Genomic DNA, 72,089 nt, shown 5'->3' on the forward strand with positions numbered 1-72,089 from the left:
TAATTTTTAATTGATTGATGTAAAAAATAACAATCTCAAAATTAATCATGTAATTGTCATATGACACAATGTCCTAGAGCTGCAATTATATTTTAATCGTGTAATTTACATTTTTTTATTCTTTTTGTAAAAGCTAAAAATATATTATTATTTATACATTGATAAAATGAATGACACGTTAATTTTTAATAATTTTTATTTTTTAATTTATTAATTTATTAATTTGACACTTAACCTATTATTGAAATGAATCTTGTTCTAGATTAAACATCAAATAACAAGTAAAATTTATAAAGAATTTTTTTTCACGTGATGTTACAAAGGGTCTCTAACTAATTATCTTTATAAATATATAAGTATATAAATATGAGTATTGTTATTCAAAATAAAAAATTAGATTTTGGTTTAAGTTTTTTGGATTAACTTTTTTAAAAATTGAGTTTTTTAGTTTTTGAATTTTTTTGTTTTTAGTGAATATTTTTAAAATTTTAAACATTTTTTAAATTTTTTAGATACACCTTACTTAGATGTATCTAAAAAATAAAAAATTTGTGAAAAAATATTTTAAAAAATTAATAAATACATAAAAATAGAAAAAATGTACTAAATTCTTGTATTTTTTTTTTTGTATTTTTGGAATTTAGTGAATTTTTTAAAGATTTTTTTTGTAATTTTTTTTACTTTTTAGGTGTATTTATGTTAGGTGTGTCTAAAAAGTAAAAAAATTACTTAAAATATTAAAAAAATTCAGTAAAAACAAAAAAATAATAAAAATAATAAAGTAAAATTTTCTAAAAAGTATTTTTTAAAAAATGGAAACAAGCAAGCTAATTTACTTTTGAAGTTTAATGATGTGAAAATCAATTAAGGTATTAAAAGTAAGATAAATTACAAATACATCTCCTAAGATTTGATTAAAATATGAATTATCTCTGTGACTTTGAAAATTACATTTTACCCCATGAGATTTCTAATTTCATAACAAATCGCCTCTTTTATTAATAAATCATCAAGTCAATTAACAGTTTTTAATAATGTTAGAAATATGTTTCAATTAATAATTTAGATAATTTTATTAATGTATAGGAGAGCAATTATGAATTTCACTTTTTTAGTTGATTTTATTAAAAAATTCTAATAAGGAGATATTTGTAATTTTCCAAACCACAAGGCAATTTGTACTTTAAGCAAACTTCAGGAGAAGTATTTGTAATTTATCCTTAAAAATAATACTCTCTCTCATATATTCTTTAATCATCAATTATCATATTATTCATACATCATTAAGTCTAAAAAATGAATTTAGAAAGTATATAAATACTACTTTTCCTAGGGCTGAGCAAAGAATCTGTGAAATCCGTAATCTGATCCAGTCCAGTCCAGTCCAATCCGATAGGTTTGGATTGATTTTTTGAATCCGCGGTTCGGTTTCGGATTGAAGAATTAAAAATTCGTAGTCTACGGATTGGTTCCGGATTGAACCTCACGGTTTCGGATTGGAACCGATCCGGACCGTATGCAAATAGTCTATATTTTTATTATACATCATCTCCCATAGTATCTTCTTTTATTATATATAAAATCTAAACTCAAACCTAAAATCGTATAATATATTCTCATATTATTTTTGTTTGTTAGTTTTTAGTTTTAATTTGTGATGGTCTAAATATTTATGGTGAAATCAATTTTCTTATAATTGTTTAAATTCTAGAACAGTATGTCACTATTATAGAAAAATATATTGCTATTGTGAAACTAATATAACGCTATGTTTATATTTTTATGAAATTAAAGTGTTATATATATATATTTTTGTTATTTAATTATGTAAATCCGTGGTCCTAAGCCGATCCAATCCGTATTTAAATAGATTGGTTTGATTTAGTTCCATAATTTAAACGGATTGGATTGGTTCCAATTTTTCAAGAACCGTACATAACAAATTAATCCTGATTTTATCCCAATCCAATCCAATCCAGACCATGCTCACCCCTAACTTTTCCTATTCCATGGATTTGCCTGAGTTTAGCTAGAAATGGCAATGGATAACCTACCATGTGGATATCCATGGAGACCCAACCCAAATATATGGATTTTTCACTTTTTTTCTTATCCATCGAGTATGGTAAGCGATATTCTTTAAATATCTACAGGGGATGAGTTAGGGATGAGTACCCACTAATTTTTCCATTTTTTTTTATTTTTTATTTTTTATTTTTTTAAGATTCACAATCAAAACTAAATATACATTCAATCTTTTTTTATTTATTTATTTATTTATTTTTTCAGGTTCACAACCAACCTTTTTTTTTTTAAGATCCACAACCAAAGCTAAATATACATCCAATCTTTTTTTTTATTATTTTTTTTATTTTTAAGGTTCACAACCATTTTTTTTTTAATTTTTAAGATTCACAACCAAAACTAAATATACATTCAATCTTTTTTCTTTTGTTTTTTTTAAATTTTTTTTAAGGTTCACAACCATTTTTTTTTTTTTTTTTTAAGATTCACAACCAAAGCTAAATATGCATTCAATCTTATTTTATTTTATTTGGCTCAACAATAAAATCAAATACACATTAATTAACATAGTCACATTATTCTTGTCAAATTTTATGCATATCTAGAATTTTTTAAATTTATTTAAAAAAATTAAGGAGACTGTCTAGTGCAGGTTTCGGTTTGCTTTTCTATGTTATTTTATTTTGTTATGTATTGTAATTTTCAGAATGGTTTGCTTATTCTGAAATTTCAATTAACGAGTATGAATCTATTTGTTTTATGTTATCACACAATTTATATATATATATATATATATATGAATGTATTTGAAAATAAGGAAATTGTAGAGAATCGAAACAAGCATGAGTCGTGATTGGTTAGAAAGGATGGGTACAAAGATTTATTTGCTGGAAAAATAAAAAGGGGATACAAACTCTTACTAAATAATTTTTTTTTAAAATAAAAGAATTTTTTTTAGTTATGAACAGATTTAACTGAAGTCAGCTTGTTTCCTAATGTTATGCTTCATTTATTTAGATAGAAAATGTAACAACCCAGATTTTTAATTATTCTGTAGAATTTATACTAATATTATTTAATCACAGTTAGAAAAATATATAATTTATTATATATTATTATACATAATTTTGTAAAATAATATAATTATTAAAAGTTTAGGAGTCAAAATATAAATAATAATAATATAGATAATATAAATAATAATAATAATATCAAGCCTATCCTATGTGATAAGGTTAATTAAACTAGTATTTAATTAGCAAGATTTGTAAATCCTCAGGAGATTTGTAAATCTTCCAAGGAAAAGGGTGTTATGCCACATGTAAGGTCTAGGCCTAGGGGAGGTGAGTCACTAATTGTTAGGCACAGGTGGTGTGCATATAAGAGTGAGTGGACTACGAATTGCACGAGGGATGAGAAGAAAAGAAGGAAAGAAAGAAAAGAAATAGAGGAAAGGAAGAAAAAAATAGTGGAAGGTAAAAGAGTCTTTGGTAGTGAAAAGAAATAGTAAGGTATTAATGTTAAGGTGAGTTATATTATACTTGGAGTTATCAAAATGTATTTTACGTATGTTTTGATTTACCAAAATCTGTTTTACATAAGTTATATTTTATTAATATATTAATAAAAGTTATTGACGTGTATAAACCCATAAAGGCCACGAATCACTATGAACAATCTAAACCCATCACTTGGAGCCCAATGCATAACCCAGCTGGTGAAATCCAGGACAACTGGAGTCCAACATGGCATAAAGAACCGATGACATTCAGACACACGATAGGTGAAGGACGAGCCACATCAGCAGACAAAGATCTGCAAAGTTATTGCCACTGTACATCACCATTAATGCAGCCCATCACAGCATTTATTACGACAACACCTCTCCATCGGAACAGGACCCCCTTACCCTGAACAAGGTAAGCTACAGCATAGACTTTCAGCGAGAGGGACAAGTCGGAAGGGACAGCGAAATGATTACCAAATGATATAAGCAAACGTTAAAGACAAGAAGAAGGTTAAATTTTTCTATCTCTAATTTCTCCCTCTACACTCTACTTCTCTTCTTGACTTGCTCGTCGGAGGATTCACTGGGGGACTACCCCGTTCCCCGTTGAACTTGTTTGCAGGTTATCCGGTGGGCTTGATCATTTGGACCTGGGCTTGAGGAGCTTGGACCAGTCCGATCCATTCACTAGGACAAAGTGTAACATCAGTTGGCGCCGTCTGTGTGATGTGGTTCTTATCCGGACGCCAGTTGTGCTCATTGTCGCCGGAGACCCTGTCCTAACAACCTTTTCCTCCTACCCATCCAAGTGTATGGTCACGACTAGATCCATGGCTTCTCACCATAATGCTGTCGACCATCAAACCGACCCTCCCAATCTAAACAACCCACCACAGTATATCATCGAACTTACCAACAGCATTAACCGCATGGCCGAACAAAACCAAGCCCTGATAAATACTTTACTCCAAAGAAACCTTCTGATGCCTTCTCTACCACCTCCAGATATTCCACCCAACCAAGAAAGAGCCCCGAGCCATACTGTTCCGCAACCCTATCCACCCAACTTGGAAGGTTTGCAACCTCCTCCCCCGTACATAAATTTACCACCTCCAACTCCACACCCTTCGGTCGTGGCACCAGCCCCTGAAGGGGAAGCCAGCAACGTCCAGCCCCCATTGACTGACCATGGTGACCACATTCCCCTCTAGGACGCTGAACTCCGAGCAATGAAGCTCCAGCTCCAATGGGTCATGCAGAACATTCAGCATAAACCCTCTACCATGGCAAACTCACCATTTGTTGCCTCCATCCGGGACAAACCTCTGCCCGCCAAGTTCAAGATGCCCACCATTGACTCTTTTGACGGTACGACGGACCCAGTCAATTATCCGGAGACCTACCGTACCCTCATGATCCTCCATGCCTTCCCTAACGAGATCATGTGTTGGGCTTTTCCCGTGACACTAAAGGGGTCAGCTCGACTGTGATTCAGCCAGTTACTAGCAGACTCTGTCTCCACTTTCCAGCATCTCAACGACTCCTTCCTTAGCCATTTCATTGGAGCCCAGCGCCAACGCCGCCCTGCAACCCAACTCCTCAACATCCATCAGACCGAGGAGGAGTCGCTGCGCAGTTTCGTTACCCGCTTCAACACCGAAGCCTTGCAAGTAGCGGAAAACGATGACAAGGTCATCCTCACGGCTTTCATGGCTGGGCTACGATCGTCCGATTTCCTCTTCTCCCTCTTTAAAAACCCCCCGACCTCCATGGCAGCCCTACTCTCCAAAGCCCAGAAATACATGAATGCCGAAGATTCACTAGCCGCTCAGCAAGATCCAATATCTAAAAACCCGACCCCCAGAGAAAAGAGAAAAGACTCAGAACCCAGAAACACCCAGTAGAACAGCCAAACACCCCACTATACCGACCGACCTCCTCGCGCTGACCGGTCGATTCGAGCGGTACACGCCGCTTAATTCTCCCATGGAACAAGTCCTCCACCAAATCCAACGGGACTATCCCCTCAAATGGCCTCTACCCTCACGGACCCCTTCCCATCGGAAAGACCAGTCCAAATATTGTCGTTTCCACCAGGACCATGGCCATAACACTGATGACTGCATCAACCTCCAAGATCAGGTCGAGACCCTCATTCGTCAAGGGCGTCTCAGCCGGTTCACGGACACCCGCCCACAGCAGAGGCAAAAAACTGAGCCCCTCAGAAACAACTGCCGGCGTACCCCACCCCGGCAGCCAGCCCAACCTAACCAAGGCCGTGATCGCCCCCCACAACAGCCTCGGCTGCCAGGTAATCCCCCTCCGCTAGTTGGTGAAATCCGAGTCATTTCAGGTGGCCTTGCTTGTGGCGGACCATCCCACTCTGCTCAAAGGGCAGAGCTCAAGAAGATAAGGCAAGGCTCGGACAGAGCAGTTGCCACGGTAGACCGACCCTCCAAACAGCCCAAGTAGTGGACAGAGCCCATCACCTTCACAGACGCCGACTGTACAGGCATCCGTTATCTTTATGATGACCCTCTCGTCATTTCTGCCCTCCTATCCAACTATAAGGTGAGACGGGTTCTCATTGACAATGGCAGTTCTTCAGACATCATATTCCTCAACTGCTTCCACCAACTCAAGATTAGAGAGGAAAGCCTGTCTCTCCTCCAAACCCCTTTGGTCGGTTTCACTGGCGACCGGGTGACCTCCATCGGCTCCATCGATCTCCCCCTCACCATCGGCGAATACCCGCAGCAGACTACCAAGATGGTCACTTTCCTTGTGGTCGACTGTCCCTCTGCCTACAACATCATCCTTGGCCGCACCGCCCTCAACACTTTCCAAGCTATCACTTCAACCTACCACCTCGCCATAAAGCTCCCTACCGACCTGGGCGTCGGGACAGTAAAGGGAGAGCAGACTGTAGCCAAGGAATGTTATGTCACTTCACTCAAGGAAGTCAAACTGAAGGAGGCCATGATCATTGAAGGACTTGACGTCTGAGATGAGGACGAGCTGGTTAGAGGATAGCCAGTTGAGGAGCTCGTTGAGGTTCCCATCGATCCCACCAACCCGATGAAGACTGCCAAGATCGGCAGCCAACTATCCCCCCAAGCTAAGGCCGACTTTACCGCCCTTCTGATCGAGCACAATGATGTATTTTCCTGGACCCATTCAGACATGCCGGGCATTGACCTCTCTTTCATAACTCACTGCCTCTGCATCGAACCCCATTTCCGATCTTACTGCCAGAAGCAGCGCATCTTCTATCTAGAGCGCAATACACTTATAGCCGCAGAGGTCGATAAGCTCCTTGAGGGCCAATTCATCAAAAACGTGGATTACCCTAAATGGTTGTCAAACGTGGTTCTAGTCCGCAAGAACAATGGCAAATGGCGACTTTGTGTCGATTACTCTGACCTAAACCGAGCTTGTCCCAAAGACAGCTATCCTCTCCCCCGCATAGATCTGCTGGTCGACGCCACGGCCGGTCTTCAAATGCTCAGCTTCATGGATGCTTTCTCTGGGTACAACCAAATCCTGATGCACCCATCCGATCGGGAACATACATCATTCTTTACCGATCGAGGTACCTACCACTACCGCGTGATGCCATTCGGACTGAAGAATGCTAGGGCTACCTACCAACGGTTGGTCAATGCCATTTTCCATCATCAGATAGATCGGAATATGGAAGTCTATGTCGACGACATGCTAGTCAAGAGCAAACTCTCTATTGATCATCTGTCCGACCTGCGAGAGACCTTCGCCACCCTATGCAAGTACCAAATGAAGCTCAACCCAGAGAAGTGCGCCTTCGGCGTAGGATCTGGGAAGTTTTTGGGTTTTATGGTCAATCAGTGGGGCATTGAAGCTAACCCTGAAAAGATCAAGGCCTTGATTGAGATGCAGTCACCTAGAACAGTTAAGGAGGTTCAAAGGCTCACTGGCCGAGTTGCGGCCCTCAACCGCTTCATTTCCCGCGCAACAGATAAGTGCCTACCATTCTTCAAAGTTCTTCGGCAAACTTTTGAATGGATAACTGAATCTGAAAAAACTTTTCAGCAGTTGAAGCAGTTCATGGCAAATCCCCCCCTCATTTCACAAGCAATTACGGGCGAGCCCCTCTTCCTCTATTTAGCCATCTTAAGCACCGCAGTCAGTGTAGCTTTTATCAGGGAAGATGACTTTGTCCAACGGCTGGTCTACTACATCAGTCGGGCTCTCAGGGAAGCAGAGCAGAATTACCCGCTATTAGAAAAATTGTCCTTGGCCTTGGTCATCGCCTCCAGATGGCTACATCCTTACTTCCAAGCCCATTCCATAGTAGATCTCACTGACCAACCATTGAAGAAGGTCATGCAACAACCAAAACTTTTTGGCAGACTCATGCAGTGGTCAGTGGAACTCAGTCAGTTTGACATCTCCTACCGGCCTCGAACAGCAATTAAGGGATAGGCTGTCGCGAATTTCATCCTAGAATTCACTAATCCTATCCCAACCGCTGGCCCCCACCTCCACCAACCCCTACCGAGCCAGAAGACCCGCATTCATGGACTCTCAACGTGGACAGATCATCCCGTAGGGAAGGTAGTGGGGCTAGCCTCATTCTCACCACCCCTGAGGGCGGCTATTTCAAATGCGCTCTCTGTTTCTTGTTTAATGCCAGTAACAATGAGGCTGAATATGAGGCATTGATAGCAAGCAAGATTCTGCCTCGCCAAGGACATTGGAGTCAGCCACATCCGGGTGTTCAGCGACTCCCAGCTCATCGTCAGCCAGATTACAGGGGAATTCGATGCCAAGGAGGACACAATGCTGGCTTACAGGGATATGGCCCTCCCCCTTGTTCGCCTCTTCAATACCTTCCACATCAAGCACATACCTCGGGCGGAAAACTCCAAGGCAGACGATGGCTCAGTTGGCCTCTGCAGACCAGTCCGACCTCAGCCACGGTGTCCGCCTTGAATACCTAGCCCACTCGGCCATCTCACCGGACTTACAAGAAGTGCAGTTCCTCCAAAACGAACCCATCCCTTAGGCCTACGACATCTTCCTATTTTTGACAATGAGGGAACTCCCAGATGACCAACAGCAGGCTGCCAAAGTCAGGGCCCGGTCGTCCAATTACATCCCGGTCAGTGGCATCTTATACAAACGTGGTTTTTCACGCCCATACCTGCGATGCCTCAATTCGGCTCAAGCAACCTATGTAATGCGGGAAATCCATGAGGGAATTTGTGGTAATCATTCGGGCGGCAGGTCTCTGGCCCACAAAATTCTCCGTACTGGTTATTTCTGGCCAACTCTCAATCAAGATGCGACTGATTTCGTGCTCAAATGTGATAAGTGTCAACGTTTTGCCAACATCCCCCATGCTTCTTCTACAGAGTTGATCACACTTTGCAGCCCTTATCCGTTCGCCAAATGGGGGATCGACTTGGTCGGTCCACTTCCCACCGACTGAGGTCAGACCAAGTTCACGATCGTCGCCATTGATTACTTCACCAAGTGGGTAGAGGCAGAACCCTTTGCCACCATTACCGAGCGGAATACAACCAAGTTCATCTGGCAGTCAATCGTTTACAGATTTGGCATCCCTCAAGCCATCGTCTCCGACAACGGAAAATAATTTGACAACGCCAAGTACAGGAAGTTCTGTGCCGACCTCCAGATTCAACCATGTTTCTCTTTCCCCGGTCATCCCCAGGCCAATGGCCAAGTCGAGGTCACCAACCGTTCTCTCTTGAAGATCATCAAAACTAAGCTCGAAGCTGCTAAGGGACTTTGGGCTAAGGAACTACCGAATGTACTCTGGGCTTAACGAACTACAGCTCGGACTCCCACTGGGGAAACCCCTTTCCGTTTAACATACGGCGCTGAGGTGGTTATTCCAGTAGAAGTCGGTCTGCCTACTCCTAGGGTTTTACACCCGGATCCAGCACAAACCAAAGAGCTTCGTCGGGCAGACCTGGACCTAATCGAAGAACTCAGAGAGACCACTGCAGTTAGACTGGCCTCATACCAACAGAAAATGAAAACACACTACAATCGGAAAGTCCGACAAAGGGAGTTCACTATAGGGGACCTTGTTTTGAGAGAAGTAACTCTTGCCACCAAAAATCCGATTGAGGGTAAACTGGCAGCCAAATGGGAGGGACCTTACGTTGTGAAAGCCAAACCACGTCCGGGCACCTACCGACTTCAGGACATGGAAGGTCGAGACCTCTTCCACCAATGGAACGCCGAACACCTAAAACGTTACTTTCAATAAGCTCCTACTTTTGTATCGCTTAGTTATTGTATTTTCTTTCCGGCAAATTTACGCATTCTTGATATCTCCTTACGCAATGTAACTTTTTAATTAACTGGGTTACACTTCCCCTGCCATCAATTATATATCTCAGTTATCTGTATGGTGTCTCAATGACGTTTTGATTGCAGCACTCATGAAAAGCCTCAGCCAGACTGAGCATCATAAAGCCTCAGCCAGACCGAGCATCAAAAAGCCTCAGCCAGACTGAGCATCATAAAGCCTCAGCCAGACCGAGCATCATAAAGCCTCAGCCAGACTGAGCATCATGAAGCCTCAGCCAGACTGAGCATCAAAAAGCCTCAGCCAGACTGAGCATCATAAAGCCTCAACCAGACTGAGCATCATAAAGCCTCAGCCAGACTGAACATCATAAAGCCTCAGCCAGACTGAGCATGAAACACTCGGCCAAACCAAGCCTCAGCCAGCCTAAGCATAACACGTCTCAACCGGACCGAGCGCCACAATTTCAGGTTCAGACTGAGTTCTTTACGACGTCAGTGCATCATAGCTTATCCCCAACTAAGCACGCGTGCAGGGCTCGGTCAAAGCCATTTATGCAAACTTCATACTTGTGGAATTAGTAGACACACTTAGTCACAATTCCAGGTCCAAGTCTTTGCACCACTCTTTGCTTAGTCAAATTCCAAAGACGTTCTTACACGTTTTCTTTACAAGTCAGGTTATTTTCTTCTCAATCAAACTCTTACAAGTCAGCCTGTTCCCTTACAAGCCAAGCCTCACTCCAATAAACCACTAATCTACTTCAGCAGTGTGGCAAACTGTAGTGACCCTAATTTTCTTTAGTCATTATTTATTATTATTATGGTTATTATTATCTTATTTTATTTTTGACTTTATTAATTGTGTGGTCACATGAGAGTTAATGTGATATTTAATGGATTTAATGTTGTAATTATTAATTGGGTGGTTACATGAGATTTAATGTGATATTTAATGGATTTAATGATGTAATTACTAATTGGGTGGTTACATAAGGTTTAATATGATATTTAAGGCATTTAATGTTGTAATTAATAAATTTACTGCATATTATAGTTTATTAAGCTATTATATATTGAGATTTAGGTTTATAGTATAATATTATTATGTTATACTAGCTCTTAGGTTATTATATATATAATAACATAGAAGTATTCAACTAGGTTTAGGAGATCAAAAGGAAAAGAGAGAGACCAAGTTGAGAGAGAGAGAGAGAGAGAGAGAAATCAAAGAAGACAAAGAAAGGGGCGGCAGCAAGGAAAAAAGAGGAGAGGGAAGAAAAGGAAATATTAGAGTTTTGTTTTGGTGACTCTAGTAGTTTCTAAATATTCTTTGATCTTCAATAAAGTATTGTGAGTACAAAACCCACTTTCCTTTATTTATGTTTAATTCGTTGTTTGTATTTATTTATTTTTATTTATCTGATGTTAGTTTGATTTTGTATTTACATAAAGATGATATATTGATTTTAATTATTCTGATTAGTGGTGTATGTAAAGTTTAGGATTTTTAGATAATTGATTGATTTTAATTACTTTGATTAGTTGTGTAGGTAAAGTTTAGGGTTTTCAGATGATTGATTAATTTTAATTATTTTGTTTAGTTGTGTATGTAAGGTTTAGGGTTTATAGATGATTGATTGATTTTAATTATTTTGATTAGTGGTATATGCAAGGTTTAGGGTTTTTATATGGATTGATTTTATGATTGTAATTACACTCATGATTATATAAAATTAAAATAAACTTAAAATCCATAGATATTGGTTAGAGGATGAATTGATTCGTTATTTTTATTTATTTACTTTTATTTGATGTTGGATTGGTTTTGTATTTGCATGTAGATGATGGATTGATTTTAATTATTTTGATTAGTTGTGTATGACATGTTTAGGATTTTTATATGGATTTATTTTATGGTTGTAATTACACTCATGGTCATATGAAATTAAAATTGATTAAGAACCTATAGATAAATTCCTTATACTCCACCATGACTCAATGGATTGTTGTTTTATTTGAGTGATGGTGAGAAAGAGTGTATAAAAAAAAGTGAGGATTATGAGATTTATTTAAATGCCTTAGGCTCGGCATTGTTATGTTTATTCTCATGTGTGAGATGTTGTATATATATATATATTGTTGCCTCGTTCTCATGAGTAGACGAGTGCTTTGATTTGCACGGGTACGTATATGCTAACCATCCGGGGGAGTGTGAGTCAAACTCGGGACAATATCCCCGTGCAAGTTTGGCTGCGGAGTGGTGTTAGGTATACGGGAGGCACATGGGATATATGTGTAGGCCGGAAGGGGAGGGCCGAAGTGGTGGAGTTAAGGTATAAAGAATTTAATTATGAGATGATTGTTATAGTGTGTATTGTATTGATTTGTACAGGCTGAAAAATAGTAAACAACCTCGATAAATTATGAAATTTGAGCAAAGGCATGTATACGTGATTCTGGACAACTTTTGTGTTTTAACTGTTTATTAAAAAGATCGATTAGAAGTTATAATCGGATGATCTTGGTTATTGTAGTTTTGATTCATTTTGGCAATGCAGATTTTAGAGGTTGTTTTAACTCACGAAATGAGATCATTTTTATTGGTTTCGCGTAAAATGAAGTAAAACATTATTCTGCACACTTTTCGTGTTTTGAACTTTTCCGGAAAAAAAAATCATCTTTGGACACTATTTGTTCGTTTTCAGCTTCAGATTTTTCGATTGAATTCCGTCTAGATTTTTCTATCAAGGTTTTCCCTCAACCTGTTTAGTTTCTGTTAAATTCGTTCACGCTGTCTTTTAGGAAATTTGATTATGTCTAACTTTCGTTCTTTAAGTTTTGATTAATTCTAATTATTTAAGTATGAAACGATGCATTTATATCCTTTTTCAGCAAGTTACTTATTATTAAATTATACTAACCTTATTTGTTTTGCAGGATGGTGGGTCTTACTAACTTTTCATGCAGGGCTGACCCACCATATTTTTATTTCTATTTTGTCTATTTTATAATCAATTTATATTTCGTGGTGTACGGACAAGAAACTAAATGCCACCGTATCTCGAGAAACTACCCATTCGTCTCGGTGCGGTTGGAACTACTTGTCTTGTCCCGTGATATGAATTAAATGTATTTTTGTCTGTGTCTGGTGGACACGTGGGTGTCAAATATTGTATTCATACCAGTATACCTGTATACTGACCCGTTTTGTCTCTTGGCAACTCGGGTGCGTTCTGTTTGAGCGTAGCCGAGCTTCCTTTGCGGGATTAGTTGAGGCTACGGTGGTGACGTGGATTTACGATAGTGTTGGACCTGCCGTTTGGATTTCTTTTGTTTTATTGAGCTTAGGATTGATATTAGTTTATATATTTATTATTTTCTTTATGACTTTAGTATTGGAATAATTTAGAATGGTTTGTAACCGTACTTTATTTAAGTTGTTTTGACTAGTTGTTGGCACTTAATGTTGAGGTATTTGTTAGTAATGAGATTATCGTGGATGGTTTAGTTGGCATTTTAGTTTTTTTGTTTCACCCCTAGGATTTGGATGATGGAATATTGATTGGGGTTTAGTCCTAATTTAATATTTAATTGTCCAAATTTTGGGGCGTGACACAAACACAAACTTATAGTTTTATTACATTTTAAATTTCACTCTGCATTGAGGAGTTCTTAACTTTACTCTGCATTGAGTCTTTATTACAAGTTCAATTTTACTCTGCATTGAGGAGTTCTTAACTTCACTCTACATTGAGTTTCTATTACAACTTCAACTTTACTCTACACTGAGGAGTTCTTACATTTAGTTCTTATTACAAGTTTAACTTCACTTTGCACTTCATAATGAGTTATACACCTCATTCATTTCAGCTGTACAAGCACAAACAATCAAACGAAAACATAATTGCAATTTTATTTATTCAGAAATTTGTACATGAGTTCATTACAGCCATTCAAAAAAAAAAAAAAAAACTCTCTTAAGTGCAAACTTTCTTCACTTCACTCATTCCTCCTCATTGGAGACAAGGTCTTCTTCTTCAATACCCTCATCCAGGGGGGTCTGGGCCACATCATCTTCACCAATTGTTACACTACTGAGGTCTAAGTCTGGGAACAGTTCTTCAGCCCTTCGTTTGAACATTTTCCAGCCACTGTCCCAGAACTCAGCCATTTCGTGTTTATAGAAGTCTGACTGCTGGAAGCTTTCAATCACTTCCGCTTCAGTTCTGCCCCCAGCGGTCGTCCTCGATGGGCCCGCCCCTTCAAGACTCCTCCCTCGCCAAGTTGCTGGCGACCGCGGCATCCACTGCCATCTGAAACTCAGCAGACCCCTTGAATTGATCCACTGCTGCCACATACAGATCGGGGTAAGCCGCCCTTTCAGAGGCTGTCATCGCCCTCTCTTCGTCCAGCTCTTTCTGCAGGGTCGCCGTTTCAGAGGCTGCCTTAGCCCTCTCTTTCTCCCACTCCTTCTTCAGGGACGCCCTTTCGGTAGTTGCCTTGGCTCTCTCTGCCTCCAACTCCTTCTGAAGGCTCTCCCTCTCTTCCAGTGCCTTTGCACGCTCGCCCTCCAGCTCCTTCTACAGATCACTAATCTTCACGTCTGCCTCATCCTTCTGCCTGACCAGTTCTTCATTACTGCTCATCGCTTCTTCATACCGTTTGACCGCGACTGCGCAGGCTTTTTCGGCCTCATCTGACCTCTTCTGCTCGCCAGCCAGTTAGAACTCGAGCGACACAACCTGGCAGCGTGTGTTCTCCAGCTCCACCTTGACCGTTTGCAGCTCAGCGTGGGCACTCTCCCAGTTTGCGCTCTCCTTCTTCAACCTTGCAAGTTGAGCCTTGGCCCCATCTGCCTGGAGCTTTGTAGCCCCAGCCTTTCTCAACAGAGCCCCTACTAAGGTGGTTACCTTCATTTGAGCGGAGCATAACCACCTCAGCAGTTCAGCCTCATTGAATCTGGCTACTGAGTGTAATGCTACCTCTTCTATGATCCCCACAAGGCGGTCTGCCCCTGCCCTGGCTAGGCCTTCTTCTCCCTCCAGCCGCCTAGCCACCGCACGAGCATGGTAGATCGCAGTAGTCAGCTGACTCCCCCTCCTTGGGGTGTAGGAGCCCCCTGGGGCTATTCTTCCCTTCTTGGCTCAGGGCCAGTCGCCCCACCTTCTACTTGCACTTTAGGGGCAACCCTCGCGACCCCCGCGGCGATCGCCGCCACTACTGGAACGACTTCCATACCCTCTGAGGCAATGTCCACCACTTCTGAGGCAATTACTCTTCCTGGGGTCTCCTTCACTTCTCCCCCTTGCCCCCTTCGCCATACTGGTCTCTTCTGCCCTCACTTCCCTCTTCCTTTTCTGGACAGGCTCTTCTTCTTCACTCTTCCTCACTCTCCTCTTCTTCTTCACTATGCCCAACACCTCCATCTCCTTCAAAGACCTCTCCTTCAAAGGATCTGTTGGGGGCGGTCGTGGTACGAATTCACCTAAGTTTTTTTCCTCCAAGGGTTTGGGGCGAGAACGGATCCGCTCCCTTGCAACAGGCCTTGGCAGTCGATCTTCTTGAGATTCTTTGAATTTTTGAGCTTTGGCAAGGATGGTCTGATCCTCCGCCTCTTGAGCCTTCTTCCTAGCCTCTAACTCCGCTCGGTCGAGGTCCCCACCGCTCGGCTGTGGACCCAAGCCCATCTCAAACAAAGCTGACGGCTGAACGAGCTCGTCCCATCTGATCCCTTCCTTCTCCCTCCATTCCTTTACCCTCTTCACCCTCTCCTCTGCTGCTGCCCCCAGCTTTGGCTCCACAGACTTGGTGGGCACTTTCCAAATGGAGCGCACTCTAACCCCTCTACTGGCAGACATATAGAACCACCGTGGTCTCCACCTCTTGATCAACGACGGCAGCCCCGCCACTAGCCCTTTCCGTACTGTTGCTTGCAGAGTGACCCAAGTCTCTTGCTGTCCTGACGCCTTGTAACATGCGAAGAATTCATCTACTGTCATGGCCGCCCCTTCGTTCGCCTTCGGCCACGCGCTTGCACAGGCCAATAAGATCTTCCACGCATTGGGCATTAGTTGGCCCGGCGCTACCTCCAAACGATTCAGGACATCTACCACCACTTGCGGCAGGGGCAGCCTCAGTCCTCCCTTCAATGCTTCCTCATAAAGGGAAAACTCCCCTGGCCTGGCGTCAGATGGCCTCTCCGTCGACTTTGGCAATAATAACTCTATTTCAGCAGGCACCTAGTATTTTTCTCGCATAGCCTCCAAATCCGTTGCACTAACCGTTGATCTATCTGCCTTTGTATGCCAGTGATCTGGCTCTGCCTGGCTGATTGGCTTTGGCGCTGCTATCATGGTGGAACCATGGGATCGTACCACCGACTCCTCTCCCCTCTCCATCCTATATTGCTGCACCAACTCCACTGCATCATCATCACCAAGTGGATCCATCCTGACATTCGCAGTTTCTTCTTGGGCCATCTCTATGGTTTGTCTGCGAATTGCTTCGGATGCAGGTGCAAGGAAATTGAAAAAGTGTTGCAGAGGTGTATCGTGAGCAACAAAGGAATTAACACTTGGAATGTTTTGATTTTTTATAAACAAGTAGGTAAATCAAATGATGCCAAAAGCCCACGGTTTGCCCGTATTCTAAGGATCCCAATTAATTTTTGCCAGTTTGAAAACTTTTCAAATCATCCGCCAAAACTGTCTGTTCAACACCCATAATGACCTATCATTTCATTTCTGATCTAGCGCCTAATCTCCCTCCCTCGGCGGGATGTTACCACGTGTACAACCATGATCCACTGTCTCCTCCCCTCACCTTGTCTTTTCCATTTCAAATCACCACGTGACACGCCACCTCTCGAGCCCCACGCCCCTCCACCTCACCCTTCGCGGTCGGCCCTCTTGGCGATCGACCCTTCCACTCGACCAACCTCCGCGGTCGGCCCCCCTCGCGGTCGGCCCTCCTCGTATTCGACCCTCCCACTCGGCCAACCTTTGTAGTCGGTCCTCCCCTTGATCGGCCCTTCCACTCGGTTGCCTTGCACGGTCAGACCACCTTCCGATCGGTTCACCCCCTCGGTCACCCCTGCCGGTCGACCTCCATCCTGCCAATCCCTAACACCCTCATCTACTTCATTAATATTCCCTTCATTGGACTAAAGTTGCACTCGGGAATGGGGGACTACTGACGTGTATAAGCACATAAAGGCCACGAATCACTATGAACAATCCAAGCCCATCACTTGGAGCCCAATGCATAACCCAGCTGGTGAGATCTAGGACAGCTGGAGTCCAACATGGCATAAAGAACCAATGACATTCAGACACACGGCAAGTGAAGGACGAGCCACATCAGCACACAAAGATCTGCAAAGTTATTACCACTGCACATCACCATTAATGCAGCCCATCACAGCATTTATTACGACAACACCTCTCCGTCGGAACAGGACCCCCTTACCCTGAACAAGGTAAGTTACAGCATAGACTTTCGGCGAGGAGGATAGGTCGAAAGGGACAGCGAAATGATTACCAAAGGATATAAGCAAACGTTAAAGACAAGAAGAAGGTTAAAATTTTCTATCTCTAATTTCTCCCTCTGCACTCTACTTCTCTTCCTGACTTGCTCGTCGGAGGGTTCACTAGGGGACTACCCCGTTCCCCGTTGAACTTGTTTGCAGGTTATCCGGTGGGCTTGATCATTTGGACCTAGGCTTGAGGAGCTTGGACCAGTCTGACCCATTCACTGGGATAAAGTGTAACATCAGTTATGTTTTATAAAAGTTTCAGTTACGTGGTTTTATTTTTGAACCCTACTTGCTTAAAAGGAAACCCATTGATATGTTTGTTTATATTTTAAAGAATATTTGACTATGACTTTATATATAATTATGTTTTGTAAATATCACCACGGGAGTCCCATGCCTTGGCAAACTTAAATAACCATTGGCTTTTGTTTGGCCACTTTGTGGTCCTCTGTTTGTCATGGATCCATTGACCTCTGTTCTGTGCGGAGCAAAGTACTGTGCGAAGCTAAGTGCTACACTATTGTGGGAGCCACCTCTAGAATCCCTACGAGCCACCTCTTGAATCTGTACCTCTGTTCTGACTGTCACTTCTGTGACTTCTGTTCTGTTCTGTTCTGTACCGTGGTTATGGTCATTTACTTACATAATTTTTGTATTTCAGTTCTGCTACTCAAATGATTTCTACTACTCAAATGATTTATTTTGTTACTTAACGAATTATTTGTTCCGACTAAGTTATCTTAAATGTTTTGGCCAAACTAACTATCCATGATTATTTTGTGTCATTTATACTTTTGGTATAATATTTCTCATTTTGCCATGTGCTTATAGCTATTTACCAATTGTCAGGAAATAATGCAATTCAGAAATAGTTTTTGGAAAGTCTTAGATGCGAAGCTGCGGAATAAACACACACAACACTTTATGATATTTTTATATATAAATATCGACATTTTTGGTCAGTACATTTTGTAATAAAAATATAAACTCCAATGATTATTTTGATACCCTTACTTAAATTTTACTTCCGCTTGCGTTTATTGATTTGTTTAATATTTGGCCAGAGGTAACCTCAGTTACTGGCCATTACGATACTTAACCCTTGGGTACGGGGAGCGGGTCGTGACAGAAAATATTTTTTAATGAAAAATATTTTTTATAAAAAAAATTAAAAAAATATTTTTTTATATTTGGTGGTGGTGGTGATGGAACGAAGGTGAAAGTAGAGATTGTGACATAGTGGTGGGGTGATGGCGGCAGTGATGATGGTAGTGGCTATGGTGATGGTAGTGTGACAGTGAAGGTGAGAATAATGGTGATGGTGTTGTGAAATTAGTAAAAATTTAATTGAAAAAACATTTTTTATTTTTTAAAAGTAATAAACAACAAAATTCGTGGAGGACTAAAGGAAGAAGATGGAAGATGGATTGGGTGTGATAAGGCATAGATATCTTAAAATGAGTGGTTCAGATTTGTTAAAATGTATAATTAGATTTTGGATAAATTAAAATGAATGGTTCAAATTTGCTAAGAGAAAGATGGTTTAATGTCTAAAATGTCTGTGGCTAAGAGATCAACAAACAATTCCTTATTTATGCCCTGATGCAATTTAATATGAGTCTTATAACACTTTCTTCAAACAGTTTCTTTTACATTTTATTTCTTCAAACAGACTCTTATAACATTGTAATCAGGTTCTTATAACATGTAGGGGAGAGAGTGAGAGAGAGAGAGAGAGAGAGAGAGAGATAGTTGTAATTTTTTTTTAATCTTCCACGTTCTTTCACATTTTTTTTTTCAATTACTAAAACTTATTTGATTGTCTCAAAATTATATATTTGATTATTATAAAATAAACTTTTTAATTAATTAATTAATGTGTATTTGATTTTGTTGTTGGACCAAATAAAATAAAATAAAATTGAATGTATATTTAGCTTTTGTTGTGAACCTTAAAAAAAAAATTAAAAAATAAGTTGTTAACATTAAATATATTTAAAAAGAAAGAAAAAAGATTGAAGGTATATTTAGCTAAAACCTTAAAAAAAAAAGTTGTTAACATTAAATATATTAAAAAAGAAAGAAAAAAGATTGAAGGTATATTTAGCTTTTGTTGTGAACTTAAAAAAAAAAATTGTTGTTAACATTAAATATAAAAAATAAAAATAAAATAAAAATGGGGATTAAAATGGGTTGAGAAAAATTCATACCCATTAAAAAATATAGAGGATAGTACTCATGGAAAATGAGGAATGAGGAATGAAAAAAATTTATTATAAAAAAATAAAAATAAAGAATTAATATTCACCTTATTAACCCCTAAATTTAGCTGCTTCTAAATCAATCTTCAGCAGGTGGATATTAATAAAAGTCCCGCCTCACTAGAGAATTGTACCTTCTTATATTACTACTTTCATACCTTAAAAAAATAAAAATCGATCGTGCTACGTAGCTCGAATGCCGCGGCTCGAGACGCGTCTTGACACCAAAACGACGTCGTTTTGGTGTCGATTTTGTTTTTTTTGTTGTTTTTTTTTTTTTTTTCCTGGTTTGCAGAACGAAGCAGAAGAAGAAGAAGAAGAAGAAGAAGAAGGAGGAGGAGGGAGAAGAAGAGAAGGGAGGAGGAGGAGGAGGAGGAGGAGGAGGGAGGGGAGGGGGCCATAAAAACCGGTTTGAGGAGGAGGGGAGGCTGGGCTGCGACGGAGGCGAGGCTGCGACGGAGGAGGAAGCAGCAGCGGCGGCCGGAGCTGCGACGACGGCGGGGCGGGGCTGCGACGACGCCGACCTTCTTCCTCTCCCTCCCTTCTCTTTCTCCTCTCCCTCTCTTTCTCTCCCTCTCCCTCTCCCTCTCCCTCTCCCTCTCGAGCCATTTCGAGCCTGGTAGCTTCGAGCTACCAGGCATTTCCGAATAAAAATAAATAAAGGGACGATTCACAACGTCAAAAAAAAAAAAAAAAAAAATAGACGCACTCATGTTATAATAGCATAGCGATGACGTGGGAGGGTCACAAAAGTATTCGTGACATATAGATTTGGTCACCAACTTCTTGTGAATATTCATTGTGAACAAGCACAATTAATATTTTTGCCACACCCTAATTGCAGTCTTAAAGGGTTGCCACTTATGATGACATTTTTAAAGGCACAAAAAAAAATGTAGTTATTTGCCATGGTATTTTAGTAGTAAAAAATCAGTTTGTATCACACCACCATAAAAATGAATTTATTTATTTTCTGTCTAATTAAAATGTAATTTTTCCAATAAAAATCCTAGAATCATAATCACTTTGCTTGTTTTCACTTTTTAAAAAATACTTTTCAGAAAATTCTACTTTCTTATTTTTCGTATTTTTTTTATTTTTACTGAATTTTTTTAATATTTTAAGCAAGTTTTTTACTTTTTAGACACACCTAACATAAATACACCTAAAAAGTAAAAAAAATTATAAAAAAAATCTTTTAAAAATTCATTAAATACCAAAAATACAAAAAAAAAATACAAGAATTCGGTACATTTTTTGTATTTTTATGTATTTATTAATTTTTTAAAATATTTTTTTACAAGTTTTTTATTTTTTAGATACATCTAAGTAAGGTGCATTTAAAAAAGTAAAAAAAAATATTTAAAATTTTAAAAATATTCACTAAAAACAAAAAAACACAAAAATTAAAAACGTCAATTTTTAAAAACTTAATCTAAAAAACTCAAACCAAACGCAATGAATATTTGTACCCATATATAATTTTCATGACAACTGAGCCTGTGGCATCGAGTCCGGATCCTCTCCTTGAGGATGGTCCTCCATTCCCTGCTTGCAACGGCTCAGATGAGCCGTTGGTCATCCAACGGCTGAGATTATAAAAAAAAAAAAATCAAAAACAAAATTTCGTCCATCTCCCACCCAATACAAAAACACAGATCAGAGGCTATACATTCACGAATTCACATACACTCTCAGTTTCACTCAGCCGCTCGTCCACCGAACCCATCCTCACCAGCGAACCGGCGACCAGTCCCGACGGCGACCCAGACGGCGAACCCACTCGTAACCCCGCGACGACCATAGCTCCACTGCTTACGCTTCTTAAACCCAAAACCTTTTGCCTTCCTAAAATTACTCCGGTAGAGACCCAAAAAAAAAAATGACGAATCCTTCTCTCTCTCTCTCTGAGAATTACTCCGTTCAATCACATCTCTGTTCAACCTCTCATTCATCTCCCTCAGAAGATTAGAGATTTCGTAAAAGTCGTGAAAGTCGATGGAGAATCAAATTTTGCAGTCGTGAAATCATCACTGTTCAACCTCTCCATTCTCTCTCTCTCTCTCTCTCTCCCGCTAAAACTCTTTAAATTCAGAGTATATCTTATAGTCGACGAATGAAAGTCGATGGAGAATCGAAAAGATTTCACACTTTGATTTGGGTAAGCAATTTTTCAATTTTTATAGATTGAAATGGGTATTGCTAAAAGCTTATTTTGATTAAAAGATATAAGGATTAGGGATTTCGTTGTTTGATTTGAGATTTTGAGAGTGAACTTAAAAGCTTTTTAACATTTCTCAAATGCTTCTAAAATTTTTGTCCTTAATTTTAATTTATTTGACATTTTTTTTCTTGTTTGTTTCATCCTTCCTATTGTATTATTGTTAAGCAACAGGCATATTAAATTTCATAAGAACAAATTTTTGCCTCAAAAAAGGGTTGGATCCTACACTCCTGCTTCAAATACATTCTACTGTAGGTAATGGCTATTAATTTTTTCTAAGATTCAAGTGACTGAAATTTGTATCATCACTTATGCTGCTTGTATGTAGTTTGATAGATTTCAGTGTTGTTAATGGCTATTAATTTTCATATTCAACAGTTGATTTAACTCTTTTTTTCCCTTGTTGCTTAGTTTGATATGAAGTTTCAAAGGAGTTTTTTGTGGGATGGCCAAATGGTAATACTGCAATCTGGAAGGTGAAGATTATAGCTGCTCTTGACAGAAATAATCAAAGCATGGCTGCTGTTGATAACCAAATTATGGAACAAGAGGCTGAAGTTGAAGATTGAAATGCTTAAGCAAAATATTTCATTCTGAAAGATTTAGTTTATGACATTTCTTATGTTTTGTTTTGTAATGACGATGCTAATCATGCGTTTGAAATGAAATTTATTTTGTATTTTGTAATCAAATATTGGTTGTGATTTGTTGTACTGCAATGGAACTTTTGTTATGGTTTGATATGAAAATTGAATATTCTCTTGAATATGGTTGAGATGAGATGGTTTCAAATGAATGTTGCAATAATGGTTTGTTGCTTGTAAGTGGTTGAGAAGGCAGTCGTGGAGAAGGCAATGGTTGAGATGACTTCTATTTTGTGTTTTGTTCATAGGAACTGAAGAAAATATGTTGAAATTTTTTGTTTATAGTTTGCTGAAATTGTTTTTTGTTTGTAGTTGCTGAACTTGGGCTGACATGTGTGTTATGGCTTGTATTCACACTGAAATTGTGCTGAATTTGTTGTTTATAGATGCTGAATTTTTGTTCAATCTAGTTTGCAGTTGGTTCAATAAACATCTCTTGGTTGTTAAACATCTCTAGTTTGCAGTTGGTTCAATAAACATCTCTTGGTTCAATTGACATTTGCATATGATAATGGTGCAGGCAACTAACGCAAGGGAAAGGGTGTTGAAGGAGAAATGTCCAGCTCTCAGTGAATCCAATTGAATGGAGAAATGTTTCTGAGATGCTGTTTTTCATACACCAAATAAGTTGGAAATTGTAATAATTGTAATAAAGTTGAGAATTTTTGTTACGAAAGCTTCACTCTCTGATAATTTAGTGTCATTTCCACAATTGAGAACTAAATACAGAACTTGATTAATCAACCACGGAGGAAGGAATAAGGAAGGAAAGCAAAAAAAAAAGTGGGTTTATTTTCTTTTGCTCTGTTTTTCCTTGTTTCTTTGGTTTTTTTTTACTTTTTCCCTTCCAAATCCTCAGCAAGAAAGTGGAACATCACACTCACATATTCTACAAGAAAATCATTTGCAGAATATGAAGATTGAATATCAAAATCATTTGTATCAATAGAAACTAACAAAAATTGAACACATGATTTTACAGATCAACATTTCTTTAACACTTTTGAACATGTAACTAAATCAACATTTCATTGAGGCATTTAAACAAACATCTCAAATTCACAAACAACTCAACCCAACATTTTATAGATCAATACTGCAAATCCACAGACTTATCAATAGATAACATAACTAATTTATCATACACTTTGAAGCAAGTTCACCACCAAATTATCAATACATTACTAAATGTACATTCACCTAAAAACATCTTAGCATCAATAACAACAACAAAAAATCAGTTATAAGCAACAATTTCAGAAACCATTTTCAGCAACTTGAACAGCAACACTTTTCGAAAACTTTCATTTATGAGCTGCTATTGTTGAAGCTACAGAGACTGGTCTGCTCACAGGGGAACTCTGGTTCGCGAAGTGAGGGCAGAGAGAATGAGGGCAAAGCAATGGGTTAGGTTTGGGGAGTGGGTCTCCGTTGAGAGGCTCGCCGGTGAGACGGGTTCGGTGGTGATAAAATCTGAAGAACTGAAGCTGGCCTTCTCGTTGAATTTGATCTAAATCTATAGATACAGATAGATAGATATAGATTCCAGAGAGAGAGAGAGAGAGAGACAAGGGTTTGAAATTTGTATAACCAAAATCTGTATAGGCTCTGTTCTGTCTTTGGGCGGGAAGATGAAAATGAAAATGAAATTTCAATATTTTTTTTTTTTTAAATCTCAGTCTGGATGTCCAACGGCTCATCTGAGCCGTTGCAAGTAGGGAATGGAGGAGAGGCCTCAAGGAGAGGATCCGGACTCCTGTGGCATCTCTATGATTTGCAGTGGAGTAGCTTTCATTTTCTGGCGCTGGAAAATGCCAACTGGCAAAATGCAGCAGAGTAATTTTAGATTCGTTTGGTTTAATTTTAAAATTATAATTTGAGTATAGAATTATATTTTGAGTTTTGAATTTTTAAAATATGATTTGAAATGAAAAAATTTATTTGATTATAAGTTTTGAAAATAATTTTGAGATAATTTATAATTTTTTTATTTTGTTTATAGTTTGATGTATTTATAAAAGAATGTGAGAGGAGAAAGGAGAGATGAGAGAGAGAAAAATAATTGATTGATTAATTAATAATAATAAAATAAAAAAAGAGAAGTTTTAAAAGTAATTTTAAGTTTTATTTAAAAAATATATTTAGTTAATATATTTCATTCAAATTATAATTTAAAAATAAAATTGAGTTTTGAAACGTTATCCTTGTTTTTTATTCAAAAAATATAAAGGGCTAAGAGCACAGCAGAGTAGGGGTATTTTCTTTCTTTTTTCTTTTTTTTGGGGGTGGGGGGTCATGGGTATTTCTTTTAGTGATGGAAAAACGACAATAAAGCAAAGAAAACACAGATGCATGACCGTTGCCCCAGGTTCAATTAATGGTAGAGTGAGGCCAGGCAGAATTGGAATGGTTCAAAACGACCCCGTTTCGAGTGATTTGAACCATTTGAGTCACAAAATTTTGAACTTTCTAATATTGTTGATAATGATATTAGTTAGTTGAAATTAAATATTCAAAATTATGTAAAAATTCTTATTACATATAAGGTAGCTTTGTTGATTTTCTAAAATGGGTGGCACATTGTCATTTAACCACCAATCTATGGAACTGGATTTGCAATCTCATCCATGGGAATGCTACTCCTGTCTCATTTTGTCACAAACATATATGATTTAGGTGAAACACACAGATTATTAATTCAATTCCCCTCTCAAACCACTATGAAACATGTTCTTAGGTTAGCTTTGATATCAGGATCAGGTTGACTAAGTTCATGTTTGTTTGGACGGAATGAATAAAGGAGGATTATAATCCATCAGACTGTTAATCTTAAGATACATAATCTCTAGACTATTTAGTTAGAAATGACATGTATCCTATATTTGTTTAATCATGAGATTAAATGTTAAGATAAAAAATGACTAATCTATTAAATCCAACGTTTGCTTATGATATTGTAAAGAATGATGAATGTTCAAAAGACTATTTTGTCTTTTTTTGCATTGTTTACTAAATAATAGAAATACTAAATTTGACTTATAAATTTTATTTTATTTATTGGCTACAACATTTAAAAAATTAAATAAATTTATTTTATTTTTTAGTTGAGACTTTTAAATTTTATTTTATTAAGTGCAATACAAAATAAAACCAAATAATTTGTCAACGTACTAGTGAACAAAAAAATTGAATGTTTATCCCACCATTTGAAAAAAAAAAAAAAAAAAAAAATTGAATTTTTATCCCATCATTTAAAAAATAAAATTAAGAAAAAAATTAAGATACATGTACCTTGGGGGCAAAAATGACTTTTTACAAGTTAATTCCATAGGATTGTTGTCTTATCATTTGTATCTCACCTTCTCCTAAGACACAACAATTCCACATATGAAGGATATGGAATTCAGTTAGACTCCTAATCTGTCCTACAAATTTTTAACCAAACAATAGACCCCTTCATGAAATAGATATGGAGTCCAATCCCCCCTCCAATCTCTCCAAACAAACACAATGGGGTTGAGTAAATTATTATGTTTTGTTTGGCTAAAACTACTCATTTAATATGTACTATCATTTCTTATTTGATAAGAATATAATATAGATAATGGAGGAGTGATTTTACAATATTCCTTTGTCTCAAATAATCTTTTACTTAATTCTCGCTCCAATGCTTAAAACAAGAAGCACTCCGATCGGGGTATCAGAATTAACACTCCGACGGTTAAATTAGGTTGTATATGAGAGGGAATGAGTATGATATTTCAAAGACAAAGTCTAGTTGATTGATAATGCATAAATTTTTTCTTCAACTCACCTTCCTTATATGGTCATTTGGTATAGATATTTCTTATGTAACTTGACTTGTTTGTCATCATTACTGGAGTGTGAAGGTCCAGTTTTCTACTACACCTTCAGAAAGATACAACCTAGACCTACTTTACTTTTTGGCCCAGGTGCCAACCGATTCTACCGATATTTCCTTTTTGGCATGGCGCTTAGTCAGTGAATATATTGTTCGGCGTTCAGTTCCCGACGATCTAGTAGACTTGATTGAGTTTGTTCTTATGATGGATGGGCACAAATGCATTATTTTACTTAGCTCACACATATAATAATCTAAAAATATCTAATACTTTTCTTCTTGTGAGAAGTCACAGATTTCACTCCTAATCCATATTTAAAAGTGAAATGTGGTGGATGCATTTGGAACTCTTATTACAAATTCACAAGGTGGCTCATTTGTTAAGGGTCTTTTAAGGCCTTGTTTGTCATAATTTAAAAAAAGTCAAAAAATCATTATCATATTTAAGTTACATCATCTTATTTAAGTCGCATCACCTCTCTATCACATCACTTCAAACCCAACTCATACCCAACCCGAGTTCAGATCCTCTCCAGCCAACTTCTCCAGCCATTCCTCCTGTCAAGGGCTAGGATTTGACCACGTCACTTTGGCCAAAGTCTACGGCTCATATCAAGTTTGGTTACAAAAATAAAAAATAAAATAATTGAATTTCTTCGATTTTCTTCTCTCTGCTTCTTCAAGGTCGTCTTCTTCTAATCTGATTTCTTTCAAATACATACAGATCTATTTATGCATACATAGAAAGATTACCCACCATCAAAAGCCTTGTATTAGAGAAATTTCAACAAACCCAAATAATGAAACTATACATACAAATACAATTACATATATCTATTTATGCTTATATAGAAAGATTGAGATACGATGATCCCACAACTGAATCTTCTCCTTCTATCTTCTTCTATCTTCTCTCTCTCTTGATTTTCTATCTGTTTTTCTCTTTCTAGCTGTGACTGCATAAATCCAAGAGCTTCTTCACACTTAAACAAATCTTATCAAAGAAATCACCAAGCTGGTCATTGATATTCTCAGTCCTTGATCTCAAAACCCCAAAACAACCATTCAAGTTGTCCACTCTCTCTCTTATCCTAACCTCTGTTTCTCAATCCACTACCATTCCATGTGAAACACACATCATTGTTCAAGTTTTGAAAATGACAGATTATTTGGGGAAAAATCAATGAAAAAAACATACAGATTAGGGCATCGATGTTCGTCACTGACTTCGATTCATCGTCGATCGTCATTCACCAAAGCTTCGAAGATGGAGGGAAATGGAAGCTCTGTTGCTGTGTTGAATAAAAAAAATTCAATTTTTATTTTTTTATTTTTATTCCCACGCATCTGATCTGAGCCGTAGGCTTTGGCCAAGGTGACCTGGCCAAATCTTGGCCCTTGACAGGAGGAATGGCTGGACAGGTTGGTTGGAGAGGATCCGAACTCTACCCAATTCATATTTCATAAAAAAGTTAAAAAATATACTTATTTAGATCATCCCAAACCACCCCTAATCTTTTCTAGTGATGCTCTCGAATTTTCTTGTACATATTATCGGCAGGAAAGTGATTAGGTGCATCCAAGATTTATTCAGTAAGGAATAAATCCAAAGTAGATATGCCTTAAAGAGGTTCCTTATATATCAATTATAATTATTTTTTCAATTGTGATAGAGATTTCACACATATATGACCCTTACAATCCTCATTCTCATTCCAACCACTCATAATATAGAGTCCACACATACATGAGTGGACCGCACACACACATCAATGGCCAAAATCAAATTAGGGATCATAAAATCCTAAAAAAGAGGTCCAAACATTTCTCTTATTTTTTGGTGCTTAATCAGTTATATTTATTGATGATATATTTACTTTAAGGGTGTGTTTGTTTTGAAGGATTAGGGTGTGGGATTGGACTATTAGTCCCACCGGACTAGTAGTCTATTGTTTATTTCAAAAGTTTTGCCCCGGACTATTAGTCCCATATTTGTGGGACTATCCTATCCCATGGGGGAGTGTAATAGAAACCATGGGATAACTCATCCCATGAGATTAGACAATAAAATTATATTTTTTCCCTCTAGTATTTAATTATGTATTATATTTAGTAAAATTCAAAAAAATTTAAATGTCTCAATTTAAAAATAAAATAAAATAATTTAATTTAATTTTTATTTTTGTTTTATTTATTTAATTTTTTAAAATATTTTTTTATAGATATTTTATTGATGTTTTATTTTAAAATTTTGTTTATATTTTATTTAATTTCATTATTTAAATTTTAATAGATGTTTTATTTTATTTAATTATTATTATTATTTAAAATAAATTTATTTAAAATTTTAACTAAAAAATAACATATATTTTTATTTATATTTAATTTATTTAATTTTTTAAAAATAAATTTATTTAATTGTGCAAAAAATAAAATAAAATAAATTTTTATTTAATCTAACTAAAAATAATTAAAATATTAAAGCTATGTTTAACATTGTTATTATTTAGTAAGTAATTGAAAATGATAAAATAATCATTTGAGCATTTATTATTTTTCATAATATCTCAAACAAACATTAGATTTACTAAAAATAATCTAATCCAGACATCTAATCCTATAAATAAACAAATATAAGATACAAATTCAACCCAACCAAATAATTTAAAAATAATATATCACGAGACTAATAGTCCAATAAATTACAATCTCTACCCAATCCGTCCAAACAAACATATATGTTGTGTTACATACCCAAAAAAAAATAAAATAAATAAAATTTCACACAAGGGGGAATAACGTTTGTTTGTAGTGACCCTGCATAAAAGGATTTGCAATCCGCCTTTTCCTCATACCAACTGCTCTCTCTCTCTCTCTCGGCTCTCGGGTAGTCTATTTTCTCTAGTCTTCCCCATTCTTGTTTTTCATTTCCTATTGTTTGGGTTGTAGTAGTTAGAAGGAAATCTGCTACTTGTGTTGATGATGATGTTGCATTCTCATGAAATACGGCTTTGTTTTTGGTTGTGCAGTGCAGAGAGAAATGGGTTCTCACTTATGGAGCGTGGTCCTTCTAGCGCTTGGTCTGATGATGGTGTCTGGAACAACGGGTGCTGCACCCAGGAAGCCTGTTGATGTTCCATTTGGTAGAAACTATGCTCCTACTTGGGCTTTCGACCACATTAAGTACTTCAATGGAGGCTCTGAGATTCAGCTCTCCCTGGACAAGTACACTGGTAAACAAAAACAATTTCAGTTTTTTTTTTTTTTTTTTTTTCTTTCTTTCTTCTTTTACTTTTATTTTTTTGAAGGAAAAAAAATTCACATCTGAAAAGATAAGCAATTTTGGGGTTCAGTTTTTGAATTTATTAAAAACATTTTTGGTGTTTGATTTTGGGGAAGGTACTGGGTTCCAGTCAAAGGGATCTTACTTATTCGGCCACTTCAGTATGCAAATAAAGATGGTTCCTGGAGATTCTGCTGGGACAGTGACTGCTTTCTATGTAAAAGCCAATCTCATTCACACTTTGTTAATTAGTAGTTACCTTTATACTGAGATTGAGATTGAAATAATTACTACTACTACTAATGGCTCATTCTTACTTGATTTAATTAATTAATTTTCAGTTGTCTTCTCAAAACGCGGAGCATGATGAGATAGACTTTGAGTTCTTGGGGAACAGAACAGGGCAACCCTACATTTTGCAGACAAATGTGTTCACTGGAGGGAAGGGGGACAGAGAACAGAGAATATATCTGTGGTTCGACCCAACCACACAATACCACTCTTACTCTGTTTTGTGGAATCTCTACCTGATTGTGTAAGCTTTCACTTCCTGCTCCTGCCCTGCTTGCATTTTATTTTTGTTGTTTTCTTTTTCTGCTCTAATTTAAATAAATATATATATATATATATATAGTAGAATCGAAGACAATCCTCTCCATGGGATCAAACTGTTATTGTTCTTGCCCCTCTCTCTCTCTCTGTGTGTGTGTGTGTGTGTGTGTGTGTGTGTGGAGCTTAATGCGTTAGTATATATATTTTCTTTTAATGACTAGTACACCAATCGCCTGTGTCTTTATTACTTCTTTCAACATCCCATCTACCAGAAAGAAACCCCAATACTAATGTACCTCTCACCTTCCCATGGTTTCATAGAAATCTTTAGGCACCCAAATTAAATGACAGAGTAATCGATATTAGCCAATTGTGCAAAGACAAATGTTACTTTGAAATGTAAATAATGAACAGTTTAGGTTGGCCTGCAGCATTTCAAACAAGAAGAAAGTAATATTGGAAGTAGGTGATGATATGCAAATTGATAATAAAGTGAATGAAAAGTAATATTATAAAATCTTATGATTGAAACCCTTTGTTTTTTTTTTTTTTGGGAGATCCTCACAATCCTATTTGGATCTCAACATTGGTGGTGTGGTTTTTACATATACATAAATGAGTCCCACATATATATCAATAATTGAAATTCAAAGGAGGTTGTGGGGTATCAAAAAAAAAAAAGGGGTCCAGGCATTTTTCCAAATCTTAACAAGAGGGGCTCTATTCTACTGTCTCATCAAATGGATTTTACTGATTTTTTTTTTTCATCTATTATGGGAATTCACGCAGTAAATTCTGTGTACATGTAAATTTCATTACATTTAAAAAATAATGATAATTTCTATTATTTTTTACATATAATAAATTGTATATATAAATGTCGTTTGTTGTGTTTATGTACACAAGTGGTGATAAAAATAAGAGCAATGTTATATATATAATCTTATTTTCTCATTTTAATAAACAAAATAATAAGATTTATATCAATGAATACATATGAGGCCTATTCATTTATATCAAGAGTAAGAAAACAATATAGGAATTAGGATTATATATAGCATTTTCTTAAAAGTAAACCAAATTTATGGGATAGTAAATATTACTTTTCTAAAAAGATAAGAGTATGCAATTAATTTTGACAAATGATGTGGCAGGTATTAACAAAGTCTTAATATAGGACTTCTGAAATTAAATGACAAGACACTTCATTTGCCATCAACTAAAATTTGTAAAAAAATCAACTTTTTAAATCTAGAAATATGTTAAAAAGATAATTAATTGGTAACTATAGACTGTGTTGTTTACTTATAGCATTTTTATTTGCTTTTACCTTTTAACTTTATGTGTACATGACATTATGCTACAAACTAAAAAAAACGTGGCCGTTTCCTTTTGTTAACACTTGGGACTACCTTTGTGCTTTTTATGTGCTGTGATTCAAACATAATTATTATTGCGCATTTGCCATTTTCTTTTGTTTTGATTATGGATGACATGACATGATGATGATGGGAAAAATTTGACTCGTCCTCCAGATTCTTCGTGGACGATGTACCGATAAGGGTGTTCAAGAACAGTAAAGATTTGGGAGTGAGGTTTCCATTCAACCAGCCAATGAAGATATACTCAAGCCTATGGAACGCGGACGATTGGGCCACAAGGGGTGGTCTGGAGAAGACAGACTGGTCTAAAGCTCCTTTCGTGGCCTCCTACAAGAGCTTTCACGTCGACGGCTGCGAGGCCTCCGTGGAGGCCAAGTTCTGCGACACTCAGGGAAAGCGTTGGTGGGACCAAAAGGAATTCCAAGATCTCGACGCGGCTCAGTACCGGAGGCTCCGTTGGGTCCGCCAAAAGTACACCATCTACAACTACTGCTCCGATCGAACCAGATACCCAACCATCCCCCCTGAATGCAACAGAGACCGTGACATTTAAGACCCACAACAACACAACAAACTATAATAATATTCAACCCCCCCCGCCCCACTATAAAATCTATTAATATTATTACTTAATTACTGCATATTATATATGTGAAGGGGAAGGAAGGAAGGAATTACTAAACCAACCATAAACTCTCTCTCCGAGGCTGGCTGGCTGGCCGAGCCCAGCTGCCACTACTCTTTCGAGGGAGCATGGTTGGTTGATGGGGCTTTTCTTTCAATAATTGTTCCTGTGTATTGTCAACTTTGTTTTGTTTGTTTGGTTGGTCGGTAGGTTGGGACATTATGGATCATGGGGGATGTGGTCTTTATGGTTTTCTTTTATGTTGGTTTTACAATTCCACATTATGGAATGGGTAGTAGTGGCAGCAGCAGCAGCATAGTAGTATAATATATTGATTCCCGGATGTAGATGGTGATAGCATGTGGACTACGCATCATCCCTCATGAGTGCCCTTCTGCTGCTTCTATGTTTTTGTATTGTAATAATTCTTTATCCAACTCCCTGTTGTATTTCTTATTTGTTAGTATATTAGTTGTTGAAGATACAAATCTTATATAATTTATGGCTTGTATGATTTGTGGTTGATTTTATTCCAATCAAGGAATATGATCTAATCTCTAATTATGCATATGATTGTTATTCATCTTATTTATATATGTAGTGCTTTGTGTGTGAATGAACCTAGGCTAAGATTGTACATACCATGTACACTCTTCTTGAACCTTCTACTTCAATTTTTCCAGCACATATTTTCAACTGTGTATTTCTCCGGCAAGTCGTTTCCGTTTTCTGGTAATTCCTTGGAATCTACTCTGTTTGGCTTCTCAATCATAGACCGTTTCTTTTTTCTTTCTGCAATCATCACTTTCTGATCCGGTGAAGCTGCTCTTCTTAGCAGCAAGAAATGCTCTTCCGAAGTGCCAGAAATATATTTTTCAGCCAGTATTTTTTCTGTTTGTTGTCATCCCCCCATTCGTCGTTTGCCGTTTGCGTTCAACTTTTATTCAAGTCTCTTGATTGATATAAGATGAAGTTTCTTTGGGTGAGATTACAGAGACATTATTCAACTTTTATTCAAGTCTCTTGATTGATATAAGGTGAAGTTTCTTTGGGTGAGATTATAGAGACATTATTCAGTGTTCGTGGAACAATACTTAATTTTATGTACAGATTAACACTTTGCACATTCTCCCCTAAAACTCCACCACAAAAGTATGGGTTTAGCCTGTGTGGCTCCCCCTTTGGCCACCAAGTCTTTTCTAAGGAGTGGTTTTGGATTCCACTCTTAGGAGTGGAATAGGGGGCATGACTTAAATGCTTACAAAGAGATGGTGAGTTCAACTTCACAAAGTACTAATCTAACAACTAACTATTAACTTTTGCCGATAAAAAAAAATAGTGCAAATCGATTGCTATTAATTTGAAGCACCACTTGCACTTGCTCCAAAAATTTTGAATAATTTCTCTAGATTGTGTTAAAAAAGAGAGTGAGAATAAAACCAAAAGAATAGGGAAGATTAACTTTGATTTTTGTGATGACATACAGCACGATACAGGAGCAAAGACAGGAGATTTTATTTTTATTTTTTTGGAGGAGGCATGTGGTTTTACTTCCTTTTCCAATGCTTGGCTTATGCTCATGTGCCAAGTTACTAGACTAGTATTTGTAAGAATAGAATCTTAATTTCAGCAAAGTTGAAGTGATTGGGGAAGTAAGCAAAGGGCTGGAAAGGCAGGCTTAGGGAAATGAGGTCATTCATGTTGATAACATTAGCTCTCAACATAGCCTCCAATGGAATCCCAACTACTTCTGATATGAAGAGAATATACCATCAACCTTTACAATAATATCCATGCTTTCAAGGGAACAATATTTTGCTAACAAATCCGGTGACCTTATATTAATAGATGAACAAAGCCACTGACTGACCTTAAATTTCCTATTTAAATTCATAGATGAAGTTGATATGATGAAGAGAGTTTAAGCACAGAGCCTACCTACTGATGAAGTTACAATAATTGTTCTTTCAGAGAGCTATTTGCATTTGCACTGTCAGACTCCTTAACCATAATCTCTCACCAACCTTTTTAATTACTATTTGAAACCCGAAATTTCAAGATGATGGGAAAATGTTTCAAATGTTATACTCATTACAATTCCAACAATTAAAAATAGAGATCTACAAAAGATGGGGGATGAGTGTAAAAGAAAAGAAAAATGTTCAATAAACAGATGATGGATGGATCATGGATGGATAAAACAATGTCACTTCCAGTTGTTGGCAACAATGTCTGCGAGATCAACCACCCTCTGTGAGTAGCCCCACTCATTGTCATACCAAGCAATCACCTTGACCATGTCATCTCCCATAACCATGGTTAGTGAAGAGTCCACTGTTGAGGACACATCTGAGCATCTGAAGTCCACCGAAACTAGTGGCTCATCACATACAGATAGGATACCCTTGAGCTCATTATCAGCGCTCTCCCTGAATGCAGCATTCACCTCCTCAGCAAATGTCTTCTTGGTAACCTGGACAACAAGGTCCACCACTGAGACATTGGGTGTGGGGACACGGAGGGCAATCCCGTTGAGCTTTCCTTTGAGGGTGGGAAGGACAAGAGCGACTGCCTTTGCAGCACCAGTAGATGTCGGAACTATGTTGAGAGCTGCAGCTCGTGCACGTCTAAGGTCCCTGTGGCTTGCATCAAGAAGCCTCTGATCTCCAGTGTAGGAATGAGTGGTGGTCATTGTACCCTTTATGACGCCTATACCATAATATATCATTTTCCAAACATCCCATATCAACATTAACAGACCCAGACTCATGATCACATGTTACTTGTTAGGGAGTAAGTGTCAAAGGCATCAATCATCAATCAATTAGTAGATATATACTTCTTGTAGTACTAGTCACAGGACCAATAATTCTATATTTGCCAATAAGCCATGGTATTATGCTAGCAATCCTCATCATGTTTTAAGTACAAACATACAAAATTATTTTTACTAAAAAGCTGAGATTCAAAAACCACAGAAAAGCTTAGGTAAAATTGTGTTGACTTTGAGCAGGATAAATTAATTTTCAGAAATGTTTATTTTTCCAGGATGTTCTTAGAAATGTTTAATTTTCTCTCCTAGCCTAGAAACTTCTTACTAATCCTTGTTAGAGTGGTTAACTTAGGCTATGTTTGGTTCATGGATTTGGGAAGGGATTTAGAAAGGAAAGTGGAAAAAGTATGTGAAAAGTAGTTATATTTCATTCACATTTCACTTATATTTTCTCATTTTCTTTCCAAATTTCTACTCAAATCCATGAACCAAATAGAGTGTTAGGGGTCTGGAAGACAATAATAATTCCAGTCCTAGGTGCAACCTCTACATAGAAGTTTTATACAATTTATTTAGGGATGCACCAAAGCCAAAAGATGTTTGGGAAGCCTCTCTAGCTATGAGTGGTTGCAAAAGAAAAAAGCTTTCACTGATCAGATGACATTTCATGGAAAATATTTACATTGTTATGTTCATTTGGCATATTTGAAAAACTAGAAACGAGGACATTTATCAAATCATTGCCATCAATGTTTATGGAACTTGAAACTATGCAAAGACATATCAGAAGATATGGAACAGAATAGAAAAAAGGTTTTTAAAATAGACTTGGAGCCACTGGCCAAAGGATTACTAAGCTTATAATATAGTGTTTTCCTACTAAATTGAACATTGGTGGAAGCTGTAGCAGTAACCCAATGATAGAAGGCAAGTTCTGAGAAATGAAATAGGTGCTTGGTTGTGTTTTGTGGATATTATGGAAACCAGGGGAATTGAACATCCATAGGCCAAGAATCTTAGGAAGATTACAGGGGCTTGGCTTGACCATCATTTTGGAAAGAAGCATGCAAGGAGCAGCAACTGAATTGAATTGATTCAGATTCAGATTCGGAAATGGAAGTGAAGATGGTTCGGGATGGAGCAAACCAGACCTTTCCACACCATGTGCTTGTGGAGGAATCTAGGTTACATTTGCGAAGGTGCAATTGTTAGTTTCAGCAAACACAAACGAAGGAAATTTGTGTGCTAAAGTGTTGGCAAACATGGGAGCTGAGCAAGAGGAACACCTTCTTGTGCATGAAGATCCCTTGAGCAAATCAGAAGGCTAGTCATTGCATTGCTTCTGTGAGAGGAACTTCTTTTTGAAAGGGCTTTAACCTTTTTAGTTGATTCTTTTTCCTCCTCTCTTTTTTTTTTTTTTTTTTTTTTTTTTTTTTTTCTAGTTTGACTAATGTTAAGCAAACAAATTTTTTTTATAGAACTGTCATCCAAAAAAATGTGTTCTTTCGTGGTCAATTCATTTCAAAATAAAACAGTCATTATGGTATATAATTTTTTAAAATTGTCACCCTTTTGAGTTTTATATATATAAAAAAAAAATTCTTCTAGTTTATCAATACAAAAACAAAACCAAAAAAAGAGATAAAGTGGAGTGTACTGGTGGGTGGAAGGGATATACGAGGATTACCGAATTTCTGGTCAATGACCTTGACAAAGGGAGCAAGGCAATTGGTGGTACAAGAGGCATTGCTGATGATGGGCTCAGCTGGGTTGTACAAGTCGGCATTGACGCCCACCACGTAGGTTGGTATGTCACCTTTCCCAGGGGCAGTGATGAGCACCTTCTTCGCCCCTGCTTGTAGATGCTTCCCTGCACCCTCCCGGTCCACAAACACACCGGTGCCCTCAATCACCAGATCAACTTCCAAATCCCTATACCATTATAAAATGTGAATAACTATATATATGATATGAGTTTAATTCAGGAGCTGAATACTGAAAAGAACATGAAAGGAAATGTGAAGAAAATATGTAGACAAAAATAATATAAGAAGAAGAATAGGACAAATTAGTTAATTACTTCCAAGGAAGGTTGACAGGGTTGCGACTGGAGACGACTTTAATGATCTTGCCGTCAACAGAGATGGCATCATCGCCCACAGGCTTGACTTCGGCGTCAAAGATGCCAAGGGTGGAGTCGTACTTGAGGAGGTGCGAGGCCTGCTTGACGCCACCGGTGTCGTTGATGGCAATGACGTCAAGAGGGGAATCCTTCCTGCCATGCCAACACCTCAAGAAGTTCCTTCCAATCCTTCCAAAACCATTTATTGCCACCTTCAGCTTTGCCTCCACCACTCCCCTCCCATTGTTCCTGTTCTCACCAATCTACCACCAAAAAAAAAAAAAAAACCCCATTATCCTCAATTTAAGAAAATTTAGTACTCCAATTAAAATATGCAATAAGGATTTCCACCAATCAACCAAATCATGCTTTTTGGGTCAATTTGAATTGTAGTAATTTTATATTTTGTGTTTGCTAATCTAGTTAGATAATGTGAGTAATACTTTTTTAACTTAAAGATGATCACAAACTCTTTAGTGTGTCCATCAGTCTTGCATGGACAAAATGGAAAAACAAAATAAAAATTATTTGTATTGATGGTCCTTATAGGAGGTCCCCAATTATGTCAATTTAGTTTATGTAATTTCAGTTGTAATAACTTTGTTCCTTAATTTGTAATTCATGTTTAATTTGTACAAATTAAAAATTGATGCAAATATATTTAATAAGAAAAATTAGAACATACAAATCACATAACACACTCAGAGGCCATGACTAAGATGGTCGGAACACTCGTATCTTTCGTTGAGGACACTTAAAACAAACAAGAAATAGGATTAGATCATAACAAGCTATTGATGCATTGAATTCTTTATTATTTGTTTTCAGCTTCTATGTATCCATGATATGTTTAGTAGACAGAAAGAAAGAACATATGCAAATAAATCATTTGTCTCTTATAAGTTTGTTACTTTAAAGAAAGAGTAAAAGAAAAAACATAACAACTCAGCAGAATCACTCATCTTTGCAGGTAGACTGAGACTGGCTAATAGTTACAACACCTACACACTCTTTTCAATGATTAGATCACCAAAAAACAAAAAAAAACATTAACTAATTTCACAGAAAAATGACATAAGATTCATTCATGTAATCAATACAAGTATTTGCAAATTCTGCAGTAGTAACCAAACCATGTATTCATTCACAAGTGCTAGCTCTATCTTCCCCAAGATGCATATGCATCTATTGCCATCATTTGATGCATTCTTGTCTTGCCACGTCTTCATTTACAATAATTGTAGCAGGATGAACATATTTTCTCATGCCTATGCTAAATGTTTTTATTTTTTATTAATCAAGAATGGGATGGTAGAATTTGTAAAAATCTGCGAGTGGATCAACAAATTAGCAAAGCAAATGCAATTAAGCTGCATGGTGTCAAATATGCCCAATGCCAAAACAAGTATTCCAAAAATGTTTCCTCTGGGTTCTGAAGCACCACCACCAGCAGTGCCTCAGGGGAGGAGGCAGGGGGGAATTGGTAATTCAATATTAATGTGTGTGGTATGGTGGTGCAGCAACTAGCTAGCTGTAGCTGGTTGATTGACCAATGGAAATGATGTAGTAATATCTAGCAGTTGTAACGAATATGTGTGTGCGTGTGGTTGTGTATGCAGAGTACACAATAATACATGGTAGGAAGTAGTAAGAGGAAGTAGCAGTGAAAAAGAGACTACTCACAGCAGAGGTTTGGAAGGCAACGACAGATAGTAAATCTAAGTGGGAGGCTTTCCGAGCAAAGGGAGCGGAGGCTGAAGTGTTGCGGAGGCCAGCGAATTCGGAGAATCCTCTACCGTTGGCCTGCATGCATATATATTCATTCATTCAAACATCAGCCTTTGTTTTCTAACAGAACGTGACTTGTATCTCATTCAGCTTTAGTAGTAGTAAGTAGACTAGTCTTTTTTTTATTTTTTTATTTTTTTTCTGCCAATTGATTGAGAAATGAAAGAAAGAAAAGACCTGCAGGGGAGATGAATTAACCATGGAGAGAGCAGCTGATGCCATGGGTGCCTTTTTGGTGTCAGCCTACCCCTGACGACAACTAAGATGACCACTGAGTTCACCTCAGTTTTACTTGTTAAGCAGCAGCAGCGGCAGCAGCAGCGGCAACGCAATTACAGTGGATGCAAAAAGAAAGAAATCACAAGACTGGGAAATGCAGGTGAGGAGAAGGAGGAGAGATGGGAAATTTAGTTGGGGGTTGGGAGAGGGAGAGGGAGAGGGGGAGGGAGAGGGGAGAGGCCAGCAGGGAGGAACATATCATATCAACAATATCAATATCAATATCTATTGGACAAAATATGACCAAGGTATAGAACGAGAGAGAGAGAGAGAGAGAGAGAGAGAGAAAAGAAAGAGAGAGGATGAGATTATTGACAGCCTCTCGCTTAACGTATGGTTGTCGTTTGCCTTTCTATTCTCCTCTTCCTTCCCCCTTATCATCTCCCTCTACCCTCCCTACTCCCTCACACCACAACTCTCTTGTTACTATTAGGGGTGCAATTTGAACATGCCAATCCAAACTTTAATCTCAAAAATTTTTAGAATTTTAACAGTATAATTTTAAAATTGATGACTGGGACGACTGAAATTTGTCAACCCAAACTAAATTTCAAATAAGACTTAAGGCAGCATTGTTCCTAACTTGAATTCTATTGTTTATATATATATATATATATTATATTATACATAATGAACATGAAATATTATAAATTGCAAATTATTTTCTCAGCATTTGAATCAAATGATATTGAAATATAATATATTATATTATTTGTTACGCGTAATGTAAACTATTTTTTTTATTATGTTTTGTATTTGTATTTTTTGAGATTTTTTTTTAAAGAAGTGACAATAAATTAATTTGAGGAATTCAAAATAATTTTTTTGTGTACGAATTTGGCAATCCAAACTTAGCTAGAATTTTTTTAATTAAACCTGAGCTTAAGCTTGGGCAAAAGTCGAGCAAAGACTTTACTTTTGTGCTTCTCTTAAGGACAATATAAAAGTTTGCGGCCCAATCAATCCAAAAGAAAGTAATATGAGACTAAATAGATTGTAAGACGTAAGAGGGAAGATGTCACATGAAATTATCCCCGATATACAATGAATCGATTGCTTGTTGTAAGTTTTTTATTTGCAAATGAAAAATGGTTGAGAGCATTAAAAGTGATACTCTAATAGCACCACTAATTGTGTGAGTGATTTTCTGATCACACTGCCCGCTTAGTAACCAGCTAGAGAGCACCGGCAGAATAGATGGCTTCAGTTAACCTGTAACAGAAAGAAAAGGCTCTGGCGGTGGCTCTTCCACCCGGGGGCACTCCGACGATCAAGTCAGTATATCTCTCAAAGACAATCAAATGCTAAACTCACTGCTCAAAGCATAAATTGCGTACCTTAGACCCACGGGGGTGCCTCTCTTTTATAGTTTACTTAATCCTAGTCCCACAAGAAGCCTGACTTCTATGGACTCCAATTCAGTACTTACTTTGGACTCTTCAAGAGATAAAGATAAACTCCTTAAAAGCTTTATCCTCATCTTGACTAAGTCTCCTCTTTATCCTAGAACTTTTGTCCCTTATCTTTTATCCTCTTATCTCGGATTCCGATATCTTCGGAGATAACCTCGGCCTTGCCGAGATTACCTCGGCGTTACGACCAGGATACGTAGTACCTCGACTGACACGTTGGCGTCACCTTGCCACATGTTGGTACTAAGAAAATATATCCCCACAACTGCCCCCTAGGTTCTATTACCTCGGCATTCTGAGGTGATAGAACCTATATCATTCTGTTTTTCCAGTATGTCGGTTTTCAGTATCTCAGTCGAGGTCATTATTTTGGCCAATTTCCTTATATTGAAGAACAAGAACTTCAAGAATCCTTCCACGCGTATGAGCTGTAATACACCATAATTCAACCGTTTTTAACCACGCGTTTCTTTCTCACTGGTTTGTACCTGTGACGCACCCGTGAGTCGTCTCTTTCTCACGTGCGCCGTCTGACGTATGCGCTCTTCTAGGCGTATTGATTATTTTTTGCCGCCGTTTTCATTTTTGAAAAAAAACTTTCCCCCTTTCTTCATTTTTCCACTTTTACATCTGATTTCTCTTGCTTTTTCTCTCTCTAAACTCTTTCTTTCGAATCCGCCATTGCTCAAGCTCCCAGCTCTGTAATTGCCTTCATTTGTCTTTCTGGTGAAGCTTTCGCTACTCTGTTGCTTCTGCAACCATCGTCTGACCTCGGCGAACCTTATTTCGGCCCTACTTCTTCTGGTAAGCTACTGTTCCTTTCGTTTTCAATTCCGTTGATATTCTTCATTATTTGTTGCCTTTACTGCATCTGTTGAAACTTTTAATTTGCGATTCATACACCTGAATGTGTTCTTCCCATGATTTTGCCCTTGCCCATATCTTGAACACACGCATTGTTTCACCACTTCCCTGTATCTTTGTCACTAATCTTGGCCCTGTATTTCTTGTATTTTTTATGCTCTTGATAAACCATCTCTGTTCTTGATTCTGAAATTCCATTCTTGCTTTTTGTTTTTTTTTTTTGTGTCTTTTCCAGATCTGTGCCTTTGATCTTCATCTCCATAGTTTTAGGTTTGGGATTTGTTTGTAGAACCCACGATTTAGGGCAAAACTGAAAACATTCCCTACAAATTTCTGTACCAGCTCAAACCTAGATTTTTGCCGAGGTCCCATCAATAAGAAACATCTTCTTTATGAATTTCAACCCTTCTAATTCAGGCCGATATCATGGGTATGTGGAGACATAGGGTAGATACCCCGACCAAACTTGAGTACTTTAGGCAAGAGTTCTCCATCCCTGCCGATGTCCATCTTAGGCTGGCTGGGAATGATGACTCCATCATGCTTACAGAAAACTCCATGCCCTTTCCTATTGTATCTTTTACTGAGTGCGGACTCCGGCTCCCTCTCAACATCCTTTTTCGCGAGATTCTTCACTATTATAAGTTGAACCCCATGCAACTGGCAATCAATTCCTATCGAGTGATCTTTGGTGTCATAGCCTTAACTAAACAGGAAAACGCTAGGATCACCCTAGCCGATATCCAGTATTGCTATACCATATGTGCCCTTAATTTGAAAGAAAAAGGCTACATCTATTACCTTAAGCCGAGGTCTACTGAATTCAAAATTGTAGCCGACCTCCCAGACTCCAACAAGGGGGCTGGTGATGACTATCTCATTACCTGGGGAAATTGGGAGTTTGCTCCAGACGAGAACATCCATCTCTACCCTCTTCCCCGATCAGTTTTAGAGGGCAAAGGTAAGAGCCCAGCATTCAGCTTTGCCTGTTTTCCTTCAAAGTGTTAAATACTTTGTCTGTTTCTGACGTCTGTTCTTCTTGCAGCTGTTCGTCAGCCACCGAAAAATTTTCGCCAATCCTTTGTCCCCAGCAAGGATTTGAAGAAACTTCTGGACTTGCCAGTCCATAAGAGAAAAGCGCCTCTGCTTCTCAATTTTATTCCATCATACAAGTCGACTTTGCCCGACATTCCCAAAAGAAAGAAGAAAAGCCTTTCTCCACCCTACAACTTCATTGACTACATCCACATCACGAACAGATCAAGGATCAACATCCGATCCAGCTGATCAGCCATCAACCTTGGCTCCATACTTGGTCCCGATATCAAAACAAAAACGTCGACGGCGACTTGTCCTTACTGCCGAGATGGGCCGCCCGAAGCCTGTTACAAAAGATCGTCTGGCCAGTATTCTATCATCTGTTGATGAGCAGCCAACACAAACCCAACCTCCATCAAAGCCAAAAAGAATAAAGAAGGCTCAACCAAAGCCTAAGGTAACTCAGGTTGAGTCTGAAGATACCCTGTCTATCTCAAGGTTGGCGGAGAGTGACAAACCTCAACCCTCTGCTGGGAAGAGGCGCTCGGAAACCCAGCCATCAGAGTCCCCAAAATCTAAAAAGCCGAGGTCTTCTTCCGCTATGACTTCGGGATCCAAGAAGAGCGATGCCCCCTGGTCCCCAAAAATTACTCTGGAGGACAAGCCAGTCTTGGCCACTGACAGTGCCGACGACATCAATGTCGGCGTAGCATTAAGCACAGCTCTGCTCCTTCCCGGCGACCTTGACCGTAACGCCGAGTTGAGCGAGTACGAGAATTATGCGTTGATGCTTCAACGCTCCGTTCAAGTAAATGTCTTCTTCTTGGTAATTTTCTTCTTTCTGTTTTGTATTTAGAAAATTTTGTGCTAATTTTTGCCTTGTGTTCTTTCAGGCAATCCAGCATGCCCACTCATTTTCTGTTCAGTCCTTTGAAAATGGGAAAAAGCTGGCCGACTTGAAGAAGGAGTTCTCTTTTCTCCAAAGGATCAATAAGAGCCTTGAATCAAAAATGAAGAAACTGGAGGATCAAGTCGAGGCTGCAATTAAAGCTCAGAATAATGCTGAAGAGAAGGCTGAGGCTGCTGAGGCTATCAGGAAAGTGGCCAAGTCCCAAAGAAAGGAGGCCGAAGATAAGATGGCCCAAGCCGAGAAAGAGCTTGAAGAAGCCTTGGCCACCAAAGAGGCTGAAATAAAAGATGCTGATGAAAAGGCATATGTCCAAGGCATGGCCAACGTCACTGATGCTTACGAACAGCAAGTGAAGGAGGCATGCAATAAGGGTTTTACCCTTGGTTGGATGTCCCTTCTGAAGAAACTTAATGTCCCAAAGGACTCGCCATTAAGAAAACCTGATGCCATTCCTCTGCCATTTCCTCCAATTCAACCTCCAAATCAAGACGTCGACGAATCCGAATCCGAGGAAAATGATGAGGATGAGGATCAGGCCTTGGTGAGAAAATCCAAGGATGCTGATGGGGCCAAGTCCCCTCCTCAGAATGAGCAAGTCCTAGACTTGACTCAGGATGAGGAAGATGATGAGGTTCCCATAGAAGCTGTTCCCGAGAATGCACTAGCCGTCATCTCCTCTGTGGACAAGAGTGTTGAAGAAACTCTGTAAGAAATTGATGCCAAGATAGCGACGGATAAGGCTGCTGGGATGTCTTCTCAACCAGCATCTGATCTTCAAATTCAACCAACTGATGGAGAGGAGTTTTAACCTCATGTTTTCTTTTGCTTACTTGTATTTTGTTGCTTCTTTAACTTTTGGAACAATGCATGTTTTTTGTATGGCCGATGTGCCCTTTTCTTGGTGAATGAATATAATTTTTCTTTTATTGTCTTCTCTTTATTGCTTTGTGCATCATTCTATACTTAGAACATTGTGCATCTCTTATGTACTCTTCCTTCTTTGTGCAATTTTCTCGGGGTGACAAACCTCGGTTATGTCACCTGACGATTTACCTCGGCAAGTACCTGTCCTGCAAGTTGCTTATAAATTTCAACAAGGATAAACATATTCTGGTTTAATCTCAACTTTATAAACTTTTCTCAAGTTACAACAAGTGTTAAACAATGATCTATTTGTAAATTACTACAAATTTCCACAAGCATTAAGCATTACTTCGGTTTAATTTTAACTTGTCAATTGCTACAAATTTTAACAAGTGAAGATAAACAATTATCTCGGCTTAATTTCAACTTGTAAATTGCTACAAATTTCAACAAATGTTAAGCATTACTTCGGTTTAACTTCAACTTGTAAATTGCTACAAATTTCAACAAGTGAAGATAAATAATTATCTCGGCTTAACTTCAACTTGTAAATTGCTACAAATTTCAACAAATGTTAAGCATTACTTCGGTTTAACTTCAACTTGTAAATTGCTACAAATTTCAACAAGTGAAGATAAACAATTATCTCGGCTTAATTTTAACTTATAAATTGTTACAAATTCAACAAGTGAAGATAAACAATTATCTTGGCTTAACTTCAACGTGTAAATTGCTACAAATTTCAACAAGCGTTAAGCATTTTTTGTCTTCTCTCTGCCCCCAATGTGAACCTGAGTTCCACTTGGGTTCTTATTATTCAGAAACAACATTATGCATCTTTTATCAATTCACAAGTCTTTGGAGAATTCTGTTAAAATTTTATTGATGACGTCGGTAAAAAATAACAAGGAACATCTAATGATAGAAAAATTTCAAATTACAAGTGTTCCAGGGTCTTGGCAATGCTTTGCCATCATTATCTTCAAGCCGGTATGCTCCATTGCCCAATACCGAAGTGATTCTGTAGGGTCCTTCCCAGTTTGGGCCAAGCTTGCCCTCTCTGGGGTCCTTCTTGTTGCCAACAACTTTTCTCAGGACAAGGTCGCCGACCTAAAAATCCCTTAGATTGACCTTCTTATTGTAAGCTCTAACAAGTTGCTACTGGTATGCTATGAGCTAAAATGCAGCTTTCTCCCTTCTTTCTTCTAAGAGATCCAGATCTCGGGCTAGAAGTATGTCATTAGTCTCATTCTCTACTCTCTGGGTTCTAATCCCTAGGATACCGATCTCCAGTGGGATGACTGCTTCTGTGCCGTAGGCCATGGCAAAGGGGGTTTCCCCTGTTGATCTTCTCGGCGTAGTTTGATATGCCCAGAGTACATTGGGTAACTCGGCTACCCACTTTCCTTTTGTTGCCTGCAGCCTCTTCTTTATCCCATCCAAAATTACTTTGTTGGATGCTTCTGCTTGCCCATTGCTTTGGGGAAAACTTGGTGTTGAAAAGTAATTCTTTATCTTGAATTTCGCACAGAAGTTCTTGATGAGTTTGCTGTCAAACTGCGTTCCGTTGTCGGCAACTATTGCTCTTGGAATGCCAAATCTGGTGATGATGTTTCTCCATATGAAGTTCTTGGCGTCCACATCTCGGATTTTGGTAAGAGGTTCTGCTACTATCCACTCCGTGAAGTAATCTGTTGCTACCAGCAAGTACTTCCTTTGCCCAGCTGCTTGGGGCAACTGCCCAATGAGATCCATGCCCCATTGAGCAAATGGCCATGGACTGGATACAGGGTTCAGGTCAGCAGCTGGCTGGTGTATCAAAGGTGCGAACCTTTGGCATTATTCACACTTCTTCGCGTAGGCTTCTGCATCCTTTTGTATGTAGGGCCACCAATATCCCTAGGTAATGGCCCTATAAGCTAGTGATCTGCCCCCAGTGAGGCTTCCACAAACCCCTTCATGAATTTCATATAGAAGATCTTCAACCTGCAAAGGGTATACGCACCTTAAAAGGGGTCCAGTGAAGGACCTTCTGTAGAGATGTCCGTCCGCTGTCAGATTGAATCTTGCCGACTTCAATCTGACCTTGTGTGCTTCCTTATAGTCTTCTGGCAGCTTTTCCTCTTTTAGGAATGCAACGATTACATCCATCCAGCTTGGTCCCAAGTCCACACACATTGCTTCTTGTTTTGTGATCAGTTGTTCTATGCTTGGGCTTGACAGATAGTCAATCATTATTGTCCTTGTTTTTCCAGTTTGTATTGAACTTGCCAAGTTGGCCAATACGTCGGTGTGGTTGTTATCATCTCGGCTAACTTACAGAAGTCGGTAGTTGCGAAACAAGGTTGTCAGCCTGATGACTTCCTTTGCATATCCCGACATCCTCTCATCTCGGGTTGCAAACTCTCCTGTTGTCTGATTTACTATAAGTTGTGAATCACAAAAAATTATTACCTCATCTGCTTCTGCTGCCACTGTCAGCTTTAGTCCTGCAATCAATGCTTCGTATTCTGCCTCATTGTTTGAGGCCTTGAACCCTAATCGAATAGGCTGTTCCAATATCTCCCCATCAGGAGATATTAACACCACTCCTGCCATCTCTTCTTGTTGGTTTGAGCTCCCATCAACAAACAGGCGAAAGGATTCGCCGATGTAAATGCTGCAGGGCCTGAGATTTTCCTTTCCTTGTTCTTTTGCCTTTGGCTGGACTTCTCCTTGTTTGCTTGGACATCGTTCATCTTGGCTCAACGGAGCCCGATGTTCCATAGATTCCGGCGTGAATTCGGCCACGAAGTCGGCCAAAACTTGGCCTTTAATTGCTGTTCTCGGCCTGAACTCCAGGTCGTACTGGCCCAAGGCCACTGTCCATCTTGCTATTCTTCCAGTTAAGTCTCCTTGTTGTAACAAGGACTTCAGTGGGTGCTCTGTTAGCACTATAATCTTGTGCGCTTGAAAGTAATGGTTCAGCTTCTTTGAAACCATTACTAAGGCCAGCATTAATTTCTCTAGTGGTAGGTACCTTGTTTTTGCATCGGCCAAGGTTTTGCTTACATAATAAACAGTCTTTTGCTCCCCCTTTTCCTCTCGGATTAGCACTGCACTTACTGCGTGTTCTGAAACTGCCAAACACAAAAACAGTTCTTCTCCAGGTTCAGGTGTTGAGAGGACTGGAGCCGTGGTCAGATACTTTTTTAGGTCGGCCAAAGCGACCTCACATTCCTCAGTCCATAGGAAGTCCGTAGCCTTCTTCACCAGGTTGAAGAAAGGTTTACATTTATCTGAGCTTCTGCTGATGAATCTGTTTAGGGCTGCGGCCCTTCCAGTTAGCATCTGCACCTGTTTTGCCGACGTCGGGCTCTTCAACTCTAGGATGGCCTTGATTTGATCTGGGCTGGCCTCAATGCCCTTTCTTGTTACCAGGTACCCCAGAAACTTACCTGATCCAACTCCAAACGCACACTTCGATGCTTTGAGTCGGAGCCGGTATGTTTTGAGTATATCAAAGACCTCTTTTAGGTCGGCAAGATGACCCTTAGGTTCCTTGGTCTTCATGACCATGTCATTAATGTAGACTTCTACTGTTCGGCCAATCAGGTGCTTGAACATTTTGGTTACCAGCCTTTGGTAAGTTGTTCCTGCGTTTTTTAACCCGAAGGGCATTACCCTGTAACAGTACAGGCCTTTTGGGGTGATGAATGCGGTTTTTTCTTCGTCTGGGGGGTACATGGCGATCTGGTGGTACCCCCTGTAGGCGTCTAGAAAACTCATTCTTCCATGCCCTGAAGTGGCATCTACTAGCTGGTCAATTTTGGGCAGGGGAAAGCTGTCTTTGGGACAGGCTTTATTGAGGCTGGTAAAGTCTACGCAGACTCTCCATTTTCCGTTCTTCTTCTTTACCACCACTGTGTTGGATAGCCATGTTGGGTAGTGTACTTCTCTAATGGCCCTAGCCTCCAGAAGTCTGTCTACTTCTTCTTTTACTGCTTGGACGTGTATCAACGTCGGTCTTCTGGCTCGCTGAATTACAGGTTTGGCCGACCTGTCAACATTCAGTTTGTGGCAAGTGACCTCGGGGTCAATGCCAGGCATTTCGTAAGGTGTCCAAGCGAGCACCTCAATATTTTCTCTCAAATAAGTTTCCAACTCTTTTTCCTCTTCTTTGGCTAAGCCCGAGCCGAGAAGAAAGAAGCCCTCTTTATCCTCATCCTGGACGAGAATTTTCTTTAGTGCCTCTTCGCTCTTCTCGGCTGGTTCCTTGCCGACGTCTTCTAGGACTTCCACATCCTCATCTTCAATTTCTGCCTTCTCTGGCTCTCGCACGCTGCAGGTAAATTTCATTGTTGCCATGGAGCAATTCTTCACCTGCAGCTAATCGCCTCTAACTTCCTCTATCCTATGCTCTGTTGGGAATCGCAGTAGTTGATACAATGTTGAGGGAACTGCCCCCATTGTATGCAACCATGGCCTTCCTAAGATGATGTTGTATGGCGAAGGCGTATCAATCACCACGAATTCTGTCCTGACCTTCTTAGTGCCGGCTTGTACTTCCAAGCTTGTTGCGCCCAGTGGCCATGTCGACATCCCATTAAAGCCGACCATCGGGCCATTGGATTGCTCCAAGTCATCAGGATGAAGGCCCAGCTCCTTGTAACATCTAACATACATGATATCGCAAGAGCTGCCTTGATCAATCAGGATGCGTTTTACTTGGCACTCCCCAACCTGGAGGGATACTACCAAGGCATCATTGTGTAGATGCTGGACCATCTCTAGGTCAGCTTTAGTAAAGGCTATCGTCGGTCCGTGGTATTCTTCAGGCCGAGGTCTTTTATGTCCGACCTGGTTCACGTGCTGTAGGTGTTTTACCTTCTGGGTCTCCTCTCGTATGTCGTTTTTGTTCACTTTTGAGTGAATTACATTAACCACCCGTGGTCTTCCTGCCTGTGGTTGCTGTGGTGGAGGAGGCGAAGCTGCTAGTGCTTGAGGCAATCTTGCCTGTTCTTCCCTTGTCTTGGCCTCATCGACAAGGTCCCTCAGATGGCCTTGCCTCACCAAGTCTTCTAAGTGTGCTTTTAGGGCTCTGCAACCCTGAATTGGGTGCCCTTCTTCATTGTGGTAAGCACAACGCCTACCGACGTTTCTTCCCATAAATTCCCCTAGTGTTCTTGCCGGTGCTCTGAAATAGGGTTGGTTTCGTATTTGATCCAGGGCTTTGTGGATCAGAACTCGGAATACAGTCGTTATTGCCTGTTTAGCCCTCAATTCCGTTTCTTGTTTGATTGGTCCATTATTACCTCGGCTTCGCTTCGGGGAGCCGTTTCCTTTTTCCTGCTTTGTCTCTTTGTTTCCCGACGTATCCTCCTTGGCTCTGGCGTACTTCTCGATTCTTGTCATGAGTTCTTCCATGCTTTTTGGCAATGTCTTTGCCAAAAACTTCCGTAGTGGGCAGTCATCTTTCAGGCCATTCTTGAAAGACACGATCGCTACCTCTTGGTTGCATTCAGGTATGCGATTGAACACCTCGTAGTACCTTTTTGCGTAGGCCATAAGGCCTTCATCCTTGGTGATTTTTAAAGCCATTAGTGCGTCGACCCTCAAGGGCTGTAGTTTATTTGTCACAAACCTAGCCACAAACATCTTGGCCAGGCCTTCCCAAGTCTTTACGCTTCCCTTCAGTAGTTTATGGAACCAGTCTGATGTAATTTCCCCGAAGGATGACGTGAATACTTTGCAGAGCAATGGCTCGTTCCCACTATATAATGCCATTGAATTTAGGTATAGTCCAACGTGAAAGTTGGGATCTGACTTACCATCATATATTTGGAACCTCGGCATACTGAACCTCTTTGGTGCTTCAAATTTGTCCAGTTCCACCGAGAATGGTGTCCTCGGCTTAACCGGGGAAGTTAACTCGGCTTCAGCATTCTGTTGCTTCCTCTTGAGGTAATCTCTCAAGTCTTCTTTACTCCTCCCTGGAGCTCGGCTATCTTTGGACTTCAATCTTTTCAACACACTACTTTCGGCCTCGTGGTGGGCCCGTTTTGATCTTTCTCCATGGGTTGTGTCAAAGCAGAGCGCCTGCCCTTGAACATGCTGATGTTCTTTGGGTTCTGGGTCCTTCGTGTGATACGTCCTTCGGGACTCCTCTCGTCTCGGCTCCTCTCGTCCGACTTCCCTGGAAAGTCGGTGAGAGTGCCTTCCGCTTCTGGTGTGCTGAGGGGCTTCGGTAATTGTTTTCCTTCCTCCTTTCTAGGTATTAGTTGCTGGAATCGGCGTGTCGTGCAGCGGGTACGGTGGCTACATGACATTGTTTTGCATCATGAAGTTGATGACCGACTGCAGGTCCGCCAACTTGTTTGCCAATTCTTTTACTTCTTCATCTCTCTGCAGGCACCTATCCCTCCATTGGAGGTTATCTTTGTTATAGTACTTGCTTTAGTCTGTCTTCTTCGAAGTGTCGGCCTCTTGGCTGATGTCTTTCTCTCCGTGGCCCTGGTCACGAGCTTCTGCATTGTTGTTGTCTCCTTCAATATCAAGGTTGATAGGTCTGCCACTCCCAGCAGGAGTGTCGTACCCAATCTTTTCCCTCTGTCCGTTACTGGCCATCTATTCTTCTACTTTCCCACAGACGGCGCCAAATTGTGTGAGTGATTTTCTAATCACACTGCCCGCTTAGTAACCAGCTACAGAGCACTGGCAGAATAGATGGCTTCAGTTAACCTGTAACAGAAAGAAAAGGCTCTGGTGGTGGCTCTTCCGCCCGGGGGTACTCCGACGATCAAGTCAGTATATCTCTCAAAGACAATCAAGTGCTAAACTCACTGCTCAAAGCATAAATTGCGTACCTTAGACTCACGGGGTGCCTCTCTTTTATAGTTTACTTAATCCTAGTCCCACAAGAAGTCTGACTTCTATGGACTCCAATTCAGTACTTACTTTGGACTCTTCAAAAGATAAAGATAAACTCCCTAAGAGTTTTATCCTCATCTTGACTAAGTCTCCTCTTTATGCTAGGACTTTTGTCCTTTATCTTTTATCCTCTTATCTCGGATTCCGATATCTTCGGAGATAACCTCGGCATTGCCGAGATTACCTCGGCGTTACGACCAGGACACGTGGTACCTCGGCTGACACGTCGGCGTCACCTTGCCATGTGTTGGTACTAAGAAAATATATCCTCGCACTAATATTGTAGTAGTGGGCCCCACCCCCTACCTATGTCTTGTTTTGTTTTTTGTTTTTTTTTGACATGTCCAATGTATTAGTATTATTAGTAAACTTTTTTTTAGTGATATGAATCATTGTTGTTTGTAAATTGAGATACCTTCACACAAACAGATTCACAAGTCACCAAAAATAAAATATTTTATTTTAAAGAATCAAGAGTTTAAATGTATGAATGAGATAGATTTATTATGGGTGTTGCAAAGTTTAAAATTATCTGCACGATGCAAGATAATGCAAAATGATGGATTCCACAAAAATTCACAGCAGACATACCCAAGGGTTGAATCCTCTTTCAATAAATTGTCCGTCAACATCTATGCCAGTTTCGTAGATGTTGAATGACAATTTATTTAAAAAGAATTTGTACATCAAATCCCACCATGCATGTTTGTTTTTTGGATGCGTATACTTCAGAATTTTTTTCAGCTAGATATTTAAAACTTTAATTTTTTTAGACTTTTCAAATCACACACAAATAAATAAATAAAAAAAATAAAATTTTAATATATTAATTTTATTGTTTCAAAAAATAAAATGTAGATATAAAAATTTACATAAATACATTTTGTTTTTATAACTAGCATGATATAAAAAAAATTTTAAAAATGAAGGAAGGTCATTTAATTCAAATTGAGATAAACTATAAAATTGTTGATAAACATTAACGATCACGTGATACACTGGTTGAGAATTGCAAAATCATATAATTTTGTCAAATAGATACTTTGCACAGGCAAGTAATGCTAGAGACCCTAAATATTCTATCAAAAGTTTTATCAAATGTCTCACATGGATGTGAGATCCACACAATATGGGTCCCACACTCATGTGAGACATTTGATAAAATTTTTAGTAAAATTTTTAAAACCTCTAGTATTTTTGTTGCACAGGCTAATGAAGCACAGTTTTCAAAACAAGATGTGTGTTCATTTCCCAAAGCATGTATATTAATTAAAAGGTTATGAGTTGGGCTAGGTTAGGTTGGATTGGGTGATGCACAAGAAATTGGGTTAAGATGGATGTTCAACTAGTTAGGGTGTTCAGTTCAACATAAAACTTTGGATTGAATTAGGATAAATTACACTTTATTCCTAGACTAACTTTCATACAAAAAATTAACAGAATCTGTCACATCATTGATACATCAACTTTATGTGTGATGTAAAAAATTCACTAAAGATGTAAAAAATAAAAAATAGAAAACAAAAAATTTGAAATTTTTTTTAGTCTTTAGTGAAATTTTTTTTTTCAAATTTATTCATAAACATTATTACATTATATATGCATCTAGATTAGATGTAGCTAAAAAAATAAAAACGAATTTCACTAAAAAAAGAAAAAAAAATTACTAGAGACGAAAAAAAATGAAAATATACTGACTCAAACACCTGTATTGTCAATTCTAAAATGAAAAATTTACTATTATTTTTTTCGTCTTTAGTGAATTTTTTCTTTTTCTAGTTAAATTTGTTTTTATTTTTTTAGCTGCATCTAATCTAGATGCATTTATAATATAATAGTGTTTATAAATAAATTTGAAAAAAAAAAGTTCACTAAAGACTAAAAATTTTTTTAATTTTTTTGCATATTTAGTGAATTTTTTACATCACATATGAAGCTAATGTATTAGTGATGTGATAAATTTTGTTACTTTTTTAGATCGAAGTTAGTCTAAGAGTAAAGTAAGAAGGATTGCAAATATAAAGGATCAAAGTGAGAAGGATTATAAATATGAAAAGTCAAAGTGGGAAAAATCAAACTTAAATGATCAAAATGAAAAATATGTGAAACTTTAAGAAGACAAAGTATAATTTACCTAACTATATTATATATATATATATATATATATATATAAATTCTAGGGTATTCAATTAAACATCCACCCTTACATGTTGAATCGCCGTTGGGCTTGTATCATATGCATTCAAAATTGGGTATTGAAATTTTAATTAATTTATTCATAGCGAAAATAGTATACCTAGATTATTCTAAAGGATATATTTTTATAAGTATAAAAATTAAAAATAACATTAAGTTCGCAAATAAAATTCGCAGTCAATATTAAAATAGATGTAAATGTACTACACATACCCAAAAAAAAAAAAAAAAAAAAGTAGAGTTATTATATATTTTTCCATATTATACAAAAAGTAATGCTATACAAATTGAGAGATGATACATAGGGGTGTTTTGAAAAGTTGGTAAAAAAATAACTTTTTAACTTTTTTAATTTATTTTATCTTTTTGTGAATAAGGCCTCGTTTGGGAAGAGACTATTTTAGTAATTTTTTGACTTTTTTGCTAAAATATGAAGTAAAAAAATTAGTATGTTTAGAATGACTTTTTGACTTTTTACGAAAAGATATGCAAAAAGTAGAGAGAAAATGAAATATTTGACTTTTAGGTATAAGTTATAGGCTTTTTGAATTATTGAGTAACTTTTTGACTTTTAGGCTATAATAGCCACTTACCAAACGAGGCCTAAGTTATATAAAAAGTGATGTGACCCAAAATGAATAAAATGCCGGAAGCTAACTTTTTACCAGTTTCCCAAAAGACTCCATAGTCAATATACAAAATGTTTCCTTACCGTAATAGTTTCATTTTAAAATACAAGGTCATCATTATGAACATAAGAGTGTTTTGAAAAGATAGTTAAAAGTTACTTTTTGACTTTTTTTTAATTTTTTTGTGAAAGAGAGAAGTGGGTTAAAAGCTGAGAAGTGACTTTTAACCCACTTCTCAAAATAGGCCATAATTTACTTATTTACCATACCACATTATCCTAAAAATATATTCTATATAAGTTTTTTTCTGTGATATATCATTTTCCTTGTATAAAACATGAGGTTAGTTTGGATTATGAATTATAACTAAACATCCCTAATTTCATAAATTATAGTAAGAGTTCGAAAGTTTTTGGAGGGGCCATCCTTTGCAATTACAAACAACGAAACCAAAACAACATTATATATACAAATAGGTAATTTTCTGGAAATTGGCAGGGACAACAGCCCTTAGCCAATGTTTTAAAAATCGGACCGGTGATCAAATCGAAAAAAGGATCGGACGGACGGGTCACCGGTTCAACCGTCGGGTTGAACCAGAATTGAACCGTGACGTAATAAATATATTAAAATTATATTTAAATAAAAATATAAATAATAAAATTATAAATTAAAAATATTAAAAATATTAAATTATCTTAAATATTTGTCTTAATATTTTTTTTACTGAAAAATATAATAATATATTTTGAAATATTATTATTTTCAATTTTGGAAGATAAAATCAAATATTTAATATTCCATCCATATGATTTTAATTCAAATAATTTGATTGAAAGGAGAGCAAAAATTTTGGAAGGATATCAAAATTTCAATATTCCCTCCAATACATTTGATTGAATTCCACATGGATTTCTTGAGTCTTTTTGAAAGAATTTTTTTCTTATAAATAGGTGAAGACTTTCACAATAATTTCATCAAAACTCTTAATGGGATTCCTCACAAGAGGAGACCCTTAACAAAGAGTTTCAAATTAAAATTTTCTTATATTCCTATATTTTACATATAATATATATATATATATATAAAATAAGAAAGAAAAAAAAGAAAAAAAAAAAAAGAAACACTGAAATAAAAAAGGAGCCAGACCGGTTCGATCAACCCGTGACCGGGTCAACCGGTTCACCGGTTTAACCGGTGGGTTCACCGATTTTCAATAAATAGTCCGGTTTAAGAGAACTAACCGGACCGAAATCTCATTCGGTCACCGATTTAACCAGTTGAACCGGCCGATTCGGTCCGGATTTCAAAACCTTGCCCCTAGCCTCCCTTTGGGTCCGTCTAAATAGATGAGTCAAATACAGTAACCACCACCATCCGCCACTAAATAGATGAGTCAAATACAATAACCACCACCATCACAATGATTATGATGAGTCAAACACATGCTAGAAGAATTTTTCTTTTTTCTTTTTTTTTTTAAGAAATAAGCAAAACATATATTCGATAAAAATATATAATACAAAACTAGACACCCACAGCAAGGTAGCCTTGGCCAACTGTTTTATATTCCATAAGACCTGTTACAATTTTTTTCTTTAGTTTTTTTGGGGCAAGTACCTTTACAATAATTACTGAAGAATTACTCCACAAGGCAATATATCCTTAAGTAATGCCCATGTAAATGAAAAAAAAAAAAAAAACAATTACACAATTTTTATATGATTAATAAAGATCCTTTTATTTCAAAGAAAGCTATTCATCATCTACTTACAAAATGCATTTTTGATAATATATTATATAAAAATGTAAAATATTCATGATTTATAATTGAAAAATGCATTTTTTTTTTTGAGTAATGATTCATCCCCCCTTTTCCCCCACCCCCTTTGACCCCCTCTCTCTCTCATTGGTTACCTTTTCTTTTTCTTTTTCTTTTTTTTCCTACTCCTCCAATCACCACCGGCCACGTGACAAAGGGGTGAGGGGGTGACCCCCAAAAGGGGGTCCCAAGCATTATTCTTTTTTTTTGGGGGGGCGGGGGGAGGTTGCATATTTTATATGCATGTTTGAGGGGAGTGTATCTTTAATATCTTTATATTAAAAGCAATTCTTTATATTTGAGAAGAAATTTTAGAAATAAAAATCATTATTTCAAGGACCGTGATTGTGCGACTTTATGATTGAAAAGAATTGTATGAAGTTAATTGTGAATTTAAAGATGATGATATTCAAAAAATCACTCACGATGAAGTATAAGATTTTATAGTAGGAAAATCCCTCAATGCCTAAAGTAGATCATACTTACAATTTCACTACTAAGAAAGTGAAGTACAAAATTTATCAACGTCCAGACGAACAAATCATACTTACTCAACACCTAGGGCAGCTCACAAACACTATCCTCCAAGCTCGTAAGCTCAATCAACCTACGTGCCATTGTAATCACGATCAAGCTCAATCAATAACTTTTGTGCTTTTATATGATTGTGTAGTGCTCTCCAGGGGTCCTCACCTTATACCCCACAATTAGAGGTGACAAAAAACTTGAAACGCTGAACCTGCCCAATTACACCCAGTTAAATCCGTCCAAATCCACCAACTGTTCGAAATTGGTTGCATTTTGCAAATTCAATTAAACTTGGGTTTAAATTGATTGGACATGAATACTCATTTAGGTATCGTTTGGCAAGTGATTTTTTTAATCAAAAAGTCAAAAAGTCACTAAAAAAAATCAAAAAGCCAACAATTCATACCAAAAAGTCAAATATTCTATTTTTTTTTTTTTTTACACATCTTTTTGTAAAAATTCAAAAAGTCATCCCAAACATACTAGTTTTTTTTAGTTCATATTTTAACCAAATAATAAAAAAGTTACTAAATTAACTTATTCCCAAACAAAGCCTTAAATCCGTTTAAATACCTCCTATACCACACCACCACAACTCCACCACCACCAACACTACCACTGCCACTCCATCGCCATAATTACTGCCACTGCCACTCTACCATGAGCCTTTTCCCATATTAAGCCAAATTTCTATCTTAATTCTTAAACTAGACCTAATTTGGACGAATTTTCCAAACTAGGCTAAAGCGCTATTACAAATCGCGCTTTCACTGTTTGAAGCAGAAAATTTGATGAATTGTGAAAGTGCTATTACAAAAAGCGCTTTTAATTAAGAAAATGCTATTAGAAAAAGCGTTTTCACTGTGCATATGAAAAAACGTTATTACAAAAAGCGCTTTCACTATGCATATCCTTCAGAAAACGTTTAAATATATCAAAATGTAATCAAACTTAATCTTGAGTTTTTTGCAGCTCCAACGGTAGTGCATTGGTTTTGCCACACCGCACAGGTTCAAACCACATGCACACCAACTCAAAACAATTGCTATCTAAAATGAAATTCAACTTCTTTTTTTTTTTTCCTTCCACTCACTCTATGTTTTATATATTTATTATGTAATTTTTTTATCAAAAAAAAAAAATGTTTGTTTGGTTAAATATTTTAAAAAATTAAAAATAAACAATTTATTTTTAAAGAATTATATAAAGTAGTATACTATTTATACTATCATCACATCACACATATAAATAGTATACTCACTTAGACGTATTATATTATCATCACATCGCACGTATACTACTTTTTATATTTTTAATAAATTGTTTATTTTTATTATTACCAATTACTTTTAAAATATTTTAAAAAATTGAAAAATGTACGCTTTTAAAATATTTTAGTACATTTTAAAAGCGCACATTTTGCTGAAAAAATATTTTTTGAGTACGCTTTCACTGTGCATATTTTTTTGAGTACATTTTTTTGAAAAAATTAATATTTTGCTGAAAAAAATGCTAAAAATACAAAAATATTTTTTCAATACATTTTTTGTATTTTTATGTATTTATTAATTTTTTAAAATATTTTTTCACAAATTTTTTATTTTTTAGATACATCTAACTAAGGTGCATCTAAAAAAGTAAAAAAAAAATGTTTAAAATTTTTAAAATATTCACTAAAAACAAAAAAATTCGAAAATCAAATAACTCAGTTTTCAAATAACTAAATCCAAAAAACTCAAACCAAATACACTGAATACTTTTTAAACAATTATGTTGACATTTTGAAAAAAATTGTATTTTATAGAAAAATTGTTTAGTTATTGTATTTTATTTATCTATAGAAAAAATTGTATTTTATTTATTTAAATTGTTTATTTTAAATAAATTGTTTATTTAATTTTTGAAATAAATAAATTATACATTTTAAAAAAATATGCACAGTGAAAACGTACTCAAAAAATATTTTTTCAACAAAATGTACGCTTTTAAAATGTACTAAAATGTTTTAAAAGCGTACATTTTTCAATTTTTTAAAATATTTTAAAAATAAACATATTTTAAAAGTAATGGGTAATAATAAAAATAAACAATTTATTAAAAATAAAAAAAGTAGTATACGTGCGATGTGATGATAGTATAATACGTCTAAGTGAGTATACTATTTATACGTGTGATGTGATGAGAGTATAAATAGTATACTACTTTATATAATTCTTTAAAAATAAATAAATTGTTTATTTAATTTTTTAAATAAATAAATTTTTAATTTTTAATTTTTTAAAATATTTAACCAAACAAACATTTTTTTTTGATAAAAAAATTACATAATAAATATATAAAATATAGAGTGAGTGGAAGGGAAAAAAAAAAAAGTTGAATTTCATTTTAGATAGCAATTGTTTGGAGTTGGTGTGCATGTGGTTTGAACCTGTGCAGAGGTGTGGCAAAACCAATGCACTACCATTTGAGCTACAGAGAACTCAAGATTAATTTTGATTACATTTTAATATATTTTAAACGTTTTATGAAGGGGAGAGATATGCACAGTGAAAGCACTTTTTGGAATAGCGTTTTTTTCATATACACAGTGAAAACACTTTTTGTAATAGCGTTTTCTTAATTAAAAGCGCTTTTTGTAATTACGCTTTCACTATTCATCAAATTTTCTGCTTCAAACAGTGAAAGCGCGATTTGTAATAACGCTTTAGCCTAGTTTGAAAAATTCGTTCAAACTAGGCCTAAGTTTAGGAATTAAGATAGAAATTTGACTTTGTTGGCTTTTTTAGCTTTCGAAGGTTATTTCCGTAATTATGAGCGTGCCAGCAAGGATCAATCAGTCCTTACAGAATTGTAATTGCCAAACAATTATTCAGACGATTGTGTTATGGTTCTTTCGGCCTCAATAAAGAGGACTTTTACTGGTTGCTTACTGGTAATTTGACTTCAGAAAACTTGAACATAAGAACAATTAAATAAACTGAAATATTTCATTGGTATGAAAAACTTACAATGATCTTAGTTCCGTAGAGAATTACAGCGGCAATATACTCGAAAACTACTCAATGATCTTAGTTCCGTAGAGAATTACAGCGGTAATATACTCGAAAACTACTCCTATAAATGAAGTGCGGCGCAGAAATTTAAAGTACAGAAATATAAAGGACAGGAAATAACACAGGACTATGTAAAGTAATTCTTTAGATCTTTTTCCGTCCCTTCCTCTGAAGTCCTTCCTGCTATTTATATTCTCCGAAGATAACCATCGAATTGTACTTCAAACCGTCGAATTGCTCCTCCATAGTCGCTGATCATGCTACCTTATAAGTAGTTCCACTACGCCTTCACTTGCAGTTAGGCTTCCCCCTTATATTCGAATTTGAAATGTGAGCAACCGTTGAAGCCACGTCACTGTACGTCTCTTTGTTGATCTGCTACTACTCAGATCTTATAACAACCAATATTAATTGCCACGTGTATGATCAGGATCGGAGACCTACCTGGTCTCCCCATATTACCCTCACTTCGCCACGCGTCGGACTGTCACTGGCTTAGTACAAAATGTGTAGCCAACATTACCCCCCGCACTAATATACCCAAGACTTGGTGATATTAGTGGATCAGAGTCCCTTTTCCCACGTCTTAGAACGTGCATGGGTTTTGCATCTTCCTAGAAATGCAACTGTCACACACCATCTGTATTAATACTCTCGTCTTGATCCTTAAGTACTTTCACTGTCTTATTATTCGAACAGACTGATACATTTCATGGCCAAGTTAATTCTTTCTTCTAATGATGAAGCATACGAAGAGTCATATGTCGATGCTACTCCTCGTCGAAAGCATGCATTTATTAGCCACCTTTACCCACCTTTCTATATTCAGGTCATGGACGCCTTTGCAAATTACCGACCTTTGGATTACGAACACATTGCTCTTAATCCTTTGATTCAGAAGGCTAAAAACAAAGACATAAGAATTTTCCCTTCTGACCTACCTTTACAGCTCGAACAATCTGTTCTCAAACCTCTGATTCGTAAATTTACAAATATGGATTTGAGCAATTCTTCTTCGCAAATTTCTGTATGGGATAAAGCTGCAGCTGCTTCCTCTTCTGGCTCTTCTGGAGGTTCTGACTGGACAAACTGGTCAGTACCTGAGACTTCTGATTTAAAGGAGCGAATCAACCACCATTTTGTTGAGTTCACTGACCCTTTAGAATTTCCCTCCTATGCTCGAAGTTCAGTTGTTTACCCTTATGTGCCCATTGACCATCGGCGTAGTCTGGAGGAGAATCTTCTTGTAGCATGGTACACATCTTCCATGCCTACAAAGATAGTGCACTCTGCTCCTCGCCCAGAAGAAACACAAGGGTATAACCCATCATTCTTAGCCCAGAAGGCGAAGATCTGTTCTTCTGACTGGCTTGATTATATTAATGCCTTTGTTCCTTCCGCTCCCGTATCATCCTCGAAAACAGAAGCGTCCACACCTTCTTCTTCGTCTCCCGAAATTGATTCTCCCCTACCAATTCTTTCCTAGACAGAAAAATTGAAGATTGCCCTATCCACGGAGAATGCCTTTCCACCCTATAAACCTCTGCCTTCACCTACCTCAGCTGAGCGGAAACAGGCTCAACTTCTGCTTGCAGCCTTCTCTCACTTGCCCTTTAATGTTCTTGAGGACGAAGTCCCTCTCAAGAACCTTCGATGGGCTTGTGACATCATGACTAGGGGCCATGTCCTTAATCCCCTTGCTCAGGCAGAACTCCATATGTTTCTGGACCAACTTCCATTGCTTCTTTACTGGCATCACAATTTTATGGCTACTACACAATCGTTAGACCAGCTTTCATCCCTTCGAATTCATGCTCAATATGAAGCAGAGAACTTTATGGAAGAATTCAATGATTTCAAGAATAAAGATTCTGCCTATTGGGATGATTTAGACATTGATGAATTGGAACAAGGGTTAAAAGAAGTGGCCTTCGAAATAAAGGCTGAAGAGCTCTACTATGAAATGAGAGCACATCAACTTATGCAGCTGATGGTAGAAAATTTAGAAGATAGAGTAAGGAAAGAACAAAAGTTCATTGATCATTGTTGGACCAAATTTCATGATCTTGTTATTTATTCCATTCCTTATTTTTATGAGCTCGAGTTCATACCGAGATAGAGTCAGCTGATGTAATCACTTTGATCTTAATATAAACAAAATTTGTCTTTGTTTGACTCTGTCTTCACTTGTATTTTTACTTGTGTTTTAAAAGTCAACTCAGAGCTTCGAACTTTGAGCAATTTCATCCTTTAAATTTGGACTTAATTGTTTTAAATAAAACACTAAATGAGCCAATTGTAACCTTTCCAATTTGTGGAGTTAAGTTTTGGCTGATTTTCAACTGGAAACAGTGCATCGAATCCAACAATCTTTCATTCAAAACCTGTTTTGGCCACAGTCAACATCTAGTCATTGTCATCATTGCTTTTGATGTTTCGAACACCAAATTCCATCCTTAAAGAAACTCAAGTTGTGCTTCGAAGGACATTACCTTTGTTAAAGAAACTCAAGTTTTGCTTCGAAGGACATTATCTTTGCTGAAAAACTCTAAAAACAGGTCTTTAAGCCCTTTTTAAAATAAATACTCGAGTATTTTTATTTCTTGGGTAAGGCAACCCACTTCGAAGCTGGCTTCTCTATTTTCGAAGCCATTTGACTCGGCTTCGAAGCAAAATATCTTACTTCGAAGCTAGCCTTAACAACCGGGCTTTGTTTTTCCCTCCAAAAGCATCAATGTTGAAGGAAGCTTTTGTACTCGTACTTTTTATACTTAACAGCTCATGTAATATATTTTCAAATACGAGGGCTTTAAAAACCCTTTTGTTTTGTGTTCTGAAATCACCTGCTCTTCTAATCGCACAAACCCCTTTTATTACCAATCGTCGACTTCTCTCTACTTCCTTTCCCGAAGAAAAACATACCGTCAATGGCTTCTTCTTCAGTATCAGTCGTAGAGCGTATGAGCCCATCTGTGGCCCTGAAGAGAATTATTGATGCGGAATGCGAAAAGTACAAAGCTGGGGAGAAGAGCGCTATTGATGGACGCATCTTTGTCCCTCGTCGCCATGTGCAGTCAGACTATGTGCTCGGGCCCATATTCAAAGAAGTCCTCACTGAACTCCCAGCCCTGTATCCCCGACTGGAAAACCAATGTCTTCTCTATGAAGGTGGTCTTGACTGGAGGAACTGGAGGATGAATCGCCCCCACCGATGCTGGCCCATGGTGAGACCAGAGTGGCAAGAGTGGTATGATCGGGTTATCCCTGCTAGGACCCTGGACCTTCAAGAACTCTGCCTTCTCGATGCTCTCAGACTGTCTAGGGTAACTATTTCAGAAGACCCTTTCCTTGTTCCCGCTGCTCTATGTTTTTGGAATCCTGTCTTTAACTTTTTCCAATTTAGATGTGGGATGATGGCCCCTACTGTTCTTGATATTTGCACTTATTGGGACTATCTCCTATTGGCACTCCTTTTGAACCAGATTATCCTGATTTAGCAGTCCCTTTCTCTCTCCCCTCCCTTAACTCATCTTATAGTGATTTCGCTAGGGCTGAGAATAAAAGACAGGGCCCTGTGACTGATAGGGAATTTTTTTCTTTCTTATTGTATTGGCTTTGTAAATTCCTTTTTTGCACTTCCTCTCAGAGAATTATGCCTGAATTTGCCGCTCTTGCCAAAGCCTTTGTTTTACAGAAAAAGATGGCCTTAGCCCCACATGTTCTAGGGCATGTATATAGAGTCTGCTCCCTTTTTTGTGAGAAACCCTTAGATGCTAATCAAGGGGGGCCATTCTGGATCCTTCAGTTTTGGCTTTTCGCCTATTTTACCGAATTACAATCCAAATGCCTTAAATTTTCCAAGCCAAACCCTCTTACTCATGGCATAAGGATAGCCAATGCTTCACTTTACCCTTCTACCTTTGCTTTTTTACTTCTCTTTCTTTCATCAGCTTCCAGCCTCCCTTCCTACTTACCGCTTTCGTCCATTCGAACCTTCCATTGGTCCATCCTGGTTGAGGAATTTTCTAAGTGACCAGTCCTGTACTTCACTTATTCACCAGGATATATGGGCTTCCATTCTGATTCCCAGAGAGCTATTTATCGGGACTTTAAATCCGAAGGCATATAAATGTATTGCTGAACCTTACTGTCCAGCTCAATTTGCTAGACAATTTGGCCTTTCACAAGAGGTCCCAATACCCCTCTGTAGCAACACAAATCTCAGCCTCACCAGAAGGGACTTGAAAGTCCGGAAATCCAGGCTAGCAGAGGCAACTTTGAAATTTGTAGATGACTTGGCCAACTTTGAATACACCCATTTCATTCCTCAAGGTACCGTGTTGAAGAGGTATCAAAACTGGTGGGTGACTAACATGGAGATTTATCTGGCCATTCCACCTTTAAGCCTACTAACAGTGCTAGATGTGACCAAGTCCAAAGAAACCGGGGAGGTCACTTCTTCCACTGTTTCAGAATTGGCACATGCTGCTCCTGCTGCTTCAATTCCTCCCAGAGTCACTCGGGCTGCCTCGAAGAAAGGTATACCCTTGTCTCTTCTCCTTTTGTCTTTCATAATGCATTTTGCCTTATTTTTAATTCTTCTTTTGTGAAGGTGGCCAATCACAAAAGAAAAGGAGCCTCTTTGAACTCGAGAAAGGAACATCCAATATTCAAGGGGAAGAAAAGGAAGAATCAGATGAAGAAGAGTTATTTTTAAAAATAAAGAAGAAAGCGATCGTCTTTTCGTCAGACTCGGTAACTGCCATAGAGTCAGAAGATGAATTCATTTCTCTGGAATCTAGATCGCAGCTTGAAGAACTTGAGGGAAAAGTTGAGAAAGAAATTGAGAAAAAACAGACCCTGCCAATACAGAGGAAAAGGAAAAGAAAGATGACTGTTTCTCCTTCCGATATGGTCGAAGACTCTGATTCTGAGACAATCGCCAAAGCCATAGAGAAGAGAAAAAAGGTGTCCGCTTCCGCTCCTATCTCAGTCGAAGATACCATCCATCAAGCAGCCGTCAGGACAATGGAGCAAGAACATCCTAAAGCCATGATTGTCTTTGAAAGAGCTGAGAAGAGACGGCAGCAACAGTTTCTGAGAGATGAACTTGCTGCTGCTGACACACTGCAGAGGGAAACTGTAAGAAGACAACAGACTGCCAGAGATTACACCCTTCGCAGTTCCCCCATTATTGCCGATACTTCTGGAGCAGGTAATTTTACGCTTTTGCGATTTTTCCTCTGTTAGCCTTTGGTATCAAGGTTTGACATTGCCTTACATTTCTTCCTCATGCAGCAGCAACTTCTGAACTCATCTTTCCGATGGAACCTCTCTCAGTTTCATTCGAGGCAGATCAAACGCAGGATGTAGGGACTACTCAGACCATACTTCCATTTTTGGGGTTTAGATTTTCTACACTTTTCTTGAGGCCAAGCATTCCTGTACCTTTTCCTCTTGGCCTAGCTCCCTATCTTTCTTACCTGACTCTTGACTTTCCCCAATCTACTTCTTTGCTGAGTCTTGCTCCTCTCTCCCCTTCCAAGGAGGCTCCAAGTGCTACCTTAGCTTTGATGAGTGCTGACAGCTCTCCAATTCGTGACTCACCATCTTTACCTAGCTCCAGCCCTCATTCCCTTGATTCATTGGTGACCAGGACCATGGAGACCATCAAAGATGCTCCACCCATTTCTCCTATTGCTATGCAATCTTCTGTGTCTCCCAAGGCAACTCTTTCTGCTCCCCTCATGTCTACTGATGAGATTGACATTTTTGAAGCAAGATTAGCTAGTCTTTTTGACATCACTTCTACTTCTCCGACATTCGATGAGGAGACTGAGCCATTAGTCTTAGCTAATTCTTTGCTAGAAATCTTTGAGAGCTCTCCTTCCTCCAGCAACCAACCTTTTGTGCCTTCGATAGACTTGGACACCTGTCTAGACCTGCTAATTTCTTTTTCGAGGATTCCCTTTGAGGCTCTACAAAGGCCTATAATAAAAAACGGGTTTCTTCAATGCTGCAAACTTGCTGAGCAGTCTGGTATGGATGTTTCTAACCATCTATCCCAGGCAACAGCTACCATTGATTTTTACATCAGCATCTGTCATGCTGCCAAGGCCGCAGATGAGAAGTTGGTCAGAGATCAAAGTTTTGTTTCTCAAGTGCATACTGAAGTATTAACGCTTAAGGAACAACACTCCTCTGCCTCTCACTTCCGAACTCAATTGCTGGAGAGGAAAGTTCAACTCGAAGAGGAGCTTTCTGCAGTGAATCAAGCCTTACTCCGAACTGACCTCAAACTGCAAATCACCAATCAAGGACTGGCTGATCAAAAGAAAGATATGACTGCAGCTATTCAACTGTTTGCATCGTTTACCAATAGGAAATCTGTTGTACAAAAACAGCTAAAACATTGTAATGATTTCTGGGCCAACTTGTGGCACAATGTACTTGACTCTTTATAAAGCATTTCCTTGTTTATGTTCTTGTATTCACTGTTTATTTTATTCCCTGTGTTTCCCAAATAGTTGGAAAATAAGGTTTTAAATATCTACCATTAATCTTTTTGGGATGCACATGACCACTTAGATCTTTCAAATGGTATGCCCCAAAAGGCAAAACTCTATGAATTTGATATGGTCCTTCCTAGTTAGGTGACCATTTGCCAAATCTATGGCTTCTAATCCCTACTGGGAGTATTGTCCTCCACACCAAATCACCTTCATCAAAGCCAATGTGTTTGACTTTCTTATTATAATTTTTGGCTGCTTTCTTCTTCTGAAAGAGAATGCTATTTAATGCCAAAATTCTAGCTTCATCTATATCTTCTAATTCCAAGCACATACTTTGATAGTACTGCTCAGGATCCAACTGGTCTTGGCATCTTACCCTTAAGGATTTAACATTGATCTCTACTGGTAACACTGCATCATGTCTATAAACTAAGGCATAAGGAGTGACTCCTGTGCTTGACTTTGGGGAAGTTCTATAAGCCCACAATACATCTAACAATAAGTTGTGCCAATCTCTTGGATTATCTTCCACAACCTTTTGTATTCCTTTTTTTAAGGACTTGTTAGACGACTCAGCTTGACCATTAGCTTGTGCGTAGTATGGAGTGGAACTCACAAGGCTAATCCCGAACTCAGCCACAAAAGACTTTACCATTTTCCCATCAAAAACAGTCCCATTATCGACCGTTATCATTTGTGGGATGCCAAATCTATGGATCAAATCTTTAATGAACCCAATAACCTCCGTCTGATCTACAGCTTTATATGGTTTGGCTTCGACCCATTTGGTGAAATAATCAGTAGCCACCAAAATAAAACAATGATGCTTCGACGAGGGAGGGTGTATTTTCCCCATCATATCCATGGCCCATCCTCTAAATGGCCAAGGCTTTACTACTGCATGTAGATCAGTTATGGGCACATGCCTTATTGTACCATGCTTTTGACATGTCTGGCAGCCCTTTGCATATTCTATGCAATCTTTAGGGATAGTCGGCCAATAATAGGAATGTCTTCGAAGCAGCCATCTCATTTTTACACCAGGCTGATGTGCACCACAGATACCTTCGTGAACTTCAGCCATAGCTATTAATGCTTCTTTTGGCCCTAAACATTCTAACAATAGACCATCTCCCCCTCTTTTGTAGAGATCATTGTTGTATATGATATATTGCATAGATTGCAATTTAACTCTTCTGTTGGCTTTCGAGGATGAGCCAGCCAGGTATTGTATTATTGGATGTCTCCAATCCTGTTCCTGCAAATCATTATAATTGATTTCTAGAACCATGTTCCTCTTACTTAGAGGTGGTATAGGTTTTTGGTATGTCGTTTGGCTTACATCCCAATGGGTACCACCCTTACTCTTGAAATTCGAAACTTTCTGTGCCACATCGTTAGCTCTATTATTCAAGAATCTCGGGACATAAGTTACATTTACTATTTCAAATTGAGAGAGCAAATGTAATGCGACAACATAATATGGCAGCATATTTATGCTTTGACACTTGAAAATCCCTTTTACTTGGTTAACAACCAATTGGGAATCTCCAAATATGTCAACTGCATGTACTTGCAATCCAATAAGAATTTCCAATCCTACTATCAAAGCTTCATATTCAGCTTGATTATTAGAACAAGCAGTTTCATCTATTCTGAAACCATGTGTGGTCTCTATTCCTTGTGGTGACTTGATTACTATACCAATTCCAATTAGGCCATTGGCTTTCGACCCATCGAACCACATTTGCCATGGCTCGACACTAGCCATACTGAGTTCCATTATTTCTTGACTCTCCGTTTGAGATGGATGGTCTGCCAAAAAATTGGCTAAAACTTGTCCTTTCACTGCTCTTTGGGGCACATATTCTAAGTGAAATTCTGACAGAGCTAATACCCACTTGCCAATTCTTCCCCTCAACATAGGTCTAGATAGCATGTATTTAATCAAATCTGTGGTTGCAATTACCAAGACAGTTATAGGCAATAGGTAATATCATAATTTCATTACAGCAAAATACAGTGCAAGGCAAAGCTTTTCTACAGCTGAATATTTACATTCGCAAGAATTTAAGAACCTACTAAGGTAATAAACAGCTTGCTCCTTGCCTTCCTCATTGTCTTGGGCCAAGAAAGCTCCTAATGAGTCTTCTGCTGCGGCTATGTACAGCTTTAAAGGCTTAACGCCATTTGGTGGCATCAGTACTGGAGGATTGGCCAAGTAGGCTTTGATTCCATCGAAAGCACTTTGATGCTTCGTTGTCCACACAAATTCCTCTTCATCTTTCAGCCTTAATAAAGAAGAAAAAAATTTAGTTTTCCCTGCAGTGTTAGAAATGAATCTTCGAAGAAAATTAACCTGACCAAGGAACTTTTGTAATTCTTTCTTACTTGATGGAGGTCTGGCTTCAATGATGGCTTTGGCTTTATTCTGGTCGATCTGCATTCCTTTCTTGTGTACTACATAGCCCAAGAAGTTTCCAGATGATACGCCAAAAGCACACTTAAGAGGATTAAGCTTCAATTTGAACCTTCTCATTCTTTCAAAGGCTGCCTCTAGGTGAAACAAATGTTCCTCCATGGACTGGGATTTAACCACAATGTCGTCAATATAACATTCTAAATACCCACCAATAAGATCATGAAAGATAGTGTTCATAGCTCTCTGGTATGTGGCCCTAGCATTCTTCAAGCCAAACGGCATTTTGACCCATTCGAAGGTCCCAATATTCCCAGGGCATCTAAATGCTGTCTTATGAACATCTTCCTCCGCAATGCAGATCTGGTTATAGCCTGAGTGTCCATCCATCATTGATAGAATGTGATGTCCGGCTGAGCTGTCCACCAACAAATCTACTATAGGCATAGGATATTCATCTTTTGGAGTTGCCAGATTTAAGTTTCTAAAATCAATGCATACTCTCATTTTGCCATTTTTCTTGACTACAGGTACAATATTAGACAGCCACTCAACATACCTGGCTGTTCTGATAAAGCCTGCCTTGAGTAGTCTAAGAATTTCTTCCTTGACTTTCTGGATCACCTCTGAACCCATTTTTCTTGGTTTTTGTTTGTATGGCTTGAAGTTAGGCTTCATGAGAAGCCTATGTTCCACTAATGACCTATCCAATCCTGGTAGTTCATTGTATGACCATGCAAAACAATCTTTATATCTTCTCAGAATAACCAATAACTGGTCCTTATCAGGAGAATTCAACCAAGCACTTATATAAATGGGTTGTTGTATAGAATCTCCCCCTAAATTTATTTCTTCTAAGGGGTCTTGTATCTGAGTACTTACCTGAACTCCTCCTTTGATCTTCTCAGACTTCGCAGAAATCTCCTTGCTGTGTTCTGCTTCCAAGCTCTTTGATTCCTCCTCTCTATTCTCCTCCTCATAGACAAAATCTGTCCCCAAAGTTTCTTCTTCCTGTATTTCTTGGACTTTTGTTTCTATGTCCAATGCACAGTATTTATCAAGGGTCAAAACTCTGGCTTGTTGCTGCTCCCGCTTGCAGCCAATCGTCATGACTTCTTTCTCCTGCTCTCGAACTTTCTGGACTATTGACTTTATATCCAATATTGAAAACTTGATTAAAGCCAAAGACCTGGCTTCTGGTGCTTCATCTCGCTGCCTATAACCAGGCATCATTGTCATCTTTAACCACTAGCTCTTCATCAGCACTCTCCTGGACTAGTTGCTTCAGGTGTGCTACCTCCTTATCAGCCGTTACTTCGGCTGAGACATCGAATTCCATCAGTATACTAAGCGGTGTCACGCCATCAATATACAACTTGGCTTCTGCGAAATCCGCACAGGCTATGAAAGGTTGAGGATCTGCATTAATTTCCTCCGTCTTCCCATTGCCTAGAGCTATTATCATTTTCTGATGCAAAGAGGAAGGCACACATTTATTAGTGTGGATCCAATCTCTACCAAGTAAAGCATTGTACTTCGCATTGCTATCGATGACGAAAAACGCCGTCATGCAGTCCTTGGTTCCCACACTCAGGTTGATGGGTAGAATTCCCTGGGCCATCTGCTTGTCCCCAGCAAAACCAGCGATGGTCGTACTGGTTGGAACCAACATGGGATTCCTCTTTCCTAATTTCTTCAAGGAAGATTTCGGTAATAAGTTTATCGCCGTTCCATTATCCACTAAGACTCGGTTTAACTGAACCCCATCGAAGAAGGCCTTAATGTACAAAGGCTTAACATGCTGCGTCATGGAATTCGAGGGATATTCGAATGGACACGAGAGGTTAATGCTTACCACTTCTTCGCTCTCATATTCAGCTTCCATTGGGGTAACCATTTTGAAATTATCTTGCACCATACTTGCTTGTGAATCTTCACTAGAGATCGGAATTGGATCAGCTTCCTGCCCCTCTTGATTCTCATCTCCAGCTTGGAATTCCCGTGGTAATATGTGTACCATGTTCACTGATACCGGGGGAAACGAGCCAAACTGGATGGCTAGCTGTACCTGTTTCCCCTCTTGGTCACTTTGGTCAACTTCCTCAGAAACAACCTGCATGATGCATTCTGGTATTTCATTGCTAACAGGTCCCTTCGAATGATTTTCCTCAGCTGGCTTTTCAACCAAAAATGTTTGCTCAGCCATGAAGGCTTCGAACATTTCTTCTTCCACCAATTCTTTCTTCTGGCTTACGCCAACATCTTCTTCCGTTTCGCTACCACTCTCCATCAAAGCTTTCTCCAACCCTGTTAGACTTTCCTTCTCTCTGGCCTTTAGTTCAGAATGAACCTTGACCAACTGTTCTCTGCTGCGATCCACCTCGTTTTGTGTAACTGGCTTTGAATTATGGTCTGACTTTCGATTCTTCTTTTCTCCAGTCTAGATCATCGAAGAACTCTCTCCACTTTCTTTCAGATCTCTCTGGTATTGGGTGTACCTACGCTGAATTTTTCTCCTTTGTGATCTGGAAATAACGGGGACCATATCTGGTTCCCTCGTTCTTGGGTGTTTCAGCAATACCCAGTTGTTGGGAGCCACCAAAGGAGGCTTAACCATCCTACTTTGATTTCCAAAATTCCTTTGGGAAGGCATGTCCTTGGGTTTGTTGTACATCACAAACCAATTTGGGACTTCAGGTACCCACGAACTTACTGACCCAGATGTTGAACCGCCTCTTTCTTCTTTCGAGGTCACCTTCGAGGCTGGCTGTGAAGACAATTGCTTGGCCCTGTCTCCAAGCTTTGAGCCTGATTCAAGTTCTCGATGATGATAATCATTTTCCATCCTTCGTGAAGCTGGCCCAAGGGGCCAATTCCTAGCTTTGATCCCAAAGCCTGAACTCTTCTCTAGCCTTCTTTCAGAATGACTACTCTGCAACCTGTAATAGTTGGGTGATCTGGACTCATATAAGGGCCTCTTGCCTTTAGCATGGAGTCTATCAACTGCAGGTTCAACCGCTAATGGCTGCCGCCTAACATTAGCCGGATACGGCCTTTTGTTATAAGCATTGGTTGCTTTGGGACGCCTCTGCACATCCCTGTAATACTGCTTCCCATCGACTGGAAGGCCTTTCAACCACTTATAACTCAGTCTGCACCTGGGACACATTCGTTGCATTACGGCTGCCTCCAGGGAGTCATTATCCAATGCTTCTTCATCAGAGTCTTTCCTCTGATGTGGGAAATCTCGTCCCATGGCTGGTGGACTTTTAAGGTCTTTTTTGGTTGCTGTCTGGTTGGCCACATGCATCTGTACATTGACTTCCTCCAATTCTTTCAGAGACAGATTCTGAAAGTCTGTCATAATGACATTGGCTGCCACCTCTCCAATTTCTGGAAATGGATTGCTATCGATCCTCATGGCTTTTTCAGCTTTGGCTGGGAACTTCAAACTCCCCTTCCGAATTTGTTCTTGGATCTTGTCTCGAAAAACAATACAGTTTTTAGTCGAGTGAGACTAAGAATTATGCCATTTACAATATATTTTTCCTTTAAGTTCATCAAGAGATGAAATTTTAACACCTTTTGGTAACTTAAGGAAGTTGGCCGCAAACAAATGATCAAAAATGTCATCTGCCTTAGTTAAATCGAAAGAATATTTCCTGTGGATATCTTTCTTTTTAAACTGCTGGTCAATTGTTGTATCTTTATGAATTAATGCTTCACAGATCATAGGCTCTTTTCCCACAAT

At 38.2% G+C, this 72,089-nt stretch overlaps 2 protein-coding genes and 1 long non-coding RNA gene across 3 annotated transcripts; 2 read left to right on the top strand and 1 right to left on the bottom strand.

The window, feature by feature from the left end:
* The first annotated feature begins 21,324 nt into the window (after window positions 1-21,324).
* On the top strand, window positions 21,325-22,564 carry LOC145801469 (uncharacterized). Its single transcript, XR_014343042.1, has 3 exons — window positions 21,325-21,809; window positions 22,038-22,127; window positions 22,284-22,564. It is a non-coding gene; the product is annotated as an uncharacterized LOC145801469 (long non-coding RNA).
* A 6,586-nt stretch (window positions 22,565-29,150) lies between these two features.
* Window positions 29,151-32,718, top strand: LOC114278734 (xyloglucan endotransglucosylase protein 2). The gene is made up of 5 exons (XM_028220830.2): window positions 29,151-29,265; window positions 29,408-29,611; window positions 29,778-29,878; window positions 30,003-30,196; window positions 31,749-32,718. Exons 2-5 carry the CDS (start codon window positions 29,419-29,421, stop codon window positions 32,146-32,148), a joined length of 888 nt encoding a protein of 295 aa, XP_028076631.1. The 5' UTR covers window positions 29,151-29,265; window positions 29,408-29,418; the 3' UTR covers window positions 32,149-32,718.
* A 1,504-nt stretch (window positions 32,719-34,222) lies between these two features.
* Window positions 34,223-39,534, bottom strand: LOC114278733 (glyceraldehyde-3-phosphate dehydrogenase A, chloroplastic). The gene is made up of 5 exons (XM_028220829.2): window positions 39,081-39,534; window positions 38,799-38,918; window positions 37,074-37,378; window positions 36,681-36,925; window positions 34,223-34,929 (listed from the first exon to the last, which is right to left on the bottom strand). Exons 1-5 carry the CDS (start codon window positions 39,123-39,125, stop codon window positions 34,427-34,429), a joined length of 1,218 nt encoding a protein of 405 aa, XP_028076630.1. The 5' UTR covers window positions 39,126-39,534; the 3' UTR covers window positions 34,223-34,426.
* Window positions 39,535-72,089: the final 32,555 nt, after the last annotated feature.

This window comes from Camellia sinensis, chromosome 10, assembly GCF_055761805.1.
Source record: "Camellia sinensis isolate YWXY chromosome 10, ASM5576180v1, whole genome shotgun sequence".
Classification (NCBI taxonomy): Eukaryota; Viridiplantae; Streptophyta; class Magnoliopsida; order Ericales; family Theaceae; genus Camellia; species Camellia sinensis.

Coding starts and splice junctions, on each gene's coding strand:
- LOC114278734 (XM_028220830.2), top strand. CDS start 29,419: ATGGGTTCTCACTTATGGAGCGTGGTCCTTCTAGCGCTTGGTCTGATG. Junction 29,879..30,002: donor GGACAGTGACTGCTTTCTAT/GTAAAAGCCAAT, acceptor ATTAATTTTCAG/TTGTCTTCTCAAAACGCGGA. Junction 30,197..31,748: donor TGGAATCTCTACCTGATTGT/GTAAGCTTTCAC, acceptor CTCGTCCTCCAG/ATTCTTCGTGGACGATGTAC.
- LOC114278733 (XM_028220829.2), bottom strand. CDS start 39,125: ATGGCATCAGCTGCTCTCTCCATGGTTAATTCATCTCCCCTGCAG. Junction 37,379..38,798: donor TTGCCTTCCAAACCTCTGCT/GTGAGTAGTCTC, acceptor TTTTGGTGGTAG/ATTGGTGAGAACAGGAACAA. Junction 36,926..37,073: donor CCTGTCAACCTTCCTTGGAA/GTAATTAACTAA, acceptor ATAATGGTATAG/GGATTTGGAAGTTGATCTGG.